General features: G+C 39.8%; 2 protein-coding genes across 9 annotated transcripts in view; one reads left to right on the forward strand and one right to left on the reverse strand.

The window, feature by feature from the left end:
* The first annotated feature begins 1,412 nt into the window (after positions 1-1,412).
* On the forward strand, positions 1,413-48,329 carry WIPF3 (WAS/WASL interacting protein family member 3). Of its 7 annotated transcripts, none has more exons than XM_073003337.2 (10): positions 1,413-1,511; positions 21,186-21,510; positions 35,126-35,258; positions 36,604-36,735; positions 38,545-39,315; positions 40,362-40,502; positions 42,006-42,098; positions 43,002-43,103; positions 46,318-46,398; positions 48,233-48,329. In XM_073003337.2, the coding sequence occupies exons 2-9, from the start codon at positions 21,241-21,243 to the stop codon at positions 46,356-46,358; spliced, it is 1,683 nt and encodes a 560-aa protein (XP_072859438.2). In that variant the 5' UTR covers positions 1,413-1,511; positions 21,186-21,240; the 3' UTR covers positions 46,359-46,398; positions 48,233-48,329. The 7 variants fall into 7 exon arrangements, with proteins under 7 accessions (XP_072859438.2, XP_020636050.3, XP_072859441.2 ...); XM_020780391.3 differs by having other exon boundaries at positions 1,461-1,758; XM_073003338.2 differs by lacking the exon at positions 1,413-1,511 and adding an exon at positions 7,817-8,239.
* A 9,294-nt stretch (positions 48,330-57,623) lies between these two features.
* The window catches only part of SCRN1 (secernin 1), a 45,979-nt gene continuing 31,513 nt past the window's right edge, over positions 57,624-72,089 (reverse strand). For both annotated transcript variants that reach the window (XM_020780357.3, XM_020780365.3), the window contains exons 5-9: positions 65,924-66,118; positions 64,748-64,913; positions 61,879-62,059; positions 58,709-58,868; positions 57,624-58,399 (exon numbers count right to left, since the gene is read on the reverse strand). In XM_020780357.3, coding sequence (XP_020636016.3) covers positions 58,710-58,868; positions 61,879-62,059; positions 64,748-64,913; positions 65,924-66,118 — 701 coding nt within the window. In that variant the 3' untranslated portion in view covers positions 57,624-58,399; position 58,709. The remainder of the gene's footprint in view (positions 58,400-58,708; positions 58,869-61,878; positions 62,060-64,747; positions 64,914-65,923; positions 66,119-72,089) is intronic.

Here is a 72,089-nt window from a genome sequence, read left to right on the forward strand (position 1 = left end):
ATACAAAATCAAGTGAGGAGATACTGACATTCAAGAATGGCCATTCTACCTGGCTGCAGAAATCTGATAACACGATAACACTCTGTACCTGTTCAGAAGCAAATTCATGTTTATGATTATCCCATGGCTGACTCTTGCTTACTCTGTATGGAATAGGTGTGCCATACATGAATAGTGCTTTATTTTGAAGTTTACACTAACTCTCATACTTAAATGAAAACACAGTCTTTCTTCTTTCAAAGTCAGGAGCTCACCTGTTATTTATTAAAACTGTTGTCTGCCTCTCCTGAAATTGTTAGTCACAAATTTATTATTATTTTATTTATAGGACAGCTAGTGAAGAGTAGTGAACAGCATTATTCTAGAACTCCGGAGACCAGGGTTCAAATTCCTGCTTAGCCATAAAAACTCACTGAAGGGCAGCAACTGGTAAAACCACTCCTTAACTATTTCGGATACCTTGAAAACTCTACTGTATGTGTTACATATCACCAAGTCAGAACTGACTTAGAGCAGTCCTAATAGGGCTTTCAAGATAAGTTGAGTTATATAAGGAGTGGTTTTATCAATGCTTCTCATGAATTTCCATGGCCAAGCAAGAGACTCAAACCCAGGTCTCCATATTGTTCTAATCACTACATCGCACTGGGTATCACAAAATCCCTAACTGAGCTCACTATAAGTCAGAATCGATTACATGGCAGCTAACACAACCACACCAGGAAGGGGAGAGAGAAGGTTGTGCCTTGCTTAGCTGGGAACAAAAGCAGGGGAAGCTGTGTTGACACAAATCCACTTCCAAGACTTATTCTTCATTAGTCCAACCCAAGAGACACAAAAAGTGTGCAAAACCACAAACAACAGCCTAAGGTGATATCTTCTCTTGGTCCAGTGCATGTTAAGGGGGAGAGGGAATAAGCAGGATAGAAGAAAGGGAAGGGTAAAGACTGCATCTTCAATCTTTGTTGCCTGCCTGCTGTTAGAGGAGGGAGCGCAGGAGAGCTGCTGTAGACAAAAGACCTGGATTTCCGCAGGTGATAATGGCGATCAGGCCACCCCGCAGAGCTGAAAGATCAGAAACTTTTAGTATGACCCCCCCCCGGCGAAGTCTAAGCTGCCCTTCCGACTAGCACCATCGCTTTAGCATGGGCGATTCTGAGATTTTGTGTGTGTGTGTGTGTGTGTGAGAGAGAGAGAGAGAGAGAGAGAGAGAGAGAGATATTGATTCGCCCTTCTGCCTCCGGCAGCAAAATGTCTTGGGGCGGCCGCGGGGAGCACGCCCATCCCCATCCCCAAACCTGGCCCGCAAACCAGCCGCCGGCTCTTCTCTCTCCCAACGCCCACGGCGGGGGGGGGGGCGCGGGAGAGGGAGGCAGGCTGCCTGGTCGCCCCGCCCCCGCTTCCCACGCTGCCGCCGGAGCGAGGGAACCTTACCCGGGCGCTTTGTATCAGCTGGCGCCGCAGTTGCCGGCCACCGTCCGCTGGGGAGAGACAGCCGCGGCTCTTTCCAGGTCGGCGGGGGGGGAGCCTTTATGGTGGGGTGAGGGCCAAGCGGGGTCCCCCCCTTGCCTGGCTTTTGTCTTGACGGAAGGGAAAGGCGGGAGGAAGCCACCTGGCGGAGCATCAGGGGTGCGCTTGTCTCCTGCGAGCCAGGTGGGCGCTGGAGCGCCGCGGTCGGGCGAGGCGAGGAGCTGGGAGAGAGGCGTCTCCTCTCCTCGGCTTGCTTTTCTCTCTCACGGGGCCGCCCGTTGGCCGAAGGTAAGGTGTCTGAAGGCCTTGGGACGGGGCTCTTTGTCTGTGGAGGAACCGGCCCCAGTCCTCGGGAAGCGGTCGGAAGGCTTGGAGCGCAGTCTTCCCCCAAGTCTCCTCGGAAGTCGGCTCCCGGAGTTCCGAGGGGGCTGAAGGTCTCCGGAGAAGTGGCCAGGGGGCGGGAGGGGGGAGCGCGCGGAAGTGCCTGGCTCGGGAGGAAAGCCCGTCGGTCTCAGTGGGTTGTCCGGGAAAAGGCGCGCAAAATGCCTGGACGAGAGGAGAGGGCTGCACGCGCCGGGGTGTGAGGGCGCCCCAGGGAGTCCTTGGGCTCCCGCCCGTGAAAACCGGACGGCAGGGGGTTCAAAAGCCCCTTTCGAAGTGCCCCATTGCTGTGAAACTCGGGGAAGGCGCCTTAGAGCCCCCCCCCCCAAGAATAAAGGGAACCCTTAGTACCTTGTCGACATGGGTACGTTACAAGGGCTGGAAATAGGGCATAGGGTTGTGTCACTGATGAAAGGCTGCCTCAGAAAAGCAACCTTTGTTTGGTTTTATGAAATGCGAGGAATGGAAGCTGTGGAGGAAAATATCACACAGCCTCTTGAGAGGCAGGAGGGTTTTCCTTGTGGCTTGAGGAATATTGTTTCCTGTGGAGGTGGGTCTGCTTATACAGTATTTGCAACACACTTCCTTTGCCAGTACTGTACAATTAATTATTACCTGCTTATAGAAGTTATAAATAAGTATAACTTAGTTTTCCCCCCTCTTGTGCTTGCTTAAAACTGAATTCTGCTAGAATCAGTTGGATGGATTTCCAAGAGGTTTCGAAGTATGGCTTTCTCATAAAGGTAGAATGAAATCTTGAATGGGTGGAATACACAATTTTCAAAACCAGTATGAGACTGGAGGACAGATAAAATGTAAATTGAGTCTGCTGTACTGTTATTAGCAAGAGCACCTGTTTCAGGTGAAGACCAGTGGATTCTCACTACAGGCTGTAATTGCCAGAAACCCAAACCAGCATAGCTAGTGATGAAGGCTTCAACCACAACATGAACAGATGAAAGTAGATCGGGATCTCGATGATTTTCAGTTGTTTGGCAAGGGTTTCTGATACCCTAAGGTTAAGTGGTAGCATATAGAAATCTGTAAACAATTCCCTTGTGGCTGACCTTACGTGTCAGAGGCTCATATCTCAGTCTGTGTACTCTTCATAGTAGTAACCTTTGACTAGGTATTTGTGCATCCTTGATAGCCAGTGTCAGAATCTGTAATTCAAGTGTAGATTTGTATATGCAATTCTATGACTGGATCTAGTCTTGTATGTATTATTTGTTCCCACCTCTGCCTGCAGGTAGTGTTTTATAGTTGGTACTCTGGGGTCTGCATGGTGATCTTTAAGGTTCCCAACTAGAGTTGGAAGGATATCCCACAGCCTTGAGAAGTGCTGCTTTCAGTGCTGGACAAAACTCCTCAGACTGGGATGAAGCAGAAGGTGTTTTTTAAATGATGTAGCTGACCTGGTTTTACTATGAGACAAATCAGGAAGCAACCACGCAAAATAACAAAAGGGATTATTTATTATTATTCTTATTAAGATCTACTTCGTTCTTTTGAATAGCTTGGGAAAGTTGCCCTCAATGTTGAGATAATACAATCTGATTAAATGCAGGGATGGTTCACATTTTCCTTAAACAACTGTCTTTCTTTCAAGAGTGTTGATATTGGAAGAACCACAGGCATAAAAAAATGAGATATGTGCTTATCTTGAGGATATGCCATTATATATACTGAGAAATTATGATGGTTGTGAGTACTGGAAGTGATTGGAGTGACAATTCTCTTTTCCTCACTTTTTCTATTTCCAAGCAGCAGATGTTGGTGTAACCGTAGCAGGATAGTGTGATGCCTGAGATGCATCCACCCCAACTATTCCTGATGAATAAAAAAAACAGAGGAACCCACAGATGGAGTCCCCATGCAATCGTACTCAGTCCACAAAGCCAAACCAACAGCAACCTCAAATGGTTTTAAAATTCAGACCCATATTCTCCACTTAAATACACACACACACACACACACACACACACACAGAGAGAGAGAGAGAGAGAGAGAGAGAGAAACATTTCAGTGCTAATCACGTGTAATCAAAGGTGTGGTGAAGCCAGGGCTTGCAGAGTCAGTGCTTCAAGACTTTCTGGTTACCAGAAACAATGACTTCTGCCATCTGAGCTTAGCTGCAGTCCTCACAGTAGCTGGGGATGGATTGGGGGAGATAATTTCCCCAGCAACAATGTATTGATATGAGCAATCCCTATCATTATGGAAAGTATGCTGCGTGGCTTGTTCTCAAAGAGACATCAGATTTACCAGTCTTTTCTGGTAAAGATAAAAAAAAATATTGGAACTGGTTTGTTTTATGAGAGTTTTGAATTCTCATTGGGATTGTGAGTATAGAAATTATAAAGATACGTGTCTACAATTCAGAATTTACCGTTCCATCACTGCATGTAAGAAGGCCATTTGGTTAATTGTACACATTTTGTTGGGATGAGAGCCCTTATAACAATAATATACTATGGGGCAATAGTAATGGAATTACTAATCCTATTCATGGATGGACATGAAATTCAAGCCAAATTCCAGTTGCTTGGCCAAATTGTGACTTTTGGTCTGTTCCTCCCCAGTAAAAGAAAACTGTCCCTGCGATGATTCTTGAGGAATGCACACACGTGCTGGCTCAGTGGGTATGCAGGCGTGCCCCAAGAATTGGGACTGAGACTAGAGAGGAAAAGACCAAAAGTTACAGGATTTTGGCCAAAGAAAGATGTAACTGCAGTTGCCTCTGCTGAATTAGATAGGCTTGGATGGAAAAGGAAGAAAACATAGTGAATCATTCTAAGCTTCCTAGTACCTTAAATGCCAAGCAGAACTAAAAACTCCTGTAGTAGAGTGAGGACTACTTTTTAAAAAAAGAATTAAATAGCTGTATTTGAACAAGTTTTATACAGTATTTAAAAACTGGATTTGATGTCTGAAAAATGAAGAATTCTGTAAAGTTTTTAGTGAAAAATACCAGATCATTTTTTGTAATTAATTTTACTTGGTGCTAATATAATTGACCAAAGAGGTGTTCACAAAGAAGAGTGCAGACCTGTGGAAGAGTACTCAGAAAGAAGCCCTACTAAGTTCAGGGGGGGCTTACTCTTGGGTAAGTACAGTGTTATATCTGCCCTGGGAGTTAGGCCCACTACATATCTGTGGGTTTATACTCCACATGGCTCGGACATGTCGTGAGAATGACTTATGGTTGGATTCCAGAAGATCTCCTGTATAGAGAATTAATGCAGAGAAATTGCCCCAGAGGGAGACCACAGCAGTGAGACAAGGATATCTGCAAGCGGGATCTGAAGGCCTTAGAAATGGACCTCAACAGATGGGAAACCATGATGTCTGAGCATTCAGCCTGGAGGTAGGCGGTGCATCATGGCCTCTCCCATTTTGAAGAGATACTTGTCCAGCAGGCCGAAGCAAAGAGGCAGTCCTGAAACCAGCAAAATCAGGGATTGTATTTGCATTCAGTGTGGAAGGGATTGTCACTCTCGAATTGGCCTCCTCAACCACACTAGATGCTGTTCCAAGTCCTCTATTCAGAGCATGTTGCCATAGTCTCTCGAGACTAAAGGATGTCTAATCTAATCTAAAATACTCCACAGTGTAAATGAAATGAACTAAAAAGTATATAATCTGAAATATTAAAAAAGAAAGCTGGATGGAATATAAAGTGCATGTTATATTTATCAATAATGAAAAAAGCAGCCACTCATAGAGATAAAGTTCTGAATTGGGTAATACATTTTAACGCATCACTAAAAAGTCACAAACAAGGTTAGGTTTCTCTAGAATTCTTCAAGCAAAGTTGGGGGTAGGTGAAGAAGCAAATAACCCCCAGAGCTGGTCAAGCAGTGATGCCCCTTGTTCTTAAATACAGAAGCTAGCCAGGTAGGATAGAGTTGGCAGAGTTTGCATGAAATGAGGGTGCAGTGGACCCTCAACTTACAGACGGCTCCACTTACAGACTCTTTGAGTTACAGACTTCTCTGGCCGCAAAATTTAGGTTCGACTTGCAGCCGGAGAATTGACCTACAAACTGAGGAAAAAAACCCAAAATGGAACAAAAATAGCCGGTTACGGATTAATCAGTTTTCAATGCGTTGCAGGTCAATGGAGCCTCGACCTACAGACTTTTCGACCTGCAGCCACTGTTCCAGTACGGATTAATTCCGTAAGTCAAAGGTCCACTGTATCAAGCTGACCGTTTACAGTCTCTGCTTTCACTGTAGAGAAAAAGACTGCCTGGGACCACAGTGCACAGGGACCTTTTTGTTAGAGCAGACATACATGGTGCAAGATAACAATTTTTAAGGAAAATAGGACCTAAAGTTTGTCTCTATTAGATTTTTAAAAATTCAAATTTGCAGTAATTCCCATTGTTTAGAGGAGATGGCCTCTCATTAAACAAAGTACTATCTTATGGTATTTCCAGAAGCAAGTAAAAGAAAAAGAAATAAAAAAGAAAGCCTTGTGGTTTCTCCATAGAAACAAGTTCTGGGTTGAATAATGGCCCAATTGGATCACTCAAGAGTTGCAAATGATGTATAGCATTTATTTGTTTTGCCTTTCATTACTATTTGATAACTAAAATAGTAACTTAAATTTAATAACTTAAATAGTAACTATCTCATGATCCTTCCTGGCAATTGCAGTTAATACATCATTGGCTGAACAAATACAGAAGACTTCTATGGCGGTGGATTCTAATACGTACGCAGGTTCATATAGCTTTGTTAACTCGAAATGTCATTAGCAGTAAGCAAAGCACATATATAGGCAAACCTCAAAAATGTTCTGCTACTTGCTGGCTTCTTCTGTCTTTAAAACAATTGGTTTTTATTTCAGTTACACAAGCATTATAAACTTATGTTAGCTATGCAAAAGAGGAGTGAGGACAGATGTTCCATATATAACTTTCCAAATTTATTATAGTATTTTTTAGTTTATTTTTATTGTGATGGCTTTGACTTTTCATGGAATGTAGATAATTTTTGTGGGGGTGTTGCATTTGAGTTTGTTTGATTTTGCTAATATTATGGAGCAATTTCTTTTGATGTGTTTTAAGCCAGCTTGAACACTGCCTTATAATAGGCAGAGTAGAAATGTCATGTAATACTAATAAATCAAACAGATCACAAGCGTTCTCCAGGCTTCATAATCTGGATGCTTACTAGCAAACTGAGTGGTATAACACCAGCCTTGTTTTATCTTTAAAAGTTGCACCTGCATTTCTTCTCATTCTGATATTTAAAGTATAAAAAATAAATCTAAATAAGAGTTTGTCAGTACAGTTATCAACATTTTCCACATCTGAAGCTACTTTGTACTACTGGGTTCCAATGATCTAATGACCAATAAAAAGAAACTTCAAGAGTAACGAGTTTTATTTGGTATGAACTATCATGGAGGGCATGTTGCATCTGTAGAAGTCACGCTCTTGACAGTAACAGCAGGGGATTGAACAAAGCCTATCAGGTCCCTGTAAGATCGTGATAGTGATTTGATTTAATAGCTGGTGTGTGAGGTGGGGATGAATGTGATTAATTCGCCTCCAAAAAGGGAAATCTGCATTTCTATCCTTATCTTGTATTTATTCTATCTTGTGAAAAACAATAGTGTTTGGGATGCTTTTGGTGAGTTGGTGGTAAGTCCACAGTCTTCCTTCTCTGTGGGTCTGAGTTCTCAATGATGTGGGAAAGACTTGGGAGACAGGGAACTTTCCTATTAGCTAAGGAGTTTCTGTTGTGGTCTGAGATAAGCAACACTGACTTGCTTTTATCTTGCTTTCACTTTCCATCCAGTACCTTTCACATTTTCAGGATTTCTCCTCATTTGGGATTTTATCTGTATAAAACAATTTTGAAACATATTTAAAACAATTAAAAATCGAACAGCACAAAATTAAAACATTCAAATATTTAAAATATTGCATTAAAATCTATGCAGGCTATAATGCTCAACACCCATTGCAGAACAAGTGGTACTTTCACCCACCCAAAAAGAAATGGCTAGTTCCCAACATCCTTGAAACAAGCCAATGTTATTTTTGGCAAATTAGACAGAATGTAATAGTAACAGAAAATTAAAAAACAAATCAAATAAGTAACAATTTGCTGCCCTATTTTGGTGCCCCAAATTTGCTGCCTGAGGCAGGTCTCTACTCTACCTAGTGGTAGGACTGGCCTTGGGATCCTTGTGACTGTCTTGCTTCTTCCCTTTTTTTGTCATGGAGCTAACCTGCTGAAGCTGTGCTCCACCCATTTGCCAGGATGTGAAGTCCTCACAAGGACTGGGAAGAATGTGTTGGCCACAGCATGAAGAACTTCATCAGGAGGGCTTTAAACTGGATTGGAAGAGGGAGGAAGACACAAGCACAGAGGTAAAAACAGATGAAGCCTTACACACAATAAGAAAAATGGACCAAACAGTTCTAATGAGGGTCAGTAATAACATTAAAATTAATAATAATATTCATAAAAATGTACAAAGAAAACCAGGCTTCAAATCACACAATCTCCGGTGTCTATGTACAAATGCCAGGAGTACAGGAAACAAACAAGAACTGGAAATCTTAGCTCAGGAGAATAAATATGACATGATAGGAATAACTGAAACTTGATGGGATGACTCCCATGACTGGAATACAGCAATTGAAAGATATAAATAGTTCAGAAAGAACAGAAAGAATAGAAAGGGAGGTGGAGTTGCAGTATATGTGAAAAATACACATTCCTGCATAGAAATACAGGATTAGCTGTCCCATTGAGAGAAAAGGAGCCTGAGGAGGGACATGACTGAGACTAGAGATGGGGGTAGTCATATATGAATGCAAATATCCCCACACAGGTGGCGATAACGAGGGTCCACTCACCAATCCGCCATGGATGCTGTGATTCTTCCAATGGCTCCTCAGATCTCGATTGGCTAGCTACTTCTGACAGGAGGTAGAAGGACAAGCCTCACTACAAGGTAGAAGAGTGGTTTGCAGATCGTGATTTGCAGAGCCATTGGAAGAATCACTGCGTCCGCGGCAGCAGTGGATCAGTGGTCCGGTCCCATGGGGCTGGAGCCTCCTTATTGCCACCTATGCGGAGATATTTGTATACAAATACCCCCACCTATAATTGAGACATCTAAAGTCTCTGCTTTAAAGTCTCTCCAGCTTCTGCTTTTCCACCACACCGTGGGAAGCTGAAAAGAACCCTATCAGAAGTAGAGAGGAATCCCACTAATTTAATGAATTTACTCTGATTGGGAGTAGCAATTGGATTTATGTCTAATTCTTCAAGATAATTTTTCTGAATACCTGAGACTGTCATCAGCGGGATTTGGGGTGTCCTTGATTGATGCAGATATCCTTTGGTTTGTATTCTTGCACTGAGCAGGCGGGTTGGATTCAATGGCCTTATATGCCCCTTCCATCTTCATGATCCTATGATTCTATGACTGAGAACATGTGCTTCACATGCAGAAGGTCCTAAGTTCAGTCACCATAATCTCCAGGTACAGATGGGAAACATTCCTGCCTAAAACCTTGGAGAGCGCCTGCAGTTTGGTCATATTAATTTAGAAGAATCAGAGGTCAGATCATCCAGCTTTGGCAATTTTCCATTGATACACCTTGGCTATGGATTCCAAGGTATAAACATATTGCTATACCTTTGTCAAATATCATTATGCCAGTTTGTTTTAAAAAGAAGAAGAAGAGTAATGGAGTGAAAAAACTTAGTTGTCCGATGGTTGATTCTTCAGATACAAGAGGGTCGTGCCATAATACATTACATTTCTATACTGCTCAGTGGCCAAAGCACTCATTAGTTCTGTTTTAGGGCAATCTGCAATAATGTATATGCAGGCAATGCTTCCTTTATTGATTTTGTTCTTGACTGATTGAAGGCAACTCTATTGTTGAGTAATCTGTAACTATGAGAATCAAGGCAGTCTGTAGGTATAGTTTAGATGGCTTGAAGTTTTAGTACAGCATTTATTAGAATAACTGTAGCTTTGTGTATATACTGTATCATGTATCCATTAGCTAAAAAGAGAGAAAAAACCTTTATGCATGCTAGTTGTTCTTGGCCTTACACAGTCAGTCTCTGTAGGGTTTCAAATAATTCTGCATGCATTATTTCCTCAAACTGTTAAGTTCGTGGCATTTTGATAGTAGTAATGAGAGTCTTTCCATTTAGTGCTTTTGGCTTAAATATTCATTGCAATAGTCAAGTTCTAATGTATCAAATTGATTGAGCCATTTATCTCTATGCTGTCCTGCTGAGCAAATATTTAGATGTAGAGACATCAGATAATTGCTATATGATGAGGAAAACAAGGGACCTCCCCCAGAAAATGAGAAAATTCTATTCAACATCATTTGGACACAGAAATATATCCTTCAGAAGATTTAGCTCTTGCATTTGGAAGCAGTAAAGTCTCATCTCTTGGAGCAGACTTACAGGTATTCTTAACAAAATGTGGGAATCTTTAATTCCTAGATTTAAATGAACCTAGCATTCTCCTCTAATCAGTACAGATTGTATGAACATAATCACATGGTAGCAGCAGACTGACTGTCTTTGAAGCAATTGAAATATCTAAGATTGAGATGAAATCCATCTATGTCTCAACGTACAATCTTACCATGTCTTCTTCCTCAACGTGTAAAGAGCAGGAATTTTCATCTGGTGGTCCAAAGATGGAATTCAGAGATGAGGAACATGTGGCCCTCTAGATGTTGGACTGGAACTCCCATGGCCCATATCTCTCATAGCCATATATTTCATAGTGGTGGGAGTTGTAGCCCAACAATATCTCTGATTTAAGGTGGATGGACATATTTTGTTTATTAAAAAACAGAGAATGTATTTTCATATTTGGTGCTAGTTTGCTTATTTAGTGTGTTTCTTAGCAGCATTTCAATACCAGAGTCTTCCCTCAGCAGATTACAAGAAATTAGTCATAATTAATCTAAAACATATTTAAGAATAAGCTAGTGAAAAGCAAAATAATAAAGCTTTCAGTTAAATGCTAAAGAAAACAAATGTGTTCTAATACCTTTTTAAAAAGATAATTGATGGAACCAGCTGTATATCACTGTGAGTGGAGAGGTGGAAACCAGCACCAAGAAGGCCTTATTTCTTGTTCCTATCGATCTTGTAAATCTCACTGGTGGGCTGTTGGGTAAGGTGACACAATTAGTCTGCTCCTCCGATTATTGGTGCACTGTGAAGACCTAACTGCTGAGCATTTTATCACGGAGCCTAACCATCAGGGGTTTAAATGCTTGCCCTGAAAATACATTATTTGCCTAACATCAAATGAACTATCAGCTTAGTTGCGATAGGGCAGTCTTAGTAAGCCTAGCCATTAGGCAGAGGGACACTGCCATCTCAGGCAATGGATTTTTAAAAGGACAGAAAATAATTTAGTAATTTATTTTACTGATATTGGCCAAAATCCTGTTGAGCAGTTAAACAAATCTGCATTTATTTAATCTCCAGCGTTATTTGTTGTGAACTGAGTCAGCCTGCCTCAGATAACTCCATACAATATTTTTTAACTTATGGCAAATCACCACTAAATGTTATGCCTTTTGCATAACTGCAGGATTTTGGATGGTCTATTTTTACTTCCAGGAATGAAGAAAGGTGATTGTAGGATTTTTGCCTGATGTCCAAAAGTAACTTAGTATGCATCTTGACTTGGATGACTAAATATATCATTTGTTGTTCTACATTAGACAGCAAAATATCTTTGGTCCTGCTATTTGACCAATGTTAGCATTTTTTACACTATTATGATCTCTGGAGATGCAGTGTCAGAGTGAAGACTTGCAAAGTGATGTGTGTAATGAAGGTAATGAATGTTATATGGGACAAAACCTGTTTTTTTTATTTATTTATTTATTATTCAATTTCTACCCCGCCGCTCTAGACAGAGTCTACTTTGCATATTGTTATGCAAAGAGCACAGCACAAAACTAGAGCAATTATATGAGGATTTTGACCCTTGTTTTCCCTTTTAATCTTCTTTATACTGCCTTTTAAAATTAACTCTGTGTTGCCTTACTTTGATGAAAGTAGCTCTGGACTTCCTCTTATATACTTTTAGTTCAGTCTTGCCCAGAGCTGTTAATATATTGCTTTGTTTTCATTTATCTATCTAGTGATAATGAATTCCATGATTTAAATATGTGCTGGGTGAAAGTACACCATGATTGCTTCCTTCTCTTAAGCCTCACATGCCAGATGTTCTTCTATGTATTTATTAAAATATTTCTAACCCACCAATTATCAATGTATTTCAAGGGCAAGGTACAAGCAGTAAAATCACATTTGAAGAACCTGAGACATTTGAGATACTCTAAAAGAATTAAAAACAATATAAACACTATGAAACAATTCCACAATCTGAAGGAGACAAAACTCAGATAGTTGAAAATTGACAGCCACACAGTGATCCCTGTGGTTGTCAAATGCCTGGGTGAACAACCAGGTTTAAATTGGCATTGAAACAGAATGCCATGTACCAATAGGACCTCCAAGAAGAGAACATTCCACAGCCAAGAGTCAAGAAAGCCTTTTGCTATTTCTCCAGATAGTATATGATGGGAGATGTAAAACAGCTTAATGACTGGGCAGAGGAGAGTCACTGTTTCAAATACTGCCCTCTACTCCCATGTAAATCAGCCCCCACATAGCATATATACTGCCTCAAGTGCTTATTGTTTAGAAAGCATGAGTTCTTTATTGTCATCACAGTGATTCTTAGATTCTTTGATAAAGTGACTGATAGGAAATAAGATACCAAAGACTAAGAAGCACTGGCCAAGTGTGTTACCAACCTGCAGGTTTGATCAAAGAGGCTACCATACTGACAATTCTCTGTCCAGTCTTAGAACTCATTATCTTAAAGATACACCAAGCTGTGGAGAATAATTCCATTGGAGTGCTGAAGGCTAGTTGAGCTGCCTAATTAATTGCAGGATAGCTTTACTATCTGACTCTTCCTGCCACATGATAAAGAATAAAGATGAATCTTTAGGTGTCCTTGTTGCTCAATCTGTAAGCCATCCCTGCCAAAAAAAACCCTTTTCATTGCATTATATTATTATTTAAATGTAATAATACTTATTATTGTTAAATTTGATTAATACTAATAATATCATTAAGAGTACAGAATTGTGGCTTGAGATTGATGAACAAATATTTAAGGAATATCTTATTACTTTGAATAAATTCAGATCTCCAGGACTGGATGAATTGCATTGAAGAGTATTGAAGGACCTGGCTGAGGAAACTGCAGAACCGCTATCTATTATTTTCTTCAAATCATCGAGAATGGGTGATATGACAGATGACTGGAGGAGGGTTGATGTTCTCTCTATCTTCAAAAAGGGCAGAAAGAAGGAACCTGGGTACTTACAGAACAAGCAGCTTAACATCAATCCCAGGAAAAATTCTGGAGCAGATTATAGAGCATTCACTCTGCAAGCACTTGAAAACAATGAAGTAATAACTAGAAGCCAAGACAGATTTATGAAGAACAAATTCTACCAGGCTAATTTTATCTTATTTTTTTATCAGGTAACCTCCCTGGTAGATGATGGAAATGTTGTAGCTTTAATATGCCCTGATTTCAGCAAAGGTTTTGACAAAGTGCCCCATGATATTCTGATTAGCAAGCTAACTAGGTGTGGGCTGGATATAACAACTGTCAGGTGGATACACAGTTGCGTACAGAATCGTACTTATTGATGGCTCCTTCTCATACTGGGAGGAGATCACAAGTGGGGTACCACAAGACTCAGTCTGAGCCTGGGACTCTTCAAAAATTTTATTAATGCCTTGGGTGAGGAGGTGGAGGAAATGCTTATCAAATTTATGGATGGCACAAAATAGGGTAGAATAGCTAATACCATGGAAGACAGAAATGAAATTTTTAAAAAAATCTTGATTGGCTTGAGTACTGGGCTGCAAACAACAGAATTAAATTTAACAGAGATAAGTGCAAAGTTCTAAATCTAGGGAAAAAAGCAATTGCATTGTTACTAGATAGAGGATACTTGGTTCAGTAACACTACATGTGAAAAGGGTCTTGGAATTGTTGTAGAACACAAGCTGAATATGAGCCAATAGTGTGATGTGCCTGCAAAAAAAGAGCAAATGTTATTTTAGGCTGTATTAACAGAAGTATACTCTATATTAGAAGTACTAGTTCCTCTCTATTCAGCATTATTTATGCCTCATTTTGAGTACTGTGTCCAGTTCTGGACACCACACTTTAATAAGGATGCCAACAAATTGGAGCAAGTGAAGAAAGACTGAAAGAAATTGGCGTGTGTTGCCTTGAAATAGAAAGCTAATGGGAGATATGGTAACACTTTTCAAATACTTGTAAGATCATTATAGAAAGGATGGGAAGGATCTGTTCCGACTCATCCCTGAGTGTAGGACATGCAACAATGGGCTCAAGTTACAGGAATCCAGATCTCGGTTGAATATCAGGGAAAACGTCCTAAATGAGTAGTATGACAATGGAACAAAATAACTTTGGAGATGTTAAGCGCTCCCAACACTGAAAACATTGAAAAAAAAATTGGTTGGCCATCTGTCAGATATACTTTGATCTGGATTCCTGCATTGAGTAATGGTTTAGGCTCAATGGGCTTATAGGCCTTTTCAACTCCATTATTCTATGATTCTGTGAAACTGAATCAATCGTATAGTGCATACAACAGAAAAATGGCCAGATAACCAACATGAAAAACAAGCAACTTTCAAGAGTCAAAAACTCCACCTCTCATCATCTTACTTCTGTTTATAACAGACTACTGTACATTAGGTGGTCAGATGACTGCCAACAAGATTCCAGTTGGCCTTCCAATCTTTAAAATTGAGGAGAAGCCAAGCTCAGTGATGCACCATACACCACATATTGGAAACTTCCCAGGTTCAATTGCTTGTAACTGCACTGGAAGCAATCAGGTAGCAGGTGGTGAGTGTGAAACCATGGAAAGCAATATTACAGCAAAAATGCTAAGGCAAGTGGCGGGGGAGTTGCTTTCAGATCCAGTCACACTTAGTACATTCTCACTACAAGCATTTGGACTTAAGGAACTATGATGAATTTAAATCCCTTTGATTCCAGTGGATCTACTCTGAAGTATTACTGTATCTGCAAGCAATCTATAATCTGTTGAGAAGGTGACATTCTAATTACAATTATGTTGTAGCCTAGCAACAGCTTTGACATTTAGTTGCTATCCTGATGACCTTGTCTTATATTCATAGTTTTGCTTTTCTCAGCTCACTCCTTCACCTTGCAACCTGCACATCCAGATTGGTTGTAGAAAAGGAAGTAATGAATATTGGGAAACATTTGAATTCTTGAATTAAGAAAAGGTGTCCTAACACACTGAGTCACCAAATTGAGAAGCAGTCAATGCGTGTGGAGAATTTTCACTGCTGCATGAAAATGAAAGAACTAACATTTTTCATCAACATCATTGTTAGCAAAAAAATCTGGTGTTTTTTCCCTCTCCATTGTGGTACAGTATAGCAAAAGGAATCGCACAGTTGACCTCACAACCTAGGCAACCCCTTTGTGTCCAGCTGACCATGTTTCTTGAGGGCTGGTGTTACATGCATGTCCAGTCCTCTTGCATGCTAAATAGCACTAGTTGTTTCTATGACCAGATCAGCATATTATCTCCTTGACAGAATAAGCTACTCCTAGAATAATAGGTTTGTCAGTTCAGGGTGCAACATCTGGTTTCTGTATATGCATATGTCCCCCAATAAGCTGGTGATATAACATTCATGAAGTAGCTTATAAATGTGTTTTGTAAAGCAAATTTCCCATCCATTACTCTGTCCTGTATCCTCATTCCTCCTTACTGCTTGAGTGAGTTCCCCAATACCATTCCTGTATTGAAATTCAGCCACTTGTCTGGCAAAAGTTTCTCATTCCTGAGATACATAGATGGGAGAAACTCATAGTAGTTATTTAAAAACAGTAAGAACAAAGAATCTTGTGGCATCTTAGGAGTATATGCTTATTGTGTCATCAGTTGTAAAAATTAAGATTTGATGTGATGTATTTCCTATCATTTAAACTAACACTTATTCTTAAAGACTTTTTTTATCCCTAAGTACTACAACTCTTGAGATCTTTTCTTCTTAAACAATGTCCTTGCGATTCATATATTGACAGAATAATCCACGGTTTTGGTACACATGCCACTATTAAGTGGCACCAGAGATTCTAGTGGGATGCATATCAACACAAATGTGTGGGAAAACCCATCCATTATATTTCATGTGCTAAGCCGCCTAGAGTAGTCATATAGACCAGATGGGTGGGATACAAATCAAATAAATAAATAAATAAAATAAAATAAGAATAAGGGTTGGGGGTCAATGCTATGGAGAAAGTAGCATCAGTTCTCTGAAAAATGGAAATGCTGGATTTGTACAGAAGCTAAGTAAGATGCCATGTAATGTCTCTACTAAATTTCTCTGAACTCTAAATTGCACATTTTATATAGTTATTAATATAATGTGCTCTTTTTGAGTACAGTGGTGCCTCGCATAGCGACGTTAATCTGTGCAGCAAAAACCGCTGCTAAGCGATTTCGTCACTATGCGATTTTAAAAAGCCCATAGAAACGCATTAAAACCTGTTTAATGTGTTCCTATGGGCTTAAAACTCACCTTAAAGCGAAGATCCTCCATACAGCAGCCATTTTTGCTGCCTCTTAAGCAAGGAATCCGTCCCTACACACAGCGGGTGGCCATTTTTTTTTTAACCCGGCGGCCATTTTGGAACTGCCGATCAGCTGTTAAAAAATCATCGCTTTGCGATGATCGGTAAGCGAAACAGGGGACCGATCATCGCAAAGCGAAAAAAACCCATTTAAAACATCGCAATGCGATCGCTTTTGTGATCGCAAAATCTTAATTGCTAAGCGGTTTCGTCGCTAAACGGAGTGCCCGTTAAGCGAGGCACCACTGTACTCTTTTCAGAACACCTTAAACTTGACTGGCTGGATAACTTAGTAAGTTAGGTATCTGACTGCTAAGCCAGAGACTGGGAGTTCAGTTTCAGTAATCCTCCTGTGTAGTCTTAGGCAAACTGCACAATCCCAGAAGTGCACCTCAAAAGAAGGGAATGGTAAACCTTTTATCAGGACTTTGTACTTTTAAAAAATCCTGGAAAAAATCAGAACTGATTTGACGACAATTAATTTAAATGTGACACATAGGTTTGGCTCTCAGCATAACTTAATACAGCTCTGGATTGTCACGATGTACGTATGGCACAGGGAGAAACAGCAAGATGCAGGAAAACATATTTAGCAAGGTCTTATTGGGATCAAACTGTCCCAAGATTAAATATCAAGTGAACCTACAGCTGCTGCTGCTTGCCCTCCTTCCTGTGATTCAGACAGCAAGATGAAGAGTGAACATGTGCTCAGTATGTCTTGGAGGAGGATAACAAGCTGTGTCTGTGATGGAACCACTCATGTGGTATCTCCTCATGCAAAAAGAAAGGAGTAGTTGGAACAAAGACAAGTCAGCAATATCGCTGTTACAAGACCTCTGATATGGTTATTCAGAAAGGAACAGAGGTGCATGATAATTCTATCCACGTATTAATATTTAGACCAGCAGGAAATTGTTGAGCAGATTTCATTCTGTACTTTAGAGGAATCCTAGAGATTCTTGAGAAAATCAGCAGAGAAATGTTCAAGGAGTCAAACTGCAAGTGACAGTCCATGTACAATTAAGAAGCATAACAGTCTTCTTTTTCTGTAACAACAGTACAACTGGAATTTTAATAATGGAGTCCACCACCACCCTCACCGGAGCTAATAAGAGATGTGAGGGAGGGTTGCAGCAGGGGAGGAATTCCCCTCTGCACTCTCAATCAAATTTAGACCTCTTTAGGCTAGCTATTCATTTTGTTTCGAATTCAGTGTGTTCTTATAAGACCTTTAGTGTCATCTGTAATTTGATCCTAACTGGACACCTTGCATAGTACCGGTAGGCTAAATCTAACCGTATTCCCGAATGGAGTAAAGCTGTTAGCTTGAATCCAACTCAAATGGAACCACTGAATCATTTGGATTTACAAGGGATCTACTCTAGTTAGATTTAGCCCACTGAAATCAATAGAATATATGCTGTTTTTCAGTAGCCTATCTCATTCATTACAGTTCGTCTGTTATCAATGGGGCTAACACAGGATTTCGTCCAACATTTTCCTGCAGTCTGTAAAGATTCTCAGTTATTCATGTGAGATTATCTGGAAGTTGAGTCATGGCAACTGAACTTCTCTTATTAGGTTGAAATTGCTACTCTCATCCCTCTCCAGAAAGATCAGGATCACACACCAGAAACACCACTGTTAATGACTGTTAACAACTCATGACAATGGGTGGAGAAGGACTGCAGAGGTGGGATGTTCAGTCACCCCTGTCCTTTGTCCATCTAACAAGCCTATTCAGACCAGGGGGAAGTGAAACCAATGTGGAAGATATATCAGGGGTCTCCTAACAGCTCTCCCCAGACTGAAGAAGCTACTTGGATGAGTAGCGAAACATTTCAACCTAATAAGAAAGAAGTCCAGTTGCCATGACTCAACTTCCAGATTTTCCTGCAGTGTGTAGTCACAGTGGGTGAATGTTAGGGAGTTTGTGCTCAGTTCACGTGAGGTGATACAGTATCTTGGCTGAACAAGCCTTTTTGCTGCCTCTAACAGCAAAGAAGATGTACACCCCAGAATATTCAGCCATTTGCTGGTATTCTGTGATAGGTTTCTTGGGATTCTTTTTCTGACAGATCAGTGAACAATGAATGGAAAACAAGGACATTTGAAAACTATACTGGTAGTGGGCTATGAATTTAAATTTGGTTTAGAGGATTTTTTTCATATCAACATCTTACCTTTTTTCTTTAAAAGCATTTGGTTTTTCTTGTGATAAACAATGTTTACTCTTTTCTTCCAAGCTGATAAAATGTAATAATTGCAATGTACACTGTAAGAGGATACTGTATGGGAGGCCTATAGGTGCCCCAAACAATGGATAGAGAGAATGTGTAGCATCTTTATTCACAATATAATCTTTAGCACTTCTATATAACCGCATCAGTAGAAATGTTGACATGCTAGCATTACTCTTTATGCCAGATGAAAAGTACCAGGTTGGGTTCAATATTCCAAGTGATACCAGTTTCTCCTTTTAGTTGACTAAAGGAAAGAGAACTTTAATATAAGGAAAGGGTGGGGAGTGTGGGACCTTCCAGGTGCCATTGAACTGCAGCTTCTATCAGCATTTCCCATTGTAGCCAGTGATGAAGATTGATGGGAGCTGAGGTCCAAGGGCATCTGAAAGGGAGTGGGTCTCTATATTCTCTGGCAAGCCTCCATTTGGAAGGGTGGTAGAGAGACCATTTCCTTGTGAAAAGGTAAATGATTACAAGACCTGTCATACTCGCATCTCCTTTAAAGATAAAGAAGCATGAGGGTGAAAATCAGGAATTTCCCCATCCACAAGGACCACCTGAGCAGCGGACTCAGTGGGTACATAGGTCACAAATTAGTGAGTTGTGTTATAATTCTGTTCAGATTACAAAAATCAATTCTGATTTTGATCAGTATCCTTCTTTGTCCTCTTCTTTGGTGGTTCATGGCCTCCGTTTTGGTCAGGTTTGGCGACCCAGTTGCAGAGCCACAAAGGAAGATCCAGGCTGGGGCAGGCAGATGTTCACCAAGGCTGATGTTCACAAATGAGTATGCCAAAAGCTGTCGGCATACTCATTCTCAATTTGACTCTTAAGGATGAATTTTATTTAAATAAATAATGAAAAATTTGATTGATAAATGTGTATTGACCATTTATGGAACAGTCCTTCTAGCAAAGCTCTGAAGATCATTGTTTGATTATTGTACTCATGCTGGAATTTTGTGTTCAGAAACTTGAGTCTTGGGTATCCTATCCCAGGAAAGGCACTGAGCGTATTAAGCTCAGCAGAATAAACCTTGTAAAATCACTGTGAGGATGATGCAAACCTGAAGCAGGTTTAGAGTTCTAGGGAATCTGGAGCATTATCAGATGCCATAAATTATAATGGTGTATGGCAGGGCTGGTAAATCTATCTTCACAGAGTCAGGTTTGTTTTTTTCTAGACCAAGGGCAGGCACAAGATCCATCAGTATCTGCAGTATTAGTAAATACCTGCCTCATTTGCATAGATCTGCAAGACTTCCCACCTCCCAGTGACTTGAAGATAGCAACAATGAAAAGCTTTGTTTCTCCTAAATCAGGCAGCTGAAACCAAGTGCAATACATTGGTTTAAGAAGGTAGATACAGTATTGCAAAACACAGACATTCTAGATACATCTAACAGCATTAGATCTAGAGCCTTTAAACATTCACACAAATTGACTCCTAATTTCCCTATATTTTCTTGCTTTTAGCTGCCTGATTTAGGAAGAAATAAAGCTTCTCATTGTTGCTACTGTTAAGTCATTGGAAACTGGAAATTCTTGCTATCTGTGCAAATGAGGCAGATATTTACCAGTCAATATTGATAAATCTTCCAACATGCCGCTGGTCTACTGCTACAGAAGGAAGGAAGAGGAAACACTCAGTGTATCTGATACAGTTCAGGGAAAGTCCATCTGAGGAATGAGTTTGAAAGCAGGAGAGATGGGGAAATGTAAGGTCTCATTCTCACTGAAGTGTTTGCCTGTGCCTGAGAAGTATCATATCATTTTGGATATTGGGGCTCAGGTCACTGAATGTTTTTTTCATTAAAAAAAGAGAGAAGTAAACCTGCACATAGCAAATTAGATATTAGAGGAGAAGATTGTAGCTTTGTCTTGTCCCTATCATGGGCATTTTACAGTATGTCTTCAGCTTAGTGAGAACTATTTAAAGACGAATTGGTATTTCTCAAATATTTAACTGTTCTGCCACTGAGAAATGTAGTCAAATTCCAGCATAATTCGGATTTTTTCATTACTTTTAAGAGGCCATTATCAAAAAGGAAATGTTTCCAATCTTGGATTCTATATGAGGTTACAATGGCCTTATGAAATTTCATACATTTTGTCAGGAACTCATACAACTATTGGGAGTAATTTGGAGTGTACATTATTCATGTTGCGTGGCCTTTGGAATCCCATCCAAATCTTAAGGCTTCAGCTTTTGTTGGCATTAAGTTGCTTCCGAATGCAACCTTACAAATTATTAGATTGGAAGCTGTTACTGCACACATGGTATGTACATTAATTTGTTGTTTGTTTGTTTTCCCTCCAGCACATTCTATCTGTAATCATTGGCATCAGGACAGATTGAAATAAGAACCTGACAGATGCCTGTGCCGCCACCACCACCACCACCGCCACCACCACCTCTTCCACCATCTTTTTCCACTGGTCCCCCACCTCCTCCCCCTCCGCCACTTCCATCACCTTCTTCTGCAGGATCACCACCACCACCACCACCACCACCTCCTCCTCCTCTTCCTCCTCCATCACCTTCTTCTGGAGGTGCGCCACCATCCCCTATTTCTATTCCATCATCTTCTGGAGAGCCGCCGCCACCACCACCACCACCACAGCTACCATCTCCAACTCCTCTGGTAAGTTTTGTCTTTCAGTATCAATGAAGACAAATATTCCCATTTATAGCCACTGTTCCATCAGTAATCTGGTACCCATTGTTTGAGATTCCTAGTCCCATTCAGGACACACATGTGTGGAATCTAGTTGAGGGTGCAGAAAAAAGTGAATGGTGTGTGAGATTTGGAGTAGAAACCAGAGAGCTGGAAAAGTATACCCTGCAATGAATGAATGAATACTCAAAATCAAAATGGTGCATACTGGGAAAAGATGTGCCAGGACCCCAGGCATATTGCTGTTGATCAGCTTTCCCCAATGTGGTGCCTTCCTGATTTTGGGGGCTACAATTCCCATCAGCTTCAGCTAGCATAGCCAAAGATAAGGGTTTATGGATATGATCATATGAAACATCTGGAATGGTAGTTTGGGGAAAGCTGCAATAGATATACAGGTTTCTACAGTACTGTCTTCAGATTGTAACGGGTATAGTTCCATCAGATGCAGTGCAGACTTTGTAACTTGGATCTGTGAAACACCAGGACATTTGAAATTAACCCTAGTATAAGAAACATCTGGTTCCTCAGAAGTTGCTGTGTCCTTACCTCATACATTGTTTTGCACAGTGTCCACTGGTGCAATGCAATAGTAGTAATTGACCAAATAATTGTTGTAATGCAAGCTTAACCATGCTGGTTCCAAAAAAGTGGTGATATTGGCACAACACATGTGCCATCGTAAGTCTTTGTTAAAGCACGGTGGTAAAGGGAAGCAAAGATAGGAAACTGTTTTACAATGGTCCTTGTAGTCCATTATTGCCTGTGCTGACTTGGGGTGGTCCTTTAGGTTTCTAAGCAGAAATGTTTCCCAACTACCTGGTGCTTTTTGAATGGAGTGTGTATATTCTACCACTGGGATTCCTCATAAAATAACTGTGTGATAGATGTGTTGTAGTGTATGTTGAGGGCTGGATGACTGTAACTTGCACCTGCTATAAAGTGACCCAGCTGTTGCTGCAGCAGCTGCTATCTATTCCCTAACAATAGAACTGAAGTTCAAAACTGTACATGTAGTTGTTTTTCAAATAGGTCACATTTTCTATCATACAGGAATAGTAGCACTCAGAATCCAAGATGTCCATACATTTCCCCCCTTTATTTCCTTGAACAAAAGGCGCTCATTACCTTCCCTTTCTAAAGGAAGTTATGAGGCTTCCCCCTCATTCCCATCATTGTTCCCTAAAAATGTTTGTTGAGCTTCCTAAAAATGCAAGACAGGGATTGGAGAACCTTGTTGAATGCAGTGAACTTTGCTGTGGTAGGAGTGAAATATCCCCATATAAAGCAGACACAATTTTATTGGGTGGGTTCTTTCTGTCCATGAATGGGAGATCTAAGGAGGACCATAGGATCCTCCCTTGCTTCCCTCATGGGGAATAATGGTTTTTTAAATTTAAATTATATTCTGCCCTTCTGCCCAAATGTGAGGTACTCATACCTGTCTTACAGCATATGAATTGTTAAAACAATAGCAAAATTAAAATGGGGAAAAAAGAGAAGTTGAAAAAGAGGAAAACATAGATGATAAAGCCAGAAATCAGCAAGGATCAGACAAGTGACAAGCAGATAGAGGAATCTAATGTTTAGCAGGTGAAAAGTCTGCTGGAATGGGAAGGACTTCAGTTTTGAACTGATTGTTGGGGAAGAAGCCAGAGGATCTTTCAAGGTAGAGCATTCTGTGGTATATAGGTGCAGAAACAAAGAAAGCCCTGTCATTATGAATAGAAGTTGGTGGAATATTCCTCTTCTAATGTCTTCACAGTGTCCACACTTACCTGGCAGCAGGAAACAATCTTTTGGGTATTTTAGTGTGACACCATATTAGGATTACCAGTACAGTGGGGTCTTGACTTGAGAACTTAATCCGTATTGGAAGGCGGTTCTCAAGTCAAAAAGTCTGTAAGTCAAGTCTCCATTGACCTACAGTGCATTGAAAACCGATTAATCCCGTAACAGGCCGTTTTTGTTCCATTTTGGTTTTTTTCTGATCTGTAAGTCAAATCTCAGTTTGCAAGTCAAACCTAAATTTTGCGGCCAGAGAAGTCTGTAACTCAAAAAGTCTGTAAGTCAAGCCGTCTGTAAGTCAAGGGTCCACTGTAGTACTTTGACTTGAAGCTAGAAATGAAGCTTGTAGTGAAGATAGAACAGCATCAAGTGCTGCTTGCTTCAGATAACTTGAACTTTGATGGCAGATCAAGCGCCAATTCTGTTCATGCATGCTTATCTCAGAGTACATGAAATTCTGAATGAATAGTGCAAAATAAGCAAAATAAAATGCTTAACTTGCACAAATGATTTGATTTGTAGAGTTTAGCTTCCCTTGGCAGAACATCCTCAATGTTTTATTAGACAGAATTTACATTAAGCAAATAGTGATTCCATTCATATACATTCAAGATATTATTTTAGAACTGCTGTGTAGTGATTTTCTGTAGTGAATTTTGTAGGAATAGTCTAAAGTAACTTTATTCATTTTCTTGTAGAAGTATCACTCTGCATTTAATATGAAGTCTGTTATCTCTAATATATATGTAGGATGGGGAAGGAAAGCATTATCAGCATTTTTTAACTTTGGAGAAGAATAGTATGTAAAATGCATTGTGTGGGCTGTGCAGTTTTTTAAAAACCTTTTAACTTCTGTTTTTCATTTAGGACTAAAATTGCATATTCTTTCTAATTCCAATGTCAATTGTCTGAAATATTATTGTGAGTTCTTGTGTGTTAGGGTAGGTGTTCTATTATTCTGTCTGATAACTATTTTAAAGAGAAATGATTTTCCTGAATACATTCTGTAGGCAGATGGTGTACCACCTCTAATCTGCAGAATATTTATGAACAACCTACAACTGCACTTTCAAATGCTGGAAGATGCTGCTGTGCTTTGACAAGATAAAAATAATTAGTGCTTTTGTAGAACATTGCCAGCTCACATTTCGGTAGCGTGGAACAGCATCCTCTCTTCGAAAGCAAAATATAAATAGGGATAGCATGCTAAGAAGAAAAAGCCAAAGGGGAACTTGATTTATTTGGTACATGAACTAATGCAGGTTCAAGAAATGTGCAAATGGCAGACACTGACAAAAGTCAGGATCCAGGGAATTGGGTCTGGGAACCTGGAGAACAAAGGGAAGCTTAGTTGGATGGTGGTGGTGTCGTGATGGAGTCAGACCTTAGAAAAGTTCAATGTATTCATGAAGGCTTTCACAGCCGGGGTCTAATGGTTGTGGGTTTTTCGGGCTCTTTGGCTGTGTTCTGAAGGTTGTTCTTTCGCCAGTCTCTGTTGCCGGTATCTTCAAAGGACAGCACTCAGAGTGCTGTGAAAGCCTTCATGAATACATTGTTTAATTTTGTTTAAACCTCTCAGTATCCACCAAACTAAAATCAGTTGGCCACTAGAGGACCCCAGGGTACATTTTCAGTAAGCTCCCCATTTGTGTAAGAAAAAAATTGCTTTCAGGGGAGGGTACATGTACAAGCTTCAGAGTTCAAGAATGGGCACATGTGTGGCAGGCAGAATTCTGGAAATTGCCAGCCCTCTCATTTTGACACTGGAAGATGTTCTGGTGCTTTGTAATATTTCCAATGCAATTTCCCAAGATATAGCAAAAACACCGAAGAATCTTATGGCAACATAAAGACTAACAAACTTCAACTTTGAGCATGAGCTTCAAAGCAACTGTTCTACCTAATTCAGAAATGAACAGGGGTGAAACAGTTGATTCAGTTGCTAACATTTTAACATTAATAGTGGGACTCAGTGCTGCTTCTATCAGAATGAAGGATGTACCACAGGGTGTTATTGAGCAATTTGGTGGAATCTCAATCCAGTTCCCAAATGGGAAGGTTAAAGATGGCTTTCCCTCTTCTATTCACTGCTGAGCAATCTGGCACCTTTCTTTTAAAAGGAAGAAAGAGAATCCAAATCATGATTTTAAGGAGAACATTAAGGGAAAAACTCTGTAAGCTAGAAGCACAGCTGGCCAGGGTTGTGAGGGTCCTAGAGCAGACTACAAAGGAAAAGCTGCCTGCTTCAGCTGCCTTGACCTGCCATATTGCTTGTTAGTCTAGCTTTTTTTTCCTATAAGGGGTAGCACCTAGGTCACCAGCCTCACAGATGTTCCAGGCATGGAAATAATATGAAATTTGGAGCTTGTAAAGAAAGTTTAAACCTATGACGTATCTCCCTGGCTTCAGAACTAGATTGCTTGTGCGTGTGTGTGTGTAAAATTGGTGTGTTGGTTTTACTCAGTCTGCTATTATATATAACTCTGTGGTTTGCAATATCATTCTAAGATATCTAAGATTAGCCCTAGCAATTATTTTTTGCCATGCCAGCTCAGCCAGGGACAAAAACATACTGGACGTGGGAAGTGGCATGGGCGGAGATGGAGAACAGAAGAAAATTCAACAGTTGATCTAGCTAGTTTGCTTACGTCATACAGTGCATGACCTTTAAAAATCTATGTAAAATTTGATTGTGTGGCTACATTTACGCAGGCTGCATTTCTATGCTAAAAACGGATGAACTATGAAACTACTGCCTTACGATTCACAAATATTAATTCTAAGACATATATTGTTCTGGTATATATTTGTGCATGCTTGCCAAATGATCCATAGGGTTTCTTCCAGCTCAGCAGTTCTAAGATGATGATGATGATGAATCTACAGACTATTCCATGTTAGGGTTTTTAAGTACAGTATGTTCCCAGCTTTCTGTACAGAACCAGTGGTAAGGAGCTTTCCTGGTTAATACATCCCATGCATTTGCCATTTAAAATTTCCTGAAGGACTCCTGAACGTTGTGAGGAGCAGGGCCAAGCAAAGATATTTTGCAATCTGAGGCAGAACACCAAATAGCAACCTCCCCTGTCCCCCAGTCAAGATGCATATTGCGCTAGGTCAGTCCAGTTATTTTAACATCTGAAACAGAAAACCTCACCAGGGTTTTGGGTTTTTTTGTTTGTTTGTTTGTTTTTTGTTTGTTTGTCTGTCTTCTTGGAAGTAAAAGTGGGGAGCCATGTGGCCATTACAAAATACAAATGCAAGAGTAGGTGATACCTTTAGAGGCCACTAATGAAAAATTTTAAAAATCATACACTGTGCAAGCTTTTGTATGTAAATCCCACTTCTTCAAAGCAAGTACCAAAGGTCCAGACATTCATGGCAAGATAGGAATTGCCAGGAGGTTATTCTTAGATGTAAAGTTCTTGGAAAGATGAATTTCAGCAGGCATGGCTGTCTTAGATGAGGCAGGAAGCAGGAAGACTATTGTTTTAAAGTTACAGCTGAGGCAGCTGTGGGTTGGATTTCACACTCCAGTTCTTCAAACATGGAAGACATGGGTTTTCTGTATCACCCCTGCTTCCTTGGCATATAGAACACTCTTTTGTTTTTCAGATAGTAACTTTTGCATTAGGAAAGCCCATGGCGGAGGGGGCAAAATTAGCTTGCATCCCTCATTGTATGTTCTGAATGCATACTTTAGTCACCTTAATAATGCTTGAGTAGGTCTTATGTTTGTCCACACCATTAAAATGTGTGACAACTCAGCCAGTAGGATGGATAAAGTATGCAAGAAATCTTTGAAACAAAATTCTGGTGGCCACGATCCCAACCAGCTGGATGCCACTGTCCACGATCCTGGTAGTGCGTGGATGGACTCATTTGAAGCACCTCTACCTTTAAGCCTACATTGGTTCATTGCAGAGAGTGAAAAGAAGTGGCAGAAGTGGACTTCTGGCTTGACGCCACGACGAGACATCAGCAAGAGGACAGAGCTCTGTGCCCTGGGCTGAATTCTGACCTGTTTGGGACACTCTACAGTGTCGGAACCACCCCGGAGAGGTGGTGAACTGGGGGGGAAGCCTGTTGATCACGGGGGAGACGGCGGTCACCCCCGTTCGATCCAGGAAACTCCCTAATCAGCCAACGGGCAGAAACAAGCAAATTTTTGCTTGCAAGTCATCAGCAGCTGACTAATAAGAAGCAACAATCAAGCTATGCAACATCAATGTTACTACGGGTGAGATAACTAATTGCTTGTGATTACCCCTGGAGAATACAATTCCTATATATAGGAAAAAGAACCTATCACTCTCATGAATCATTAGTGGCAGATAATCTGGAGAGAGGGATAGTTGATATGAAGAAATAATTTGAAGATTAATGGGACTGTTAACTACTGTATTCATTCAAATACATTTAAAAATACTTTAAGAACATAATTTGGCATTATAGATCTTAAAGAATTTTCTCATAAGTTATTACTAGATAAGTTTCAACTCATGTTTTGTCTATTTGAAGTCTTTTGGCATAACGCCTAGGAACACTGACCTTGAACACTCCACTGCTGTTTAAGGCTTGGAAACCTGTTTATTTCTCGTTGACGTTTTTTTATGCCTGGCTGGATAAATTAACCCTAAAGTGGATTTTTCTTTAAACGGTACCTTGGGCCAAAGTGAACCTTTTGGAACTATCTCCAGAGACCTGGAATCTCAGTTTTGGCTGATGCAGAAATGTGGGAATTAGGCTACCAGGACATGGATACAAACATGGAATTGAACTGTAATACTTGGTGCTTTTGAACCTTGGTCCAGGCCTATTTAGCCAAACTAGATCTTATGAAACAGCCCCGGGAGCTGGAAGTGCTTGTGTTTGACTAGCTGGCGTAAACCTGTGGAAACTAGGCCATCAGGCCGCGGATACAACCATTGCATTCTACCCTGGTACTTTGGGGGTTTAAATTTGGTTTAGGCCTATTTAGCCAAAGCGAACTCTTTGAAATGACTCTGGAAACTTGGAATATCGGTTCAGCTGGCACCAATTTGCTAGGGATCAACTAGGACACAGATACAATCATCGAACTGGACTGTGAGACTTGGGGGCTTTGAATTTTGGCTTAAGTTCTTGGGCACCTGGAACAGAATGGCACAAGGAGAATTTTGGGATGAAACAAAATCTACCCTTCAAACAATACTAGAAATAGTGAGATCCCACTACCAAGAGACAAAATTATTCAATCAACATCTGGAAAATTATAGTCAGCAAGCAACTGGAAACAATGAAGAAGGAAATGAGAGTGTGCCAGATGATGTATGCCAATTAAAAGAGTTGCTGGAGGAAATTAACCTAAAAGAAACGTCAATTTTGGACCAGAGGAGAGTACTAAGGGAAGACAAGGGGACAAAAATAGTAAAATTAATTTTAAAAAAACCTGGAAGATCCATCAAAGATAGACCAAGTGCATAAAGAGCTAGTGGACATAAATCAGATGCACAAAATGGTTTCAGAGGGCATGAAAGATGGCATAATGCTTAGAGACACAAAAACACAAAGTGAAAAAAGAGAAATGAGAGAGGGAATTACTTAGAAAGATGAAAAAGGGAAAAACAAGAGGGGCCCCCTTAATGTTGAAAAACATGTATATATTTAACATTGAGAATTGTAAAAGGGTATATTCTTTATATTAAAAAGGAGAATTAAATTGAAATAAGGGAGCCCTAACCAGGATAAAGATGTAATATGGTGGTTTTTCATTTCAGGTAAACTAAACTAGATATAAAGCTGGAGTATGGATCTGGAACTACCTTTAATAAGAATGCTATTAGAAGACTTTGAGAATATTGTATATTATGAAAGCAGTGTTATAACAGTAGCCATATTATATATCAAAATATGTACATGAATGGTTTGACTGTCTGAAAGATGTTTGGAATTTGGGGGATAACTGGAAAGACACTGAGATGTAAAAAAACAAATAATTGTAAGCAAAACATGTAACACGTTTGACAAGCACAAACCAATGTAGATAGATTGAAAAACTAATAAATTGTTTATTAAAAAGAAGAAGAAGTGGCAGAGGTGGAGGTTCTAGGACCTACATATACATTGCTTTAGTCATCAGCTGTTAGATAGAAGAGAGAATGCAGGTACATGAAGAATCTCCCAAGAGAACTGGCTGGAGGGGTGTCCATCCTCATAACAATGTTCCGTCTCCATAAGATTTTATACATTTTCCTTATAAAACATACATTCCAAAAGTATGTTGAAGGGAGAGGAGTGTGGTTTAAAAAAATAGAACAACTTTTCTACTGAACATTCAGCCTATTAAATACATGACTCATTTCTTTCTTTCTTTCTCTCTCTCTTTCTCCCAAGGAGAATTAAAAGCATACTCATTATCTAACCTGACAGTCTTTATGTAAGAAATAATAGAAAAACCCCTAATGGCTGCCAAGGAAAATGAGAACCAACTGTTCATGTTCCTATTTTGTAAGCTAAGGTCATGGAACTTAATTTTATCCTCATCTACTGTGGCATCTGTGGGATTTAGTAAATGAATGCTCTTCCCATTCCTGATAAATTTGGATTCTTGGCAAATGCCCAAGATGGGCTTGACTCTTTTCTCTCTCTTTTGCTGAGGGAATGAAAAAGCACAAACCACCTGCCTTCAGCATCTCGATACAGAATCTGTTTCCTTCCTAGAACTAGGAAACAGCAATCTGTTTGTTGCCTGCAAACTGATGATCAGCTAGATGGCAAAAGAGAGTTGGTGTGGCACCAGGGCTCTGGATGTGGTACAGTGGGGATAGAGCACTTTTAAGGGTCAATTTTTGCCCTCCTGTGAAACAATTTATCTTGTGGGGATGTGGGCTGCAGCTTAAAGACTATTCACTTCACCTCTGAAATAATCTTTATCAGAAACAAGGGGTGACCAGAAGATAACTTCTGAGGTTCTGAAGCAAATTGCACCCTCCAAGACCCTATGTGAACCATCTCCAGTCCATGTAAATACTCAACTAGCTATGTAAACAGGCACATCAGGTATGAAAGGATCAGTTGTGAAGAGAAGTCAAATCCATTTCATTACACCATTTTTAACCACTGCTACAACCTAGGGTTCATGGAGCCTAGGATGTATTTGAACTTGAATAGGCAAGCTGACCCAGTGAAATGCAAAACAGACCACCAGTATTCAGCACCTGTAATTAAAATAGCTATCTCTGTAGCCCATCTTTTCCAAACTTGTTACAATCTGTTTTCCGTTTTTAAGTCATGATCATGAATTAAAGGACGGTTCTAGTCAAGATTCTGATGAGAATGTTATTTTCTACAAGATTGTTTCTGTTAAGAGTTTGCTGCTGTCTTCGTTCTTCCCAGCCTGGAATTTCCTATTTATTGGGGGGGGGGGGGGGTTAGCACTGTGTGGCATGTACGGATGACACAACCTGTAGATATATGAACCAAGAAACAAAACCACAGCTGTTGGTTCTAAATTTAAACCCAAGAGCCTGTGCCGGCCCCGTTCTGACTCCACAGCAAAGCTACAGCAAAACTATTTGTGGAGGTCTCTCAGATAAATAACTTGAGGGAATTATTGAAAAACAAAAACCAAGAACTGTTTAGTTGAGCTATGTTTCTTCAGTTTTTCACAGTAAGTACTGATTTATTCTTCTGAGGGAGAAAGATAATTGGCTGTAAATTCCATTGTACCATGTGCCATAGCTTTGCAGATATCTATACAATTCATGTTTTGAAAGCAGCACTAAATCGGTGTGTGCCTGCATACGTATCTGAAATTTCTCAATATGCTTGCATTTTCAATTATGTAGGTCAATTTTTAAGATAGCACATTCATCAAAGTCTCATTTTTGAAACAAATTGTAGTCATATGAATACAAGGTATTAATGAGATTTTACATCATCCCCTAGGAAGGCTCTGATGCTGATATCACCCAAGCGAGCCATCTTCAGGAGCTAATAGAATAATCATTTAGAAGAAGAGGAAAGTGAATAGCTGCCAATCGAAAAAGCTTTAGTGCTTATCAGTCAGGGTGAGGTGTTAGGTGTGCATATGTGTAATTCAAATATATGTAATTCATGCAGGCGTATTTCAGATTTTCAGTCAGTGACTTAAATAATGTACTGTATCCCTAAGTGAGTGATACAATTGTGGTAATGTCATTTATAGTGGTTATTTATTTTTTCTAGAACACTTTATATTTTAAATATCTTAATTGCCTTTATGGTATTTGTCAGTTCTAACTGAATGCTATTCTGTGAACTGAAGATGACAGTGAATTTTCCAAGACTACTTAAGAAATCTTATATTCAGGTGGCACTTAGATGACCCCCCCCCCCCGGCAAAAAAGCCCATTCCATTTGTTTTGAACCACAATAACTCAAAGTTTTCTGAATGCTAGGAAAAACAGGCTCAATTTCCTGGACCAGATAAGGAATTTCAGTAGAAGATTGTGAAGTTCAGAGAGCCTGTAAGCAAAGCATGGATGCCCAACTTCTGAAGGATAGGGATTCCATTCCTACTCTAGAACTGCAGAAAAGTCAAATGGAGAATCTTAGCCAAAGGCAGGTGGCATGTCTCTGCATGTGTGTTAATATAGCCTTCACTAAGAGCAAATGAGATGTGGGGCTACTTAGAAAATCCAGTGTTGATGATGGCACAGGATACCCCAGAATATTTGGATAAATCATAGAGATTTGCATTCACCATTGACTGCATAAGAAAGAGATTTTGCTGATTCCCTTGCTAATGCAATTGTACTGAGGTTGATACTTAATTTCTAAAAACAGTCACCATACTCCCTGAATGTATGCCATACCTTCTGACCTAAATACCCTGCCCAGTGCCAAATCTAGGTGAGTTGCTGGTGATTGCCCAAAATTGCAACAGAAGAATTTTGTACTAAAGACCATACTTAATTTAGCTGGCTTACCTCAGCTTACTTTCCACATATTGGGACTGAGTACCTTTTCTAGTTCTGAAGGTGAGTTCTGTGCCTTACTAAAATCTTGCTCAAATTGAAACTGAGGTTTTAATTTGAGGTGTGTGTTGTGCTCTGTACATAAATTGCTGTGCACTTGTATGTAAAAGCAAAGCCAACAATGTGACCAGTGTAAAACATAAAAACTGGAACACCTTAATTTATAATTCTAAGCCAAAGGGAGTTGAGAACTAAAAAGTACGGAGTGTTAACAGTTGGTCATTTGAAGAAAAATAAATGGAAGAAGTAGTATGGAAGTCCTCAGTGGCTGAGAAATATTGGAGGCTAGTTTGAATGTGGTACAGCAACATTGCTTAGTGTTATTTCATCTGATGTCACAGTAGCCATGATGTCATTCAACCTCCAGTGGGAGAGGAGCACGATGAAGAAAAAAATAAGCTAAAAGGACAGTAATCTAGCCCTTTCCACTATGAGTCTGTTATTGATTAGTGGTAATGTTTGAAAAAGGGTATATTGTACATCATCTATGGCAAGAATAGGGGAAAGATATTGTAGCGGAATCCAAAAAGGTGACGTCATTCCTGCCTGTCAATCACAGCAGCTAAGGGGGAGGAGCCAAGGATAGAGCAGGAAGGGCGGAGCTAGAGTGACAGTTGGAGGGAGTTGAAAAGACAGTTAGGGACAGTTGGAGTTAGGGAGAGGTGGAAAGAGTCAGGGACCAGAAGATGTATAGAGAGTGTTAGGGTTTAGGAATAGATCAAAGGGGTTTAGGAAAGGAAATTAAAACTAAAACACATGGACCAGCAGGAATGAACGTATAAGCCTAACAAGAGAGATATAAAATTGATAGTAAAGTGATTGACTGCATGATCCTAAAAGTATTAACACCTGAACCAACTCATATATGATTTTCCTGTTGAATAATAATAAAAGAATATTTAATCAATCATAAACCCTGCTTCCTAAAGTATATTACCTTTTGGGGTGGCAGCTCCTGTGTGGGACTTGAAGTGGTATTAGGGAATACCTGGTGGCAGCGAAAAAGGGTGTGTGTTCCTTTGTGAGGCCCAAAGAAATAGGGGCAACAAAGGGTTGATCGCCACAGATATGTTTAAGCAGAGCTGGGGAGACTTACTTTTTTGAATAGCAACTCCTAGAATCCTATGCAGCATGTTATAGTCCAAAAATGTACATTTTTCTAAGTTCTGGATTCATGTCAGTGGTTGAATGGATCACTTGGGATTGTTTTGGGTGGTATAATAACCTTTTACATAATGAGATCACCCAGGACAGTTCTGGCTGGAGGCAATATCTCTGTTACATGACTGAAACACTGCAGCCTATTTTGGTTCATTTCCTACTTAAGAATTTTCCCGTGTACCTCAGCATTCCTGGTCAAATTAATTTGGGGCAGTTGTAAAAACAAAACAAAACAAAAAGCCCCACATAACACATACTGTGATGGGAATATAATTGCCTCTATCTGTGTGTGTCTGAAAATAACAGAACCTTAGTCAACATGCACAGGTCATTCGCATACACATGGCAGCTCCTGTACTTCAGTAGTCACTGACTGACCTGTCTCTTCTTGCCATAATTCTAAGCACATAATGTGAGCATGTTTCAGTTTCACCAACTTGAATGTAGCTGAGCTGGATTCAACTGCTCGTGTTTTTATTACAACAGTATAAGAACTGATTGATGTGCTCAATGAGAAGTGGTAAATAATAAATACAGGCTCTAATGGTGTGATCCTACCAGTATCACAGCATGTGATAGTTCTGTTGAAAAAAGGTCTGTTGAAACAGAAACAGAAAATAAATGGACTGGTAAATTGCTCGTTCATAAGACAGGATTTGTAAGGTAAGTGGAAGGGGGTGGCAGTTGTAAGGGTGAACAAAATGCAAAATAGCGTTGGCACCCCATTCTCTTTCAAAAGATCTTAGGGTCTTAAATCTTTTTCAAACTGCATAATTTATTATATCAAGAATCTCAACACAGCTTGATGGTTTTGAGTTAGAACCCTTACTGTGACTATGTGACTTGTTTATTAAACAATAAACATTATAATTAAAATTATTTAACATTTGGAGTTACATATTTATTCCAAGAACAGCATTCATAATAGTAAAGCTTCTGCGCTGTTCATTTGAATATGTTTATAGTGTTTATATGTCACATATACATACAACAACAAAAATATGGGTGGCTCAGAAAAAATAGATCCGAAAAACAAAATATTTTGTATACGTATATGTGGAACTCCCCCAGAAGATACCTTAGAATCTTTTATTAATATAAAATTTAGTTGACAGGATGCTACTACTCACATTTAAAGATCAAGTATCTGAAGGACAGCCTCTTCCACATTTGTATTTCTATTCCACCTTGTGATTTGGTTAACCTCTCTTTGATAATGGTTTTTAACCATTAGTGTATTTATTATATTTGATTTTAATTGAAGTACAGTCTGCACTGTACTTCATCATCCTAGATTCCAAATTTAATGTTGGGTAGTATGGAAATATTTTGGACTGAATCCCAATCTCACTTAGAGCAAACCACTGAATACATGGCATTACTTGACAAGTTCCATTAATTTCATAGATCTTTTGCGGTTGGGAGAAACAAGCAAAAGGCTTTTCTAAACTTCAGACGTGGAATTATCTTGGACACATTTAGATTATTGGCTGGGCACTGTTGTCTGTGTTTTGCATTAAGCAGCATGGCAATTCCAGGTAGCTGTCAGTGCCCAAATATGGTTTGCCTACCTCCCTTTTCTCTTGTACATCTCCAATTGGCAGCCTCTGTTGAATTGTGACTGTCTTTGACAGGCAAATACAGAGCCACCCAAGACAAGAAGGGATGATTCAAAAAGCCGAAGTGCTTTGTTACACGAAATCCAGAGAGGGACTCGTCTGAGGAAGGTAGCACAAATCAACGACCGAAGTGCACCACAGATTGAAAGTGAGTCAGACTTGTTGGCTTCTGAGAATTGTCAAAACAGTGGGCATCATACTATTTTTAAGTTGTGGGAGGAGACCTTTGTTTTGTGCAGTTGATTTGTTTGCTTTGAGCTTGGTTACCAAACCTGAGCCAGTACTGTGTAAATAAACCAGTTTTATTTGTGCCATGGAAGTAGCTTGTATAGCATTGTCCAACTTAACCTGACTGATTTCCACCCTTTTTCCTAAGGACCTACACCTTCCATTGTGAGCAGCCTGCTTTCTGACATGAGGTAACCAGAGCTGGAAAAATTACTCTTTTGGACTTCAACTTCCAGAAGCCAACCTGACAAGAGGATACTGGGAGTTGTAGTCCAAAAAGTAACTGTTGAAGCTAACAGAAGGCACTCCTAAACACCATAGCCTCTTGGGCTTTCAGTGACTAAGATTAATTGAGGAACACCTCCAAGCTACTTGCCTACTCCTTTCCTGGGAAGTGTGATTGCATTCAGACCAGACAGATTGCCTGCCTTTGGACCCACTAATCATTGGACCTTCAACTTGTCAAGATTCCATTTCATTTCTTTAGCCCTCATGTGGCTCATTGCTGGATAGAGATGGGCACAAATTGCATTTCAACCCAGTTTGGCGCCATGCCTGCACAAGTGTTGCATGGGTGGTGCACACTCCCCTTTCCTGCCACCTTTGTGTGCTTACCCATTCCCCAGGTGATGCACGGTTCCCTTCTTGTCTCCTTGGTGAGACTGCCCATTTACCAATCACAGTGCATGCTTCCCTCCTTCCCCTCCTCTAGTGGCTGCCCACTCAAAGGCAGCACTGCAGGCTTCTCTCGCCCACTTCCTTGTCTGAGTGAGTGGCAGAATAAGCGGAGGAAAGAAGTGATTAGTGAGTGGGCAATCACACAAAGGAGGCAGGGAGGGAAGTGCATTTTCCAGGGAATGGGAGAACATGCAGAAGAGGTGAGTGAGGGGAATGCGTGTCTCCCGCACAACAACAGTGAGCGTGGCACTGAAATGGGCTGAACCACCGAAATGTGATTCATGTTCCTGATCCAGAAACAGGTTCAGAACATATCTAGTGCCTCCTGATTTGAATGCCATGAGGACATCTTGGGTATCATTACCATACTGATTGTTAGAGATTGAAAAAGTGATTACAGTGCCACCAAATCTCCCAGCTACCATAGGAGGCAGCAATGTTTTTGAGAAATAGCAACTGGTGCCACAGCCTAACAACCAGTGTGCTGTGCATGATATGCCAGAGGAAGACACAGTGCAAGAAGAAAAAGTATTGGTAACTCTTAGCTACTTTGTTATGTCTTTAATATAACAATTTTCTTTTGTCAGACAGTAGAAGAAGAACAAGTAAGGATGGAGGAGGCTCTGGAAATGGGAGGAATGATGTTCCTCAGGCACTAGGGAACCTTTTTGCGGAGGGATTTCCTGTTCTAAGACCAGTTGGCCAAAGAGACTTAACAGGTAAGAATACTATGTCTAAAGGCAGCATCCTCTTGTCTCTGGAGTATTTATAAACAAATCAAAATATATGTGTTTTATTTACAATAGAAACCCACAATGAGAGATGTTGGCAGGTCTTGGGGTCTGAGTCTTGCACCCGAGTCTGGTACCAAGCCCCAAGCCCAAGTCCCTATTTAAAAACAACCTTTTCCCCCCCAGAAAAAAGGGAGAGAGTAGCTGGGTTGTGAGTTGCAAGTCAAGTCCAAGTCATTTAAAAAAGAAAAAACTAAGTCAAGTTTGAGTCGAGTCATTGGCGCGACTTAGGTCTGACTTGACAGCAAGTTCCACGACTCAAGTCCCCATCACTGCCCAGAAGTGTTAGAATTTGTACAATGAGGACACTTTCAAATGGAAATCCGCCCAAGAGAAATCAGCTGGCATCATCACTGGTAACAATTAGCTGCCAGGATAAGACCTTCCTTTTCCTGCATGCATTAAGTCATGCTACTGTTTAGGTTTTACTGCTTCCTCTTAATGTCATTTTAATAGTCTTAACATTCTGATATTTTAACATCAGGATTCCATTTCAGGAGACTTACATACCTTAATTGTAAAACTCATAATACCATGAGTATTATTCCAGCTTCCAAGTGGATGTCTTGGAGTGAGAAATAGGTGTGTTAGGGCAGGGAACAGGGGGGAGGATTTATTGGAGAGTAGGCTTACATGTCCACACAGCTTCTGTGCTGCTGGCAGTAATCGAAAGGGAATATTTTCAATACATAGGTAGTTTTTGGCTACTTTATATAAAGAATATTCACCATCAGACAAGAAAAATGAAATAAAAGCTATTGAAATACAACAAAGGAGAGAAATTTATGGGGGAGAGAATACATACAATAAGCCATTGTGCAGCTTTGACAGTAGGGCAATAGCAAGTGATTCTAGGCCTACCCTGATTCTCAGCTTTTGTCTCACCTTTCGACATTATGACTCCAATGTACATGAATCATGATCACTTCTGAGGGGGAGGTGTGAATTTCTCAGCTCCTCCAGATAGAGCAGTTGTCCCCCAGCCCCAGCGCTTTCTGAAACTTGGTGCAGGAGTTTTGTCCTTGACAAAAAGGGCAAGGAAGATGCTTCTCTTTTAAAAAAAAAAATATTTTTCTAATATTAAAAATGCCAACTTTCCTGCTTGGGCTTCTCTGCTGGAGTCTTTTCTTCTTTGTAAGGTGCTTTTGAATGCTAAAGGAAAACTTTAAACCAGGAAACTCCCATCCAAACATAAAGCTGCAATGAAAAGTATCATAGAGTAAGCCACACTCCCATGCCTTGAAGAACAAAGCAAACTAAAAAATAAACCATGGTTTGAGGATCTATGTAAAAAACACAGGAAGTAACGGATTTTGTCATTGTATTCATGGGACAAGGTAAACATCATTTGGGTGACAGGAAGCGCACAGATAACATTGGCACTGAACCAGGAACATGATGGAGAACAAATGCTCCATCAGGATAGGCCCTCTGTTAAGCCATAGTGGAGCCAAGTGGTTGTGTTTTTCAGCTGTCTGTGCCCTTGGAAGTAACCAGGGCACTGCTTGTGCTACAACAACAAACATTTCCTATGTGGAACGGGAAAAGGAAATTTAGGATAGGAGAACACTATCTTCGTTTATAAAGTGTTTTTCTAGGGAAAAATCTTGTGTTTTTTTAAATCCACTTTTGATTATTGGATTTACTTGATGTATGGATAATATGTGCAATTTATAAAATTTTTGCCACACGTGGATTTATCTATCTTCTAAATTTCTTGGCTGGCTTCTTCTTCAGGCAATAAGGCTGGGAAGCCATCTGCTGTACGAATGTCCCTGCCTCTAAAATCTCCAGCCCCACAGAACAATAGTGGAAAAGCCAATGGCAGCCATGAAGTTACACCTGAAAGCACCACACCAACAGACCAGTCAGAAGAATGTAAGGCCCAGCGAGCAGTGCCAATTCGTCCCAGTATTCCTGCTCCTCCACCGCCACCGCCGCCACCTCCACCACCTCCGCCACCACTGCCACCTTCCAGTGGCAAACCTTCACTCATCTTCCCTCCTCCCCCGTCACTTCCTCCTCCTCTGGCTGAAAACCACGACAAACTCGTCTCCCCAAACTTTGCTACAGATGCTACTTCACCCCCTCAGAAAGATAGGCCTCCTAAGGCTCAGTCCTCCCCCTCACACATGCCACCTCCACCACCTCCCTTGCCAGTGGCACCACCTTCTGGGCTTCCAGGCAGAACAGGTGAACGTTCCTCCCAGCTTGATTTAAGAACTAACCCAACACCCACCCTGCCTCCCCCTCCCCCACCTCCTATGTCCACCTTTTCCTCACACAGAACATCTTTGTCACTACCATCTTCGCCAACCACTAACAGTGCCTTGTGTGACAACAATGATGCTGCCCCTCCATTGCCTCCCAAGTCACTATTTGTGCAATCTCAGTCTCAGAAGCCCAGTATTCAGTCGCTGCCTCTACCCCCTACTCCTCCTCCTCCTCCTCCTCCGGCCACACAGCAAGCTGCTGTCATGCAGAAAAGACGACATGGGAGAGGCGCAGGTAAGAATTACACTCTTTCACTGTGCCCTCACTGGTTTACATCCTGTTATGACTTGGGCCCTTCTGGTATGATTTGCTTTTGCAGGGGAGAGAGCTAGGGGAGAAGATAAAGGCATAGATCAGTCTTCTGAAATCTTGTGAATATGTACAGTTGTATGCAATCAATGAAATAACAGGAACAAGTTGATGAGAAACACATAAACAGAGCAATTCAGGATATGCTGAATGTGTGACTGTTGTGTCCAGTTAAAAAGAGAGAAAAAAATCTTTGTGCATCACCAAAACAATTTTTTTTCACTCTCCACAGAACAAACTTCTAAGTGCAGAAAGAGTTTTGTTGTGGTTTTAGTTGCATAAATTGTATTTAAGCCTGCATTTCCTCACATAGTTTTATGTGCTAAAATTCCCTCAGGGCTGTTTTATGGCAATGTTCTGAATAGGTACGTATGCAGAAAGTTCTGAATGGTAAATTTTGTTCTTAGCTCTGAACAAAACACTGTTTTCAAGTATTTGCCAGTCTGCAAGTTTCTTAGGCAAAGCAAGAAGTCGGCGGTACACATGCACCCTACTTAATTTTGCATTTCCCTATCCCGCCAAGAAAATGTCCCTCACTGGAAAAAGGAGAATTTGATGGATGTGGACGCTTCCAGAATAAGCATTTGTCCTTTTAAAAAAAAGGCATCACCCCCTCCACAAACATGCCTTTTTCACTTTATGAAACCGGAAGCAGACTTCTTACCACTTCCAGTTTTGTGTTTTCAGGTAGTGCAGCCCACAGTAAGCTGCAACAGATGGTTGGAATATTGCCCCCCAAACCCTCAGATTTTGCCCATGCCTGGATGTCCCATTAGAACTGGGAAGCTCTTAGTTCAAATCCTTGTTTAGTCATGACCATGAGTGACCTGTGCTACTCATTGTATCCTTGTCAAACCTACCTCACTGCTACAAGGCTAAAATGTGTGCCGCGGATCCTTCATCAAAAGGATGTGATAGAAGTATAATAAGAATGAAAATATTTGATGGTTTCTACTGTTTACTTTTCATAGGCAAGTTGATGCCACCACCTGTTCCTCCTGCAAGATCCCCAACAACTGAGCTCACAAGCAAAAGCCAATATGCTCACGTATCTCCATGGCTGGTTACCCATGAGCTCCCAGCACTTAAGAATGGAACTGTGCACATAATGGGTAATGTTGACACGCCGGTATTTCTTTACAGTGCACCAAGCTGCAAACAACAGGTCATATCAATAAGACATCTCAGGTCAGGGAGTACAGGGGCCAGTGGATTTGCTGCTCCTGCCAGCTGGTCTGTTGCTGCTCCGAACTGCTCTACTCACCATTCATTGCTGCTTCTTGCTTTGACATGACAGAGCAGGGAGGACAGATTTGCACCCATCTTCTAGCTCAAGCAGCAGGAGCTTTGGCTGTTCCCCAGCGTGAGACATGCTGAAAATAGAAGAGCTTTTCTTCTTGCAGAATGGCAGGTTTAGTCATTCTTGCAGACTTGTTAAAAAAAAGTTCTCTTGTTAATTATGGCAACATAAACTGAACTGTGTCTTAGAATAAGACTATAGCAGGCAGGCATTATGTAATTTTGAACTTCTTTGCTGTAGATAAGAAATACAAATGAAACTTACACAATAATTCTAAGGTTGCACACCTGCTTGTGGTGCAGTGGTTAAACTGCAGTACTGCAGTAAAGACTCTGCTCCAACCTGAGTTCAATCCTGGGCTCAGGTAGTCAGCTTAGGTTTGATTCAACCTCCCATCCTTCTGAGGTCAGTAAATTGAGTACCCAGCTCATTGAGGTGGGGGGAAGATGTGTGGCTTGCATAATTAAACCGTAAACCACCCAGGCAGTGCTTTAGCAATATGAGGCAGTATATAAGCAGCACACTTTGCTTTCCTTTTTTTTTCTTTTGCTTGCCATGTAGCCAACCAATCAGTTTTTAAGCATGAGTTACGATATAGGATGGATTATTAAAAATTAATCTTGACTGAATTTGAAGAAATTATTGAGAAAAGGGAAGAGATGAAAGAGCCATTCCACAGAAAAGGGATAATAAGTGTAATATATAAGATGTTACTTGAGGATGACTATAAAACAACAGCATTAAAACAGGTATGCCAAGGAAACTTTAACAAAGAAATTAAGGAAGCAATTTGGAATGTGACATGGGGAAAAAGAATAATGAAAAACATGTCAGTGTAAGTAAAGGAAAATTATTATAACATTATATGGAGATGGTACTTAACACTAGCAAAACTGTATATGATGAATAAAGAGGTATCACTTCTATGTTGGAGAAGGAAAAAAGAACATATTTTCATATGTGGTGGATGTGTGAAGAAAAACAAAGGAATGGAAAATGGTATTTAGTGAGATAAAGGAAATTATAGGGATAAATATAGAAAAATGTCCAAGGATAGCTTTGCTAAACATAGTTAGGAACTTCCAAATAGAAAAAGGGGTAAACGAACTGGTTATAATTATGGCAACCGCTGCAAGATTAATAACTGGAAAAATAACAAGCAGTTGAGTTTACAAGAATGGTATGATGAAATATGGAATTTAGCCATCAATGACAAACTGACATGTGAACTGAAAGTTAGAAAAGGGCAGTTGAAAGAGAATGTTTAAAGTCAAATTTGGAACACATTTATAGAACATGTATTTTTAAAACATAGAGGATATACTCCACCAGAAGAATCAATACAGTTTTGGAAGGAGACGGGATGCACAAGTTAAAACAAGAAACGAAATTCTGAAAGCAATTATAGGTACATGTAGTAAATGCATTGTTATATAATTCTCAAGGTGGAAGTCAATATAGCACAAATGTGTTGTGGGGAATATATGTGTTACTTATGTTGTAAATTTATATAATAAAATTAAAATATTAAAAAAAATTAATCTTGACATGTATGGTTTACTAGGCAGATCATTTGTAGGCTTAAGACTTAATAGGTGGAAGGATCAAATCTGTGGAATAGAGGGTTATCACATTTTAAACATTTGTCTATATTATGTCTAGAGATGGGTACAATATGCAGTTTGGCAATTCACCTGGATTTGGTATGGTGCTTGTCCAGGTGTTCTGCAGGCAACATGTACTTCCGTCCCCCGCCTCCTCTGCATGCTTGCTCACTCACCAGCTACAGTATACTTTTCTCCTCTGCGTTCTTTACTTGATCAACTACTCAGATGAGGAGGCGGGGCAGGGAAATCTGTGGCTCTGCCAGTGAGTGGACAACCATGCAAGGAAGGCAGAGGAGGGAAGTGTGCTGCGGCTGGTGAGTGAACAATTGCACAGAGGAGGTGGGGGAGCGTGCTGCAGCCGGTGAGAAGTGTGTGGCACCCGCGGAACACCTGTGTGGATGCTTTGCTGAACCAGGCCAAACTGTGGTTTGTGCCCATCTCTAATTACGTCCTTACAGTTCTTTTAATGGAGGACTGGGAACCATGTGGACCTTTATGTGTTGTTGGGTTGCAATTCCCACCAGCCAAAGGAAGTAGCCAGTGGCAGGGAATGATGGGAAGAACAGTAACATCTGGAGGGCCATGCATTCCCTTCCTTACTGTAATATATGTAGTGTGTCTATGTGAGTCTGTGCATGAATTAAACCCTTGATTGTTTCTTGTAATTAAAAGTAGTCTTTTTTAATTTATTTAAATCTCTCCAGATGACTTTGAGTCTAAATTTACTTTCCATTCTGTGGAAGAATTTCCTCCTCCAGAGGAGTTTAAACCATGTCTGAAAATTTATCCTAGCCAAGAGGCTAGAGGTAAGTGGGAAATGTTTGTTACAATGTGGTCACTTCTGCAGAGTTTCTTATCTCAGAGTAGCTTTTTGGATTGATTGAATGATAATGATCCTACCAAATGTTGTAAGAACCAAGAGAAATGATCCAAAATGGAGAAGATGCTCACCAGCCAGAAATCTGTTTATTTCAGATCTTGTAGTTCAAAGGAATCCAGAAGTATTTTAATAAGGAACAAGTTGTTATTTGGCAGGTGGCAAAATGCCTCTTTTGAATATGATACAAATTATTTTGGTTACAGTGCATGCACAGAATCTCAGTTAATATTCTGAACTAGATAAAATGACCTTTGGAAAATAGCACTTCACTTTAGTAGAGTGTAATATTTTGAACACACCAAATTCTTAAGCTGAATCGGGCAATGATGAATGTTGGTATCCTTGCTGCCATTATCACTTCTTCACTGGCAGCAAATTAGGTTCATTTATTTATTTATTTATTTATTTATTTATTTATTTATTTATTTATTTATTTATTTATTTATTTATTTATTTATTTATTTATTTATTATTTATTTTATTTCTATCCCGCCTATCTGATCATATTAGACCACTCTAGGCGGCTTACAGTAAAAACAACAATGTAATTTTAAAACTTTACAGCAGAAACGTAAATAAATAAATAATAATAATAATAATAAAGAACAGAATAAGAAAAAAGATCGTCAAGGGTTTTCTGTTGGGAAGGCCCGCCTATACATCAATGTTTTTAGTTGTTTCTTAAAAATGCCCAGCGAGGGAGCCGCGCGAATCTCAGGGGGCAAGTTGTTCCAAAGGCGAGGAGCCACCGCCGAGAAGGCCCGGATTCTGGTCTTTTCCTTTCGGGCCTCTCTCGGCGTTAGGCTCCTCAGCCTTATCTCCTGGCTCGCGCGAGTGACACGGGTAGATCTAGATGGGAGAAGGCGTTCCGCCAAGTATCGAGGTCCTAAACCGTTTAGGGCTTTGTAAGTAAGCGTTAACACTTTGAAATCAATGCGGAATCGGATGGGCAGCCAATGCAATGCGGCCAGAGTGGGGGAGATATGTTGGTATCTTCTCAGCCCACTGAGTAGTCTGGCCGCCACATTCTGCACCACCTGTAGTTTCCGCAGCAATCTCAAAGGTAGCCCCACGTAGAGCGCATTACAGTGGTCTAATCTCGAGACTACAAGCGCATGCACCAGAGTGGTGAGAGACCCCACATCAAGGTAGGGCCGCAGCTGGGCTATCCGCCTGAGATGGAAAAAAGCGGAACGGACCACGGACGCCACCTGGGTCTCCATGGTGAGCGCCGGGTCAAGATGGACACCCAAGCTACGGACCCCATCCCTGGCGGGCAGGGTCACCCCCCCAAAAATGAGGGAGTTTCCCATGTCCCCAGGTGTGGGGGCGCCCACCCTCAGTACCTCCGTCTTGTCCGGCTTCAGCCTCAGCCCGTTCTCCTGCATCCATTCCTGTACAGCCTCCAGGCAACGCTGAAGGGACAGAACGGCATCTCCTGCAGTTGGAAAAAAGGAGATGTAGAGCTGTGTGTCATCCGCATATTGATGGCACTGCGCTCCACACCTCCTGATGACCCCTCCCAGCGGCCTCATGTAGATATTAAACAGCATTGGGGAGATGATCGACCCCTGTGGGACCCCACAATTAAGGCACCACGGGGCCGAAACATTCTCCCCAAGCTGTACTCTCTGGGGATGGTCCTCCAAGAAGGAACGGAGCCAAGCAAAGGCCCGGCCACCTATCCCCAACTCGGCGAGCCTCCCCAGGAGGATACCATGGTCAATGGTATCAAAGGCCACTGAGATATCGAGGAGGACCAACAGAGACACTTTGCCCCTGTCGGCCTCCCTCAGTAAGTCATCACACAGGGCGACCAATGCCGTTTCTGTCCCATGGCACGGCCTGAAGCCCAACTGGAATGGATCCAGGGCATCTGTTTCATCCAGGAACGCCTGGAGCTGATCGGCCACCACCCTCTCGACTACCTTGCTTAAGAAAGAAACATTGGCGACGGGCCTATAGTTGCCAATTTCATCCGCCGCCAAACTGGGTTTCTTTCTTATGGGCCTAATGAGTGTTTCCTTGAGGGCAGAGGGAAATCTACCCTCAAGGAAAGACCCATTAATTATTACAGTAGCCCATTCCGTTGTTGAGGGCCTGGCTGCCTTGATTAGCCAGGCCGGGCAGGGGTCCAAAGAGGAGGTGGTGGCACGACAGCGATCAAGCGTCCTGGCCACAGTGTCGGGCGATACGGGCTGAAAAGAGTCAAAAGTTCATGCAAAGAGAGTAGCGTTGCTATGGCTACTTTGTTGGCAATTTCTCCTCTTGGCAGATATGGCAAATTGATTTTATTTACACTGGTGCCTCGCTTAACGATTACCTCGTTAAACTATGAAACCACTTTACGATGAAGTTTTTGCGATCGCTATTGCGATCGCAAAACAATGTTCCTATGGGGAAAATTCGCTTAACGATGATCGGTTCCCTGCTTCGGGAACCGATTTTTTGCTAGACGATGATTTTAAAACAGCTGATCGGCGGCTCTAAAATGGCCACCCGCTGTGCAAAATGCCTCCCCACTGTGCTTTAGGATGGATTGCTCACTTTACAGGCACCGGAAAATGGCCGCCCTATGGAGGATCTTCGCAAAACGAGCAGGTATTTCGCCCATTGGAATGCGTTGAACCGGCTTTCAATGCATTTCAATGGGTTTTTTAATTTCGCTTGACGAGGATTTCACTTAACAGCGATTTGAACAGAACGAATTATCCTCGTCAAGCGAGGCACCACTGTACTGTTAATAGAGAAGCACAGCCTCGAGTCATAAGTGAGTATGAAAGTGGCTATAGGGACTACTTCTGCAATGAGAGTTTGAAAAAACTTCACTTCTTGGTCTGCAACCATCAGAATTCCCCAGCCAGGCTTGGGTACGATCTCATATGGCCCATCCCTGAGCTGGATGCTGTATCATGGTATTTCATAGCAGGAGAATTTTCCACTACTATCATACCACTATATCTGTATCACATGCAAGCCACAAAAGTCACCTGCCTCATTGAGTTTAGTGAGGGATCTTGAACCCATGCTGGCTTGTAAACTATGCTATCAGTCTTCTTGGCTTCAATTGTATACATTCATTTAATTTTCATCAACGGTTTTACAAATCTTATAGCTGGCTTTCTCTTTCATTTTTACAGATAGCACCAACAATCCTCTCATAAGAGCACAAGTGAGATGAGAAAATCCATGCATGTCGCAGCAGGAGTGTTGCTGAAAAGGTCAACAGTTGTATTATAAAATATAGAACTCTTGTTTTCATAACCACACAGTACGTGTGGCTAAAATTACACTATGTTCAAGACCATATATGCTACCTACTGCTTGTGAACACTGGATGGAGTTGGAATGGTGGTACATGGACTGCTAGGGGTTGAAATGCGATTGTTTTTCAGTTTCAGCTGCATTTAAATGGATCTGAAATTCCATGGAGTCGCCACTCTGTTTATTTTAATAAATTTCATGGAATCCTCAGGATAGCTCAAGTAGGTCAAGTCCATAATGTAGGTCTGTCTGTATATGGCATACTTTATTTGGCCATAAGTATTCACAGTGAGAAGAAATAGTGGTTAAATTTGTAATTAATTATAATGGTCAAAGTTCCTACTTGTATTATCTACTGAACTTCAGCCTACTCCACTATATACACTCTAATTCCAGACTGGATTTGTTGTATTTCAATAGGTTGAAAGTTACATTTTCTCTTCTTAAGAAATCTACGTACTGTAACATTGTGTAAATTAATGTCTTGTGGGTTCCCTGAAGTGACTTTCCAGTTGTATGGCACTCCAGTGAAATACAACCTGTATATATATTTATATATGAACACAAAGGTTGCTGGCAAAATCTTACCCACTGGCAAAGCAGAGGCTTGACATTAGTTGCATATATATCTGCGAGAATACCACTTTATCTTAGATCTCCTAGGCTTGGATATGTCCACCTTTGAGTGGAGAAGAACAACCTACAAGTTAAATGGCCTTTTAAAGGAAGTAAGATAGGGCATGACAGAATATGCATTGTCCAGCAAACCTCAGGTTTTAAAATAGAGGTCCTGTCACTCGCTACCAGATGTCTGTTCCTGGGCATTTTAGCACAATATATTTATGATGCTGCTATAGAAGGCAAGGGTCTTAGACACCCTATTACCCAGCAAATCTTAGAAATCAAATTAGATATTATATGGCAGACATACCTCTTCTACCCATATTCCAACAAAATTACTTTTAAGCAAAATGTATTTATGTGCAGGGAATAATTATAAGTGCACCCCACCTCAGTCAGTAAAGCTGGTCTTAAAAGTTTGTTTTAATATTTTTCTTTTAAATTTAAATAAGGCATGTGGTACCCACATAAAATTTGATTCATTGTGCTTTAAAAGGGAAATGCGTTTTCAGTGGGGGATCTTCACAGCCTTCAGAATAAGTGAAGGGCATGTTGTCCACCTCTGAACTATGGAAACCTTTGAGAGGTAGAGTTATGGGTATATAGGTAAAGGTAAAGTTTCCCCTAGTCATTTTGTCCAGTCGTTTCCGACTCTAGGGGGCGGTGCTCATATACTGAATGTTAAAGACTTAGAATGTTAATCATTTAGAAAAGAGTGTTAAGACACCACATGTATAATTTATTTCTTCTTTCATACTTGCATCCTACTGTAGCTACTTCTCCTTAAAAGAAAAACACAGCTGGTGACCTTTACATATATCTGCTATGTAATGTCTAGCCGCTCATTAAGAGTGGAATATCAGCATCTCTTCTATACTGCAGAGGTCTTTGCTCCTTATTTAAACAGCACGAGCTATTTAATTTAATAACTTAAAATACCATCAGTCTTTAAACCATTCTGCATAAATGCTATTTTGATCCTTTTCTCAGAGGTAGGGAGCACAGTACCTACTTTAGAATGAAGATTGATCCTGTTGTGCTTTGGTATGGCAGCAACAAGGAAACTACTATCTGCATCAATCAAAGCATTAAATCCCTGCGCATAGTTTATACTTGCTTTTCAAATATGGGGACAGCATCACTAAACACTAAATTATGTTTTTTGTTCAGGATAGAGGAACCAGGAAATAATTGTCTAGGAAACATCTCTAGAAGTTATTTACTCTTGGCTGATATTTGAAATTCAAGAACACACAAGATATACAAAGGGATTTCTGCTTTTACAGAATACTCTATGGAAGTGCAATTTCAACTTCAAATGCCATGTGAAATACATATCTTCGTACTTTATTGCGAAATGTAAGTTATGCAGCTGTTTAAAAGTGCTTTCGTTTAGATTCGTACTTTATTGCGAAATGTAAGTTATGCAGCTGTTTAAAAGTGCTTTTGTTTAGATTTGCATTAAATTATCTTCAAAGACAATTTTGTTTCCAACACAGTCAATGGTACAAAGAAATACTTTTGGATCTTTGACTTCATAATCTTGCAGAGATGGAAATAACTGCCAAAATGTGTATCAGGAAAGGCTATGAAATATTTGGCCACTCACTGGTTCATTTTGTGCATTTTATTAATTTTGTCAATCAGCATTATCTACCTAATACATACATCTCATTATTGCAGACTCTTCACACATACTGGTTTCCACAAGAAATTTGTAAACAAACACTTTTGATTCTGATTCAGATGTATATTATACATTTGACTGTATCCTAGGGAGGCAGTGTGGCTAGATTTTGTAGCATACCTGAAAATTCGTTGGGTTTTGCAGAAGAAACCACCCAAACAAACACATTTTGTTTTATGGAAGAGATCGTCCCATTGCCTGCCTCCCCGTTTTATGTTCATAAATCCTCTTGCATTTAACTGACTTCAGATTTAGCTATGTCTTCCTCTGATTCCTCACATTTCAGAATGAGAATGTAAAACTATTTTCTAGGTAATTGCTTTAGAACAGAATTGGGCATCATGTAGGCCTGTGAATGTTACTGAACTGCACCTCTCATCATCCTACAGTAGGTTAACAAGAGCTGATGGCAGTTGTAGTTCAGTGACATCTAAGTAGCCTACACTGTTTTAGAGACAATCTACAAGAAAGGAAGTATCTTGAGCAATGAAGAGGAATTTGTGTTTATGCTTGCACGGACTCCATGATAATCTCCATCAGAACAGCCAAGTAGAAAAACTTGAATTGCTCCAGCAAAAGGAAGTAAGCCAACCTCCTTAATTTGAAGGATCCTCACAGAGGCATAAGATGGAAGAAGTGTGTGTCATTCAGTGTTTGGCCACTGAATGTTTTGAATTTGTGCAGCTCAAGCATAATGTGAGAGGCTGTGATTACACAGATGAAGGAAATTTCTCTGGAGTTTCTAAGTAACAGAACCAAAAGTGTAATTTCTTAAGATCACATCTGATTGATGGTTTCATATAGATGGGTGCTCTTATTCTCCCATTTGACATCCCCCAGCACTCACATTTTAAAAACCCACACAAAACAGAAGCAACAATTTAGAGCATTTTACCTGACAACTATCTAACCATACCTGATGTTATCTAGATCCAAGGACAAAAGCAAAACCTACAAAGAAAAGAGATCAAGATACAAAAACTGGAGAGTGCCACATTTCTCTTCAACGGCCAATATTCTGCTGCACAGTTGCACTAATGGAAGGCAACAATATACTGTACAGCAGCTTTTTTACTAGCATTTAATGAGTCCCAGTGTGGATGTTCAGGTGTGCATTCCAACCCAAGTGGGGACTCAAGACTAGGAAGCTGCAGTAAGTTACCCTGTTTATCTTCTGCAGGTGCAATGAAGCAAGAAGATTTTGGTCAATAGATTAGCTGAAATATAATGTCACTGAACCAATAACTTTGGTTCTCTTGTATAAAAAAAGAGTGCATGTTATTGCAGACATACATATATCAGTTTTGTTCTACAATTATAACTTCACTTCCAGTTTAAGAAATGAAAGCTACTGTCTACCGTATAATATCTATTAAGGCATCCCATGTGGTGGAAACAGGGTTGGGTGAGAAAGTTCCATCTTCATACAGAGACCTTCATGTGTCGACGGCAAAGGATGAACACGATTCGAAATTCTACACAATGGGCAACCCTCTACATGTGAAAGTTTGAGTGTGTTCACGGAGCGCAGCTTAAAAAAAACCTTCTGAACTCTTCCTCAGCAGATCAGAAAGCAAAACTAGAATGGAGTCACTAGGGGGCTGGTATGTATACCCTCCCAATGCACACACTTCCTCTGCACAGGTATTGTTTGAACATCCAAATAATTCTTCCATGGCTTCTCTCCGATGCAAAATTCGCACCAAAAGGGACATGTATAAGTTCTGGTGAAGGAACTGGAAGCAACAACTGTTCCTTTTGTATATACTGCCCAACTAGAGGCTTCTAAAAACAAACTATGAATTTATTGCCACATGGAATTTGGACTATTAGGGAGATTTCAGTCATATCACTCTTTTCACCTGCCAATTTGATGGTTGACTTAAATGCTCCATCAGATGTGATACATTGGAATCTGACCTCAAAGCCTCCTTCAGACATTTTTTTCCAGTACCTATTTTTAAAGAGCTACATTCCAAGTACACACAGAGCACGTAGTTTCAATTCTACACACACGTCAGTATATTCATCATTTCCTCTCTTCTCTTGAAACAAACAATGAGGTAAATAAAATGTGATGGCCTTGAGGAAATACAATTTATTCCATAATACAGCTTACAATTTCTCTGGATAGTTTAAAGAAAAAAAAGCTCCTTTTTAAAATTACAACTTCAGTTTCTCCCAAACATTCTGGACGTTGTAACCCAAAAATAATATTCCTTTTTTTTTGCTCTGGCTTAGCACCATCCTCATAAACCTTCTAGAATCAATTTGTATGTGGTAAAGAAAGATATAGCACACCTTCACACTTCTTGCTGTCACATCTGAAATTCGGAGCACATCATCTGAATATTTGCTATTCATGGCTTTCCACCTGATCTGGTCATTTATTATTTTTAGGGACAGAAGGGTCTGAGTCCTCTTAAGATACAACACACAAGCTGGACCTTGTTCATCTGACAATGCATAGGGTTACACAATAAATAAACCTCATTTCCCATTATTACTGGTAATGTAGGATGGCTTACGCTGGTCTCATCATAAGTGAGGTTTTAAGAGGAAGCTGGAAGTATGGGAACAGGGATGTTCATTTCTTGGAACAAAGCTGAGACGTCACTCCTGTACACAAATCAAGAGCCTGGAAAAGTTACCTCTTTGAACTACAATTTTAGAATTCCCCAAGCTGCTTTGTATTGGCCATGCTGCAGGGGGCATTTCTGCAAGCAGTAACCTAAAAAGGCAATTTCCCAAGTTCTGTAAATAAGACAAGGCTGATATTAACGCATTTATTCAGACAGCTGCTGAGGAACATCACCTCTATCTATTTGAAAGTATGACCTTTAGATTTTAATATAATTTTCAGGCATGCCTGGGCTATAGCCTAAAATCCAATCTGCTGGATTCAACAGCAGCTTCAATAGAACTTTTGTGGAAACTGCTTTCTAAAATAAATGAATGTCAAGTCTAGGATGTAGGGCTTACTGCAAAGCAAACAGTTGTATTTCTCTGCCTCCATTAAATCAACAGTTCATAACTTTGGGGAAATGGTACTGTTCAAGCAGATGGTATTTGCACAGAGGCTGCTGGAAGTGGGACTGCGTGGCAGCCCATCTATATACAGCTGCACCAATGCTGGGCAGTGACTGTTTCATATGGGAAATGTCTGGAATAATTTTTTCACACAACCAGAGAAAATTCACATGATTACTTCTAAATGGGAGGAAAGTGGATGTGAGGCTCCCCATGCTCAGTTTGTAAACCAATCCTGGATTACTTTGTATTGAAATGACGTTTCTCTACCTGGGAGCTGGAACATGAGAATCACATTCTTTCAAATGTGATGGCCCAAATCCTGCTGTATAGTTACACCAGTGGAAGGGAAATGGCATAACTCATTTGATGCTTCACTGTGCGTCCACCTCATGGCTTGGAGCATGGCCAGTAATAAAAGCAGTCATTTGTTGCCTTATTCCCCACCCTGGTGCAGTAACTATGTGTAACGTTCCCCTTTATTAGGTCAATGGTTCATGTTTTGTTATGTAATTGTTCATGTATATTCATGTTGCCGAGAGGTGGAGCCGAGAGAGATGCTATAAGAGGCAGAGTCAGAGTGAGTCAGGAAGGTCAGAGAGAGAGTTTTGGAAAGAGAAGTAGATAGAGTGTGGAGTTTGGGGAATTCTGAGGTGTGATTAAAGTTAGGAGTGTATTATCAAACAGAAGATTGTTGTTAATTTTAAATTTACCTAAAGAAGATATTCATAAATCACTATCAATTTCTGTAATCAATAAACAAAAGCTATATTTAAAAGACTTTGAAGTGTGGACCTGAATCTTCATCTTCCTGAAGTAATGGTGATTTAGTGATCACCTGGTGGCAGCAATGTAAAAGACGAGATTGTTTGCCTTCATGTGCTCTGAGTCTTAACGGTCAAGTAAGGGGCATGAGGGAGAACGCCACAATTGGTGTCCAGCGGCGGGATATGAAGAAATCCAGTGAAGCCTGAGTTTGGATACGAAGAAATCCAGTCAAGCCTGAGTTTAAAAAGAATTTTTCTTGAGTCAAGGGTACCTTTTAGACAGAGGTCTGTGGCAAAGAACATTGGTTCCTCACTAGAGCTTTTGGGAAAAGCTTAGTGGTAGGGGCTTCTGAACCCAGATTTTGGGGTGTGTGTGTCTAAGATAGGGAACAACTCAGAGAGATAATTCCTGTATTTACCTCAAGATTTGAAGACCCAGTGGGCTAGCTTAAGGCTCAAGGCTCTAAGAGTTTAGAAAGCACTTGTGGAAAGCAGAAGCCAGGGGTCAGAGCAGATCTGAGGGAAGAGAAGAGAAAGCCAAGGCTTCAAATAGAAATCATTTAAGTGACTGGAAGTAAAAGAAGGAAGACAGGTCCATTATAAAATCAGTAGAAACACACTCTAGGAAAAGTCACTCAGATAAATATGCCTCCCAAAGGATCTAAAAGACTAGTAATAGTGGAAACTGAGTCTCAAGAGGCACAAAGCTTGGTACCTCAGGAAATGGAGGAAAATGGAGACCCTTTAACTCCAGGAGAACAGTTTGAGACTGAGAAAAATGCCTCTGAAAGACCAAGTATCCTAAGCTTTCAAGATTTTCTAAAGTGGAAATCACAACAGGAATTTAAATTGAAAGTATTAGGGATCAAAGTAAGAACCATGAAATTAGAAAGGAGAAGAAAAGCTGAGCAAAAGGCCAGACAAATGGCATTTGAGCAGGAAAAAAGACAAATGGAGTTGGAGTTAAAACAAATGAAATTTCAATTAGAAATGAAAAGATTAGCATGGCCTAGTTCTCAGACCCAAATGAAATCTGAGGTAAATTTTAACAAACAGAATTGGGATGACAATAAGAAGCCCTTTAATAAAAATTACCTCAGCAAAACAACAGGAAATGAAGGCCAGGGTGGTGCCTGAGCAGACGTGGTGGTGCTGCGGGCTAAACCGCAGAAGCCTGTGCTGCAGGGTCAGAAGACCGGCAGTTGTAAGATTGAATCCATGTGATGGAGTGAGCTCCCATCGCTTTGTCCCAGCTCCTCGCCAACCTAGCAGTTCGAAAGCATGTAAATGCGAGTAGATAAATAGGTACCACCTCAGTGGGAAGGTAAAACGGCATTCCCGCTGGCCATGTGACAATGGAAACTACCTTCAGACAAGCGCTGGCTCTACGACTTGAAAACGGGATGAGCACCGCCCCCTAGAGTTGGACACGACTGGACTAAAAATGTCAAGGGGAACCTTTACCTTTAGTTCTCAGAATCAAATGAATCTTTAAGAAAAATTTAATGGATCTCCTCAGGATGAGAGAAGGAATTAAAGATGCTGCAAATGTGGCAAGCCTGGTCATGTACAATTCAATTGTACAGAAAATAAACCTAAAAATGTGGAGAATAATGGCCAGATCAAGAAAGTATACTGCTTGAGAACTGTGGAGGCCTCTGAGGGAAACCGTGGCCAAGGTTCTGTCTCCATGGCAACCACAGCAATTGAGCTAGAAGACATTCCTGTAGCCCCTATCATCCAGTGTTTTTATCTCAAAACTGACAATACTCTTCTCAAAAACGCTGGTGAAGAGATATTAGTGGGAGGAAAGAAATACATTGCTATAAGGGACACAGGAGCTCAAATTTCCATAGTACATTCTGATCTGATAGCCCAGGATGACATAATTCCAGGCAGAACAATGACCCTAAAAGCGATTGGGAAAGAAACTGTGGTGTTAAAAGTAGCTGAGATTCAAATAGGCTATAGGAATTGGTCTGGAAAGTGGCAGGTAGCCTTTCAGATGAAATACCAGCAGCTTTTCTACTTGGTTGGGACTTAATAGAGCATGTCAAGAGTGCTTTAGTGCTTACATGCTCAAAGGGGGGGTCAAACCTCACTTTTTGCAGCTAAGAGTGATACAGTATCAGAGAGAAGCCTGGAGAGAGAGATTTCCTTGGATACCCAGCTTAATAGTGGTGCTGAAGCTGATTTCATACTACTGAAGAGTCCCAATAAAAATAGTTTGGCTCAGGAGCAGAAGGAGGAAATCAGTTTGGTGAGTTGCTGTGAATTTTATTATCTCCTGAATGCCCTGAAAGGTCTTGCCTGGATAAGGAGCTTTTATATAGGAAAATGTCCTTAGAAGTGGCAGAGCCAAGCTTTGGAAGTACTCCTGGAAAAGAGAAAGGCTTGAATGAGACCCAGGAAAGAGTATTCTGTCCTGAGGATGAAGTAGTAGAACTGACAACTATAGAGGGGAGAGAATTGCTTTTTGGCAAGGGAGGAACAAGTAGACCTTAAGACCTTGCAAGACAAACCCCTACCTAGCTTATCTATGAATGAAAAAATAGAATCAGATAACATGCTCAGTGCATCTAAAACAAAGCAATCGTTTATGATTGCACTTGAAAGACACTCACCTGAGAATCTTAAAGTGACCCGTGATAGTGGTCCCACACATAGGGAAAACTTTGTAATAAAAATACCTGTGAGTGAATATGTGAGTGAGGAGGAAGATGTAAGCCCTGATGCTTTAAAGAGGGACGCATCTAAAGATGTTCGGGAGGAGGAGAGGGAACTACCTACCCTTTCCCCAGTTGAGAAGGTGAAGCCCCGAGCCCGACTTAAAGCAGGCTTCACTATAAAGCAACCAGCAGACAACATCTAGGGTTCAACCGAGTGGCCGATGACCGCCAATTGACAGAAAAGGTTGCGGAGGAAGGAGCCAGTGGTCGACAGAGGGACTCCTGAGTGCCAGCAGAGGTGTGTCCAACTGAAGATGACAACATCCAGACCCGTCCACGGTGCACCAGACTACTACGAAAAAGTGAGAGACTTGGACTTTGCAAATTTTGCCTTTGCACCAGAGACTCAGATTGTGCCTTGAAAGCCCAATGACTGATGGGGGTGGATAACCCAAGCTGATATTGTATTATAAATGTTGTTTGTAAAGGTGATGAAAAATTGAATTTGATGGACAGAAACGTGAAGAATGATTCAAGGACTTTTATTATAAACTGAAATGGACTATAATTCACAGTTTATGTAAAAGTTTCATAACTGTGATTTCTGTATGGTTGAAAAGGTTAAAAGTAAATGATAAGGTAAAGTATATTATTGAATAGTAGTAAAATGTTTAGAGTATAAGATATAATAATTGTTATGCTAAATGTGTTATATGGTAAGTAAAGTTAAATGCAAGTGTGCCTGTTTGTTTGGGAGTAAAAACATGTTTCCCCTCCCAAACAAACATATTTAAGGGGGGGAGGGCTCTGTAGCATTCCCCTTTATTAGGTCAATGGTTCATGTTTTGTTATGTAATTGTTCATGCATATTCATGTTGCTGAGAGGTGGAGCCAAGAGAAATGCTATAAGAGGCGGAGTCAGAGTGAGTCAGGAAGGTCAGAGAAAGAGAGTTTTGGAGAAAGAAGTACAGTCAACCCTCGACTTACGAACGCCCCTATTTACAAACATTTCGACTTACGAACCACTCTGATACGGAAATATTCCCTCTACTTGCGAACCTGGATTAGAGTTATGACCTCCCGCCGCCACCCCACCCCACCCACCCCCCGCCACCAGTGCAGCTTTCAGAGGTCCCCGGCCAGTCCTCCCAGCACCATTGGAAGTAAAAAGTCACTTACCAGGTACTGTGGACAGAGCCTGGCCTTGGAACAGCCAGAAAAAGAGCAGAGAGGTGGTGGCCATTTTGGAGGCAGTGGCCATTTTGAGAGGTGACCACATGGCTGGCTGTCTCTCAAGATGGCTGCTGTCTCTCCGGGATGGCTGCAGCCTGCTTGCTGGTTGCTGACTCAGCTGTTGGGCGCTCTTTTTCCGGCTGTTCCACGGATGCGGGGGGTGCTGTGAGGAGCCAGGCTCGGTCTGCAGTACCTGGTAAGAGACTTTGTTTTAATTTTTGTTGTTGTTTATGACTTTTTTTTCACATAGGAACGCATTAAGTAAATTTCAATGCATTCCTGTGTGAAATTTGGATTCGACTTACAAACTTCTCCACTTACGAACGTCCTTCTGGAACGGATTAAGTTTGTAAGTTGAGGGTTGACTGTAGATAGAGTGTGGAGTTTGGGGAATTCTGAGGTGTGATTAAAGTTAGTGTATTATCAAATAGAAGGTTGTTGTTAATTATAAATTTACCTAAAGAAGATATTCATGAATCGCTATCAATTTCTGTAATCAATAAACAAAAGTTATATATAAAAGACTTTGAAGTGTGGACCTGAATCTTCATCTTCCTGAAATAATGGTGATTTAGTGATCATCTGGTGGCAGCAGTGTAAAAGAGGGAATTGTTTGCCTTCCTGTGCTCTGAGTTTTGACGGTCAAGTAAGGGGCACGAGGGTGAACGACACACTATGAAATCAGATTATGCAATCAGATTTAAGCCAGTGCAAATTAGCATAACTACAAATACATTTCACTGACATATTCCATTAGCACTTTGCTTGTACTTGGCTAAATAGGATTTTCCATGTGCAAACAAGCAGTATAAAGTTACAGTGGTGCCCCGCTATGGGAAACATCGCTCAACAAAATGAAAAAACCCATTGAAATGCATTAAACTTGGTTTAATCCGTTCCAATGGGCCCCGAAACTCACTGTTGAGTGATGCTTCCCTATGGCTGGCAGCCATTTTCACGCCCTCCCCTCGCTTAGCGAGGGCGCAAAAACTGCGCGCGGCCATTTCGGGGCTTCCGGCGGCCATTTTGGAGCCGTCGAACAGCTGATCCGCGGGTTGCAAAGCGAAGGTCGGTAAGCTATGCGATTTTCGGCCATAGAGGCCATCGCTTTGCGGATTCGTCGTTCTACGGTGCGCTCGCTAAGCAAGGCACCACTGTATTTATATGCTTATCTGTTTTAAGTAATACAACTCTTGTGGTCAAATGCTTGTTCTTGATTTTTCTCCCGATTGAAAGCTTTTCTCTCTTCCTTTCACTTTTAAAGTGTGTCACAGCAATTTAGAATCACTGCACTGACACTATTCAAAAATATACTTAGAGGAGGAAAGCATTTATGTAAACACAACCTCCACAGCTTGATAGATGGAATGGGGGCAAGAGGAGCAACTGAGACAACAGCTACTTTTCTAAGATGTGCATAAATGAGGCAGTACAAACCTAGCAGCCTAAAATTAGAATAAATGAGAAGCTATCCCACTGCTCGAAGACATACCATATGCAAGGGGCTTTTTAAAACTCAACAGTTCACATTCTCTTTTCAAACATACATGCAGCTAGTACATTTTTGCTTTGGAATTGTTTTTTTTTTAAATGAGATAATTTTTGTTCAAGGAATTACTTAATTTGAAAGGTAATATTCATTACTACATGGGCTCTGCTTTTTCTGTTTTACGTTCTTTTGATCGAATGAGTCAAAACATTCTGCATCACATTAGCCAGCATGCATACAGTTACTGAACCAGTCAATGAACACTCTCTTTTGACAACGCACACAGGACGACATATAATGAAAATTAAAGGGCAAGGAATGTGTTAACTGGATACAGCTACTGAGGAACACCTCTCTAGAAAGATAATTTCCTCCACAATTCGGCAATACGGTAAGATTATCATTCAAGGTGTGACGAGCTTTACAGTCTTCTTATGCAAAGGCTACCAGTGTCTACGGTCACTGAAAAGAGAAGAAGGAAAACATTGGTATTCACTCTTAAGTAATAAATCTTAATCTAAAAGCAGAATGAATATATACATGTCAGAATTATCCAGAATTCATGTGATGACATAGCAAACCATCCACAACTCAATCAATCAATCAGTCAACCAACGGTTCATATCTGTGCCAAAAGAGGAATATTAACCTTTAAGGAACTAACTGCACAGTAAGGAATAAGATGCAAAAGAACTAAGATTATTTAGATGTCTATAAAAATAGAAGTTGATGACAATGGAATAAAAGAGTAAGAATATGAAAATGACTCACTTCACTTCAAGAACTTAATTTCTGTATCAACACAGTCATAGAAAAGGTCCTCTACTTCAGAAGGATCAAGAACCTCAGAACTATTAAGAATGCTCTCCATTGCTTCCAAACCTTGTCTTTCAAGGTCTAACATTGTTCTTCTTAGCTTCTGACTTTTATCCTAAGAGAAACAATGACCAACAGAAATGCCTATTAATGTAATTTACATCTAGAATCATATGAATGCTTCTATGTGTATTCACGTGTAAACTCCCAGGGAACACCTAGGTTTTGTCTGCTGTGTATTCAAATAGTAGCCCAACAGCAATTTTGTTCATCTCAGTTAATTCAGAATGAGTTTATTCCTTCCAAGCTTTTTCATAATGTTGGGGGAGATGGCTGGGTTTTTCCCAGGTATACTTTGAAAGAAACCAGCCTAGCTTTCAGGTGCTGCAGTCCAGTAAAATTCAGAGGACCGTGTGTTCCCAACTCCTGCAGGTAAGTCACATTACTTATTTAGGTTCCAAGAACGTAAGAATGTAATATTTATAGCATATGTCACATTGATATTAGTAACAGTCTCCTATATGATCTCCCTGAATGTTTTTTTTTCAAATGAAAGAAAAATGTAAGGAGAAAACATTTTAAGCAGTGGTGGATGAGCATATTCTTTAGAAATGTAGAACACAGTTTATTTTGGATTCTCAAGATCAAAACATACAATCAAAACACACTAACCTGTATCCTAAATAATATTTGACCAGTTTAATTATTAATTACATAGGAAACAATTATTAAAGCTACTCTCACTGATTTCTCAAAGCTGCCACTTTTTTTAAAAATCTATGGGCTGAAATCCCATTGAGAGTCCCAGCTAGACTTGTTATTGTCATGTGCTGTCAAGTTGCTTCTGACTTAAGGCAAAACCTAATAAGGTTTTGGAGGAAAGCGAGTTATACAGGAAATGATTGCTGCCACACCACCCAGTGAATTTTCATGGCCAAGTGGGAATGTCATCTCAAGTCTCCTGAGTCTCAGTGTGACCCATTACACCACACTGGATCTCAACAGACTTACTGAATCAATGGCATTCACATTGTTGACTCCTGAGCTACCAACCCATTCAGTGGTTCTATCTGGGAGCAACAATTAGATTTAAACCTTATATTTCTGCCCTAGAAGGATCAGTAATACTCCCTTCTGAGTGGTTTCAGAAAAATGCATTAATGCCCTTCAGTAAAAGGGAGCCAAGACCAATAATGCACAAATAATCGTGAAGGGATTTCAATTTGGTGAGTAATCTGGACACCGCACAGAGTTTTCTGTTCATGCATCCTAAAATGCCACAGCTTGTTTTGATGCTAGAGTTCATCTGACTTCTCAGCTGACTGACCCCAATGTTCTCCTCTCTAGCTTCTGGGCAGTCTTGTGTTTGCTGTGGGTAACCAAGTAGCAGGGTATGGACATTTGCCTCTGCTGCCAGAGAGATTCATTACAGATCTGAGGATGCTTTCCTTGTGATGCTATGATTTTTGGGAAGGGATTTGAGGAAGAAACTAGTCTTCGGCAAGAGTAGAAGGTCTCTCCTGTTGCTACTTACATTCAATGCAACACTCTAGAGACAGACCACAGATCAGGACAACCAACAAGAAGGTTCACTTCTGGAGACCAAAATGTTGCTAGGAAAACCCAGCAGCAGCTTTTTTACCAGCTTTCAGGAATTTTGAAGTTCATCCAGTGGTGGGATTCAGCAGGCCAACAAACGATTCTGCAGAATCAATAATAAATTAGCTACCGGTTCTGTAGAACTGGTGCGAACCTGCTGAATCCCACCACTGGCCAGGATCAGTGGTGGGATTCAGCAGACCAACAAACAGTTCTGCAGAACCAATAATACATTAGCTACCAGTTCTGTAGAACTGGTGCGAACCTGCTGAATCCCACCACTGAGTTCATCTAAAAGCTTCAAAATTAGTTCGCTTTCCACTCCAGTTAAATTCTCTTGAGAAATAGTAAGTTACCAAGGAAGTTGCATCCAGTCTAATAAAAATCTTGGGGCTAATTGTATTGCTGCCTGCATTCAACCCTCCAGGCACTCAGAGTTCACCAACAAATTCAACCATTATTAAGTGCAAAGCTGTCAGAAAAATGTATAGCTACGCTCTTTGTTTTCTAGGTTATGTTGATTAACAGGGGCCAGAAATCTCCCTTGGGAATGCCTCTCACTTCTAAAATAACTAGACATTGGTTTTATTATTATTATCATTTTAAGTACAGAGTTGGACACTTCATGGTGTTGTGGTTATTGAAGGACGTCATTATTTGTTCATTCATTTCTGAACCAAAACTAACCTAGATGATTGAGAGCCAGCTGAAATGACACTAAGCCAACTGAAGCTCTGCTGAACACAAACTCATCCCCATCTATAGATACTGAGAATTATTTAGGATTAGTTTCACCTTGGCCTAATTTTGTGTCGGCAGAGGGGCTGTATCCCTGGGTCAAAGAAGATTTAGATCTGGTGCAACTCACATCTTCCCTTGCTCTGCCCCTTCTTTACCCCTCATTTGGCTCTTCTGCCAATGTATAGCTTAGCCAGCAGAGTAATTCTGCTGGCAGATCCCAGAGATGAGTTAACAGCAGAGGGTTCTCACAACCTAAGGGTTTGTTGTTGTAGTTGTTTTTGGTAGAATACATTTCTGCCTATCATCTTGGAGTTATAATTGCACTCATTTAGTCATTAGTACTTTTGCTGAATATATTACATTTTTCTAAATTTATAAGAGAGATAGGAAGAGATAGGAATTAAATGCCATTACTATCAATAGAGGTGAACTATATTTATAGAAATAATCCATGACACAGCCATTTCTGGTTTGCATTACTATTGAGAGGTGGACTGCATTTCTGAATGCTGCTTATATTGGAGGAAAAAGACAAAATCTGAATGCAGAAAACAATCACAGATGAGGATAACTTGTGAAACCTCTTATACTGCCCAGACAGTGAGCTATTCTTTCTTTTGATTGTTTACTGTGATCAGACCTCTGAAAAGCTAATTTTTTGAGTATGGTGTGCAGACTGCCCCAATGAACACTGCCTCTCCAAATGCTGACTGTGATCTAAAACACTATTTAATTTTTGACTCATAATGGCTCTGTTTGCAAAAAATTGATTACACAAGTCTTACCTCATCACTCTCTATGACTGACCAGGCCCATCTGTGTGCCTTGTACAGTTCATGTCTGCGGTCTGGCTTCTCTTGAAACCGGGGAACTTTTTTTACAGGATCATCACTACCAAAAATGGGTGACTGAACTTTTGGTACTAATTTCACATCACCAACAAAGATGAAAGGTTTAAATATGGACCTAGAAAAGATCAGAAGTGTTACCAATCAATAACAAAACTTTTAGTGCTTGTGCAAAGAAGTAAGAACATGAAACACAATTAACTTGGATTTATAAGAAGCAGAAGAATTAACAGTAATACAAGTAAATAAGCTTTCAAAAAGACTGGGCAGAATACTACTGGGCTTGCACAGCATACATGCAAAACTGCTTAATTGGTGCATGCAATCATTCTGGTTGGCTGTCACCTACTGAGACATATTCGTGTTGCACATTCAGTTGTGTACATAGGTGTGGGGTGAACACACAACAAAAACAATTTATGCAGTTTCTTTTACAAATGTGGTACAGTGGGGTCTCTACTTAAGAACGTCTCTACTTAAGAACAATCCAACTTAAGAACAGCTCCATTTGCTAAATTTTGATTCTACTTGAGAACAGAAATCCAAGATAAGAACAGGAAAAAAAAAAACTTTCCTGCTCTTTTTTTAACCTTAGGTCATCTTAGGTTAAAAAAAAATTCTCCCCCTAGTGGTAGACTACGTATTAACCAGCTTCAATGTACGAACGCACCTCTACATAACAAAAAAAACAGCCAGAATGGATTAATTGGTTTTCAGTCCATTCCTATGGGAAATTTTGCTTCAACTTAAGAACGTTTCAACTTAAGAACACCATTCCAAAATGGATTAAGTTCTTAAGTAGAGGTTCCACTGTAGTTTCTATGGACGGAAAAGAGCAGATACGGATTAAATGGTTTTCAATGCATTCCTATGGGAAATGCAGATTCAACATAAGAACTTTTCAACTTGAGAACCACCTTCCAATACGGATTAAGTTCTTAAGTAGAGACCCCACTGTACTTCACAATATAATTCTCTTATGTTTACTTTCATCAACAGATATTCGTCAGAAAATCTTAATGGAGACATTTGCTTGCATAAGTATTATTTGATAAATCACAGCACTTGCTAAAAGTTAATGAGCCACCACTTGTATTCCTGTTCACATCCCAAGACTGGAATGTGACAAAGAATGCAAACTGTATTTAATTAATTAGCAGCAGTTCGCTGCTGTGGTTCATGTGATAGTACCTACAGTGGCATAAATCTCCAACAGGAATACAGGTATACATCCATATCAAAGTGTACAGATGTTATTCCTTCTGAATTGTGCATTTTTACAGTAGGTGAAATTTTGCTAGCTTTTTGGATTTTTAAACTATACATGGGTTGCAGGGTGATGAGCAAAAATAACAAGTGTGCCTCCTTCTCAGCCATGCTCCAATCAATGTTATGACAATTGCAACATACTCTTTCCTGGGGGGGGGGGGGAGACAGAATTCATTTTTCTCTCTCTGCTTATTTCTCTTCCCACTTTGTTCCTTTTTTATTATTATATTTGTTTTATTTATCAAAGATACCATACTGAACGATTTCTTCTAATATGAATCCTTCTTCCATTACAAAACACATCACTCTGAGCAAGCAATAATGCTACAATTAGGACAATTAAAGGGTAAGACCTACTGTAAAGAATGCTAATGATAAACGATTGATCTTTTGCATCAGGATTTGCAAAATGGATGCTATTTTCCCAAAATGTTTAGGGAGTTTATTGGGATTATCATCAACTGCAATCAGTAGAAGAGCTGTAAACCCTCAACCTGAAAAATGACAAGAACGATCCAAACAGTTGTATTGACAGAAAGACAAACCCCTTTTAGGAAACGTTGAATCAAATGTGACTTGGGTATCGTTTTTTAAGTAAATAGTCTTTAATGAAGGAAGGATGCCAGCAAAAAGAGAGAGAGGAATATACTATTACTTCCACTTTTCCTTTCTAAGGAGAACATATTAATCTATTCAAGGTATAAATCTGCTAGCAAAAGGCTCTTCCCTGCATCCTTTCTCATTAAGAGTGTTATCTGCACTACAAGTATACTTTCTATATAAATTACATTACATTCAGAAGTACAAAGATGTGGCTGCCCCAGAGGTTGGACTTTTAACTCCTATCAGACCTACTAGTCTGGTCAATAACCAGAGTGATGCACTGGTGCATATTTTTGTGGCCCAGCAACAAGTGTCAAGACAGAAGTTCACCACACCCCAACTACTGCCCAGTGTGCACTGTCAAAGTCTTTTTTTAATGACACCTTCATGCAGAGTTTCCAAATGGGACAGTGTGGAAGGAAGGACCCTGGCAGAAAAGGGAATTTGATGGGCCACTTTGCATACGCTTTGCATCAGTGTGATAAAGCACAGTATGAAGAAGTGCTGACACACTGAAAGCAGAAGGCAATCCTAGCCTCAAAGTCAATATGATAAAGCAATAGAGGGCAAGCAGGTGTGCACAATCCACTTGGTGAGTCAACCTGCCTTGTGGTTACAGCCATAGGCTGAGGGCAACGTGCTAACAGAGCTGCAATATTTAAATGGAAGCAGGTGATACCCAAGATAGTATCAGCTCAACCCTGCATTTCTCCATCTAGACTTATGGCACCACTTGCAGAAATGAGTTCAGGCAAACAACAGCATCTCTGAATATTTCCCTGCAATGATTAAATCTGCATCAGAACAATGTGGATTTAACTTGGATGGAGAGATTTTTCAGACACCGAATAAAAGGTTGATCCCTGAGATTTAAAATAATAATAATAACCACCCCAAACCCTAGTATTGGATGGCAGACATTCTTCTAATATACCTTGATGGGTCTGGTGTGCCAGTGAAATAATGGATACATGGGGAACTAGGATTCTGAGGTAATACAGATACCATGCTTCCTGTTGTAAGAAATGATTCTGAATCCACACATATACCGCCAGAGCTGTCCCTCAATATGTCAATCATTGTTTGCACAGTGATGTTGCCTGGGGGGGAAATTAAAGAAACATAAGCACATTCCTTTTTGGCTGGGGCTGAAGACACACTTTTACTTGTTTTTAACAAAAGACCCTGGCACATACAACCATCCACGATTTTTGGAACATTCATATTCTTTTCTACAGCATCCACAGCTCTGTGGTGGTCAGCATGATAAAGACCCATACAAGGCTAAAATCTAGCTTATATTTGTGATTTTTGTTGATCTAATAAAGGTATCACCTGCCCTTGTCTTCGGACACATTATAAAGAGAGAGAGAGAATCATATTTACATAACGTAGCAATAAAACCCAAAAAGCGTATGCAGTAATCTAGTAAATTAGCACTAATGTGAAGGGGAAGAGAATCCACAATTTAAGAAAATTTTAAAATGAATACACATGGACACACAAGAAACTGAAAACAATTAAATACATAACTTAGGTGGAGGAAATTTAAAGGATTAGCAAAGCAAAATGTTTTGCAATACATAGTACTGGAAAAGTGTGTAAGGTAAATAAAATGTACGAACAATGAATAAAGAGGAAAAGAGGCTCTTAAACTAATTATGGGGGAAAGGATAAATTAAACTAGTCAGGCTCAGCCATTCTAAGCCATAATGAAATCAAAACCAATTAAAAGGCAAAACTGGGTATTGAGAAGAAAAGTACTGAAATGTAAGTCCAATAAATATTATAACACTAACAACTGTAAATATTCTTTTAAAAATGGCCACAAACCCTGTGGTTTATTTATTTATTTGATTTATACCCCACAAAATCCCCCAAAAGAAGAAGCAGTGTTGCAAGCCCTCTTCATACTTTGGACTACATTGAAGTAGTCCAAAAAATGAACAGAGTTTTAACTACAAGTCACAGAATCCTCCAGCCAGCACTGGCTGTGGTGGCACAGGAATTCTGGGAATGGCAATTAAAAAAAAAAAAACCTAATGGTTCCAAACACTGTGAACAAAAGTATCAAAACTTGAGGTGAGATGAGAAAAGATTTCCTACTTACCTTCTTGCTTCTCTAGACTCTCCTTTCCCAAACAACAATCTGAATGACTGTCAGACTGAGAAAAGACTTTAGCAAAGTTAAACTCTGTATCTGCAGACCACCATCCTTGACTTTCAGCATAATTTCTAAGCTCAGGATGCTCTGCATCAATTTTTGTGGTTAAGGATAGCTGGTTGCAAATGCACTTTACACCCTCTAGGAAAAAAAATAACACAAAGAAATAGTTGTTTTTTTTTAAAAAAAGAAAACTATATATATCATCCTGTAATGTTGGAATACGTTGTGCCTTGCTTAACGATTGCCTCGCTTAACGAGGAAATCGCTATATGATTAGGTTTTTGCGATCGCTTTTGTGATCGCAAAACAATGGTTTAAATGGGTTTTTTTTGTTTAACGATGTTCGGTTCCCTGCTTCGGGAACCAATTTTCGCTTTACAACGATCAGCAAACAGCTGATCGTCGGGTTTCAAAATGGCCACCGGCTGAAGAAAATGGCCCCCCGCTGTTTTCTAGGATGGATTCCTCGCTTTACAGGCACCGAAAATGGCTGCCGTATGGAGGATCTTTGCTGGATGAGCAGGTATTCAGCCCACTGGAACACATTGAACAGTTTTCAATGCGTTTCAATTGGTTTTTTTATTTCGTTTGCCGATGTTTTCACTCTACAGCGATTTCGCTGGAACAAATTAACATCGTCAAGTGAGGCACCACTGTAGTTAGATATGCAGATCACAAAGGCAAACTAAAGTATGCAGAAGTTACTTCTGGGGACTTCAGGTCCCTGAACCAACCAGCCTGCAGTGCCACTGCAGAATTCTGAGAGTTATAATCAAATAGAAATAAAGTCTTGGGTAACCCATCACCACCATGGGAAATGCATGGTATTGATTCCACATAAATAGCTGCTTAGGATTAACCATTCAGACGTCACTTCCGGCAGGACGGGATGCACAGCTGAGTCTTTGTCTCCTCGCCCTGCTGAATGTAAATAAGTTGCTAAATGCTTTTTTCCCTTCTCGAAATGTGAGTAAATCTGCTTAAATTCTTTGTGAAAAGTTCAAGCAGAGATAGAAGTGATTTTTAAACTGTAAAAGCCTGGCTGCTTATCTGGGGAATGTACTTTCATTTTTGCTTGGAAGAACACCAGTGAAAGTTGAACAGCTAATGAGCTGTAAAAAAACTACCTTGTTTTCCTGTGTTATGAATCTTTTGCTTTGCTTATGAGAAAAAATAGAGATAAAGAGTTCTAAAAGTTGGACATGAGAGCTGCCAGAGAAAAAAACATCAGATCGTAGTCTCGAACACTTAAGACAAATAGAAGTGAAATCCCCCGCTCCTAAAGATGTTTCTAAAGAGACTCAGGAAGCTGCTGGAAAGGAGGGGGAGGGGCTACCTCTCTGAGCAGTCTTACTGAAGCCAACATGGAAAAAAGATTTCCGAATTGACAATCTGTGTAAAAGATCTGGCTAAAGATATGCCAGATTGATAGAAAACTGGAACAGGTTCATTCGAAAATCGACTCTTTAGTGAAAGAATGTCAACAGATGGGAAAGGACACGAAAGCAGTCCAGAGAGAAGTACAGAAGATGAAGGCAAGCATAGAAAAAATGGAGGACAGCGTAAAGCAAATGGAAGATTCATGAAAACAGAATGAAGGGAAAACAAAGGCACAACAACAGAAGATAGACGATTTGCAAAAGAAAGTGATTTATCTGGAAGATAGCTCAAGACGTAACAACATCAAAACAATGAACTTTGAGCTGCAAAAAGGAGCTGACCTTAAGAATGAAGTGGTGACCTGGATAAATTCTATTATGAACTCCCAACATGTGGCTGAAGAGGATGTAGAGAGAATTCATTTTGTTGGCAACCCCAGAAGCAAGAGACCAAGACCTATAATATTTAAATTTTTGAACTATGTTAAAAAAAGAGCAATTTCTCAAGGTCACTAAAGAAAAAAAATGGAACTATTAGTTCATAGGTCAAACCCAGTACAGATTTATCAGGATTTAAGCAATGAATCAATACAGTGGAGAAAAACGATGAAACCTATTATATCAATTCTAATGAAGAATGGACAGAGATACAACTGAGGTCACCCAGTCTTTTTAAAAATATGGAAGGATGGAGTCCTTTTTAGAATCTTCTCTTCTGAAGAAGGCAAGGACTTGTTAGTTGCATGAGGCCTATGGCAAGAAGATCAAGATGATCAGGGCGAAAGCAAGTAGGCCTGCAAGGAGTGGAAACATGAAAGCGAAGAGATCTGGACTGAGAGAAACCATTTGATGCTTGAAGCTATAAATTTTTTATACTGTCCCTTCGCCCTCCTTTTTTAAGATCCTTCCTCTCCCTTTTTTGATTGTTTTTTCTTATTTGTTTGTTTTCCTTTTTTGTTGTTCGCTTTTTTTGTGGGGTTGGAGAAGAGAGAGGAAAGAGGAAAGGATAAGGGCGTTATGAGAAATAAGTCAAATGAAAGAAGGGAAGGTATTAAGGGGGGGTGAAACAGAGTGGGGTGATATAGGAATGAGGATTTGGCTGGGGTCCAGACTGGTGTGGGTGGCATCTCCCTCCCTCGTGGAGCTCACATCAAACCTTAGTGAGGCGCGGAGAAGTGGGGGGAGGAAAAGAGGTTACATGTAGAGTTGGAAGTTAGGGATAGGGGATTAGATAGGGAACAATGTGAATTTGTGGGGTTTTTTGGGTGTTTTTGTTTTATGGGATGCACAGCAAGACAAAAAAGATGGGATATAGAATGGCTATGGGGGAAAACATAAGGGTAGCTACTTTAAATGTGAAAGGCCTAGGGTCTGTAACAAAGAGGAAGAGAATAGAAACATTATTGAAGAACAAGGTGGATATTATTTACCTACAAGAGACTCATCAATTAAAGGATGGAGTTAATGAACTGAAATTACAAAATATACACATTTATGAAAAAGGATTTGGGACTTCCAAATCCAAAGGTGTAGTAATATTGAATTTGTGGTAAAAGAAGGAGTAAAAGATAGTAATGGTAGATATTTGATAGTACAGGGTATAGTGGGGGGAAGAAGATTATACGTTAGTAAATGTTTATGCACCGAATATGAATCAAGGAGAATTTTATAAAACTGTCGTTAAAGAGATGGAGAAGGTTAGAAAGGCATATGTGATTATGGCATGAGATTTTAATATGGTTTTAGATAATGTAAAGGATAAATCTGTATATAAAAAAGATGAGCTGAATAAAAGAAGTACCCTCTTGAGTAAGATATTGAAAACTACAGATTTAAAAGTTACAGTGGTGCCCCGCATAGTGACGTTAATCTGTTCCGGATTAATTGTCACTATGCAAAAACATCGCTAAACGGATCAAAAAACCTCATAGGAATGCATTAAACTTCGTTTAATGCGTTCCTATGGGGCCCCAAACTCACCTTTCAGCGAAGTTCCTCCATAGCGCCGCCATTTTCGCGCCCTCAGTAAGCGAGGGCAGGGCGCAAAAATGTTTGCGGCAGCCATTTTGGAACCGCCGATCAGCTGTTTAAAAAAACATCGCTATGTGAAGATCGGTAAGCGAAACGCTTACCGATAATCGCAATGCGATGTTTTGCCATTGAAAACATCGCAATGCGATCGCATTAGCGATCTGAAAAAACAGATCGCTATGCGGATTCGTCGTTAAACAGTGTGCTCGTTAAGCGAGGCACCACTGTATATGGAGAGAACTGAAGGGAGATGAAACAAGGTGTACATATTATTCCTCTATACATAAGTTATTCAATAATAGATTTTATGTTTATATCTCAAAATTTAATTTCTAAAGTAGTAGATACAAATATTAACGTGATAAAAATAACGGATCTTGTGTTGATGATGATCTCCACTGTATATGGAGAGAACTGAAGGGAGATGAAACAAGGTTTACATATTATTCCTCTATACATAATAGTTATTCAATAATAGATTTTATGTTTATATCTCAAAATTTAATTTCTAAAGTAGTAGATACAAATATTAATGTGATAAAAATAACGGATCATGTGTTGATGATGATGGAGATGAAAGTTAGGAAAGATTACAGAGAAGCTAGAAGATGGAGAATAGATTCCAAAATTTTCAGTATACAGATGTAATGGATAGAGCTAAGAAAGAATGAATGGAAATATGGTCAATAAATGAAGCAGGTGGGAGTAAAATAGGAGTGTTATGGGACACTAAGAAATCAGATAAGAGAGGAATTGCCATAAGAGAATCATGTATAATAAAAAAAACTGAGAAAAGAAAATATTTAAAAAAAAGAAGAATCATTAAGATCATGAAGTGATCAAAGATAAAACAGGTAAGAATTGTAGCCTAATGAAGGAAAAATTAAAGATTACAAGAATTTTATCAAAATTTATATAAAGGTAATAGTACATCGAAAGAAGATATAGAAAAGTATATTAAAGAAAATGTAAAGAGTAAACTTTTAGAGAATGATTAGAGAGAAATAGAAAAAGAGATAAAGGATGAAGAGATCACAAAGATTATTAACAAATTAAAAAATGGTAAAACTCCAGGCTTTGATGGAATGGGATCAGGATATTATAAAGCTTTTAAATCAATACTGATCCCCAAGTTAAAAATACTTTATAATGGAATATTGGAAAGAGAGAAAATACCAGATTCTTGGAAATATTAATTAACAACTCTTATTCCAAAACCTAATAAAGATTAGACAGACCCAAGTTCATATAGACCTATTTCATTATTAAATCAAGATGCAAAGATATTTACTGCAATTTTTGCAAATAGAATGAACAAGTTTATTACAAAATATATTAAAGAGGATCAAAATGGGTTTTTAGAGGGAAGACAAATGGAAAATTTAACTAGGAGGGTTTTGAATATTATATATAATATAGAAAAAGATATATCAATGGCAGGTATTTTATCATTAGATATCTTTAAGACATTTGATTGTGTAGAATGGCCAACATTAAAGATCCTTTCAGAGGGTTGGGGGTTTGGAAAGAAATTGGGGGGGGGGGTAACAGATCAATTATATTTAGAGAATCCTTTGCAGTAATTGTTAATGATGGGATGACAGAGAAAATAGCTCTAGGCCAAGGCACCAGACAAGGTTGCCCTCTTTCTCCAGTTCTGTTTTGTTTGATTATTGAAATGTTAGCTAATGCAATTAGGAATGACGATTTAATTGAAGGTATGGGTGAAAATAATAAAATAAAGATTAATTTATTTGCTGATGATTCCCTATTGACAGTGAAAAATCCATTGGAAAGTATAGAAAGAATTAAAATTCATTTAGAAAAATTTGAAGAAATAACTGAATTACATGTTAATTGGCAAAAATCTGAAATAATGTTGTTTAATCATAATAAATTAGAACAAGAAAAGTTTGTTGATAAATATAACATTAAGATATGTAAATTGGTTAAATATTTAGGTACTGAGTTAGTAAAAGATCCTCAAAAAATAAAGGAACATAATTATAATAAATTAAAAGGAGAAAATAAAAAGAACTACAGGAATATACTAAATAAAAGCTGTCTTGGTTTGGAAGGATTGCACTGATAAAAATGAAGATTCTACCAAAAATAATTTTTTTTTGTTTAAAATGTTAACAATACAATTAACAGAAGATGATTTTAAATTTTGGCAAGGAATGATTAATAAATATTGTAATGAACGGAAGAGAGCCAGAATAAATAAAAATTATTTGTATAAAACAACAAAAAAGGAGGTATAGGTATTCCAAATATAATGGCTAATCAGTTAAGGTTTATTGTGGAAATTATATATAACCCAGAAAGGTTATTTTGGTGGGAAATGGAATCATCAGAATTACAGGCAGACATTGAAAAGTATCTATTTGGTATGATTAAGAAATATAAAATAAGCAAAATTAATAACCTGCTTTTAAAGACTATGTTAAACGTTTGGAATAAGTATAGAAAGAATTTATGTCCGTTTAACTCTCCATTAAGATTGGTGACTGAAATAGAGAATTTTCCTGTCAATATGAAAGTTTATGCAGAATTATTTAAAGAAAAAAACTGATTTTATAAAGTGGTTGTATAAAATAAGATCGAAAGATCAAATGAAACAACTTCAAAATAAGAATATGTCATTGTTGAATTATATGCAGTTAGAAAGATGGACTAATGAATGGGTAAAGAAGTAT

Source organism: Pogona vitticeps, chromosome 6 (genome assembly GCF_051106095.1).
Source record: "Pogona vitticeps strain Pit_001003342236 chromosome 6, PviZW2.1, whole genome shotgun sequence".
Lineage (NCBI taxonomy): Eukaryota > Metazoa > Chordata > Lepidosauria > Squamata > Agamidae > Pogona > Pogona vitticeps.

Bases quoted from the DNA above. Each gene is read 5' to 3' on its own strand.
- WIPF3 (XM_073003337.2), top strand. From the start codon at position 21,241: ATGCCTGTGCCGCCACCACCACCACCACCGCCACCACCACCTCTTCCA. The intron at 40,503-42,005 runs GTAATGTTGACA...TTTAAAACATAG, and splicing joins TGGAACTGTGCACATAATGG to AGGATATACTCCACCAGAAG. The intron at 42,099-43,001 runs GTACATGTAGTA...AAATCTCTCCAG, and splicing joins AATTCTGAAAGCAATTATAG to ATGACTTTGAGTCTAAATTT.